This window comes from Pleuronectes platessa, chromosome 12 (assembly GCF_947347685.1).
Source record: "Pleuronectes platessa chromosome 12, fPlePla1.1, whole genome shotgun sequence".
NCBI lineage: Eukaryota > Metazoa > Chordata > Actinopteri > Pleuronectiformes > Pleuronectidae > Pleuronectes > Pleuronectes platessa.
In genome coordinates, this window is record NC_070637.1 from 20822870 (window position 1) to 20884933 (window position 62064).

The following is a 62064-nucleotide window of genomic DNA, read 5'->3' on the forward strand; positions in this document are numbered from 1 at the left end:
TGTACACAGGAAGCTCATGTGTGCAGAATCACAACACAACATTATGTTGACTTATGATTCGATTACTGTGAGGTCACCCTCTGCTCTGGTCTGGAGCTCTAAAGCCAAAAAACAACTGGCAGCCAATATCCCGGCAAAATATGATTTTGGTAAACAGGAGAGTAGTTTAGTAAAAACACAACATGTGCATTCACCATCAAACAGTCGGACACAATTAGCTTGATCATCTGGACGAGTGTGGCTGTGATGTTGGGGCAGATTTGGCTTTGTGTGTGTGTGTGTGTGTGTGTGTGTGTGTGTGTGTACTGTAGGAACCACAGAGGTGGCATCTGCCATGGCGCTTTAGCTCCGTTTGTGAGATCCATGTGCGTGGACTTCCACAGGGCTTAGAGAGCATCCACTCCCCCCCATATGGTGATCTGTCACTGGGACGACACAGGGCAGCCCTCCCCTGTGTGGGACCTCCAGCCAGCCATCAGACGGGCTGAGTAAACAACAACTGGACATGGGGTGACGATGTTGTATTTGTTAGGGTTTTTTTGGGGGGGGGGTTGTAGGATATTATCGCCTAAACCTGTGATGAAAGACCACAGATGACATCAGGGCAATCTATTTCTCATGTGAATTACCTCGGTCATATGTCAGTATTTATGCCAAAATCTGTTTATCTCTCTAAAAAACATCTTTGTCAACAGACGCTATCGAAACAGGGATGTTTTCTAAATAATTTCACAAGGTGTTATGACTCATAGGCATCAGATGTTAGGGGTATATGACTGAGCTGGATTATGAATGTCCTTATCACAACACTGATATAAGGTTCATGAGGTATTCTACTTTTGAATTTAAACACATGCCTGTGAGTAGCTGAGAAATAGCGCTAACTTCCTCACTTTAGTCTGCGATGACAACTTTATATCAAACAGAGCGCACGATACACGTTCAGGAAATGCAAATTGCTGAGAGAAAACATGACACCTTCTCCCAGACTTCTCCCGTGACAGATATCTTCCTCACATCTGTTTCTCTCTTCCTGCACACAGATGTTACACAGCAGTTTGTTCTGAGGAGGAAAAGACGATCCCTCCTGTGCCTCCCCAAGGTGCGAGTAGCCTGGGGAAAATCACATTTACACATAAAGTGTTAATGTGTCTCTGAGCCTGTGTGTGTGCATGTGTGTGTGTGTGTGTGTGTGTGTGTGTGTGTGTGTGTGTGTGTGTGTGTGTGTGTGTGTGTGTGTGTAGACAAAAGGGAGACAAAGAGAAAAAGAAACGAGTCTTACAAAGGAAGTAAGGGAGGTGCAAACCAGAAATAGGAAGCGGCAGGACGAGACACTTGGGGCCCTCAGGGGCCATCAGCAGCTTTGCAAGTGGGTGAATGTGTTTGTTTGTATTGGGGTGGGGGGGGTGTAACTCTATCCTCTGGCTGTACTCAAACTGTGTGTGTTTTGATGTTGATCTTATCCAGTTGTTGAAAAGCCAAACACAGTCTGTGCACCCAGATGTTGACAGATGTGCTGTGTACAAACTGCGTAACTTCCTCTAAAACACACACACGCACGCACACATACACACACACACACACACACACACACACACAAACACACACACATTAGTAACACATGTCCTCCATCTACCCTCTCTAGGGACAATCTTTCTGATATTCAACAAATTCCACAATATTTCCTAAAACCAACTTGTGGTGAGCTGCTGAGTTCTCAAGGGACTGATATCCATGTTCCAGATGTTTTATAGATAACTATAACACACACACACACACACACACATTTTCCTCATCCAGGTGTGTAAAGTTCACATTCTGTAATCTCACAGAAAGATGGGAGACAGAGAGAAAGACAAACAGCTGGAGCCCTCTGTAGAATTGTAACTGATGCAGCTCTCCCTAGTGGCCTGGAGTGGTTTCTGCAGCTGTGCTGATGCAGGTGGGTGCAGGAGACTGGTAGTGATGGTCTGGAGTGGTGGGACGTTTAGGTTTCCTCTGCCATGACGTTTGAGCTTTTGTTTTTAATTAAATCCCATCCTGTCTTGTCCCATCTCATCGCCTCCAGCCCTGTCCTGTCCTTATCTATCTTATTCTATCATATCCTGTCCTTTCCTATCCTTTCCTGCCCTGTCATCTTATTCTGGTCAATCCCAACATTACAGACCTGAACAGTCTCTCTTACCCTATCCTATCTAATTCTGTCCTATACTACCCTATTTGTCCTTTTTCATCCCTTCCTAAACCGCCATCGCGTCCATCATATCCTATCAGATAGTCTATCACAGCCTTTCCTTTATCCTGACCTTTCCCAACATGTCCCGTCTCATCTTTCCCGTCCACTAACCCTGTCCCATCATGTCCTGTCAAGTCCAATAGTAGACCAATACTCAACCATAATACATCTAATTTAGTGGACAACTGCTTCTCTGTTCCCTTTTCATCACAAAGGTGATCACATGCTTTCAAACACAATGCAATGAACAGAGGGAGTGACCATAATAATTTAAATTACATTCATACTGTAAATGCATTTTCTTTAATTAATAGATACCTTATTAGTTAAAGCTAATATACAGTAGTTCAAAAGTTACAGCTCCTGCAAACCTGATTTCAACTTATAACAATAATACTTTAAATATTCAAAAGATGAGCCTGTGTTTTGATCAGATTTTATTGATGTGGTTTATTTATATTATTCATTTATATGGTCTGGCTAAACAAGAAAACAACCACCTAACTATCATCTGATTTTGAATTCATGAATACACGGATAGTATAATAATAGGGAAAATGGCTGACAGCAAGTGGACGTAAATGGAATATAATATTCTTTGCAGAACTAAAAACATCTCCTGTTGTATATGCAGCTTTGTAATACATCTTCTCTTTACTCCATCGTCGAGTACACGTGTTCAGCCATATGTCAAGGTCGCACAGTGGCAGCGTCCTCTGGAACAAAAAAGTTCTCTCTCTCTCTCTGTTCCATCTTCCCACTGCTTCACTGACTCGACCACTGAGCAGAATCTGCTCTGATGGCACCCAGTGGAACTTCAGCATGCAGCTGGAAGAGCAGCATGCGTGTGTGTGTGTGTGAGACAGAGAATTCACATGCGTGTTCATGTCACACAGTCCGGACATGTTTGTGTCACTGAAGGCAGGAGGGAGGTTCTGGCTGCTCCCACGGCCTCACACAGGTAACATCTGTCCACAAACACTAGGACCCACAAACCCGATACTCACTCACAACACCTCCCGATAGCTGACAGTGACAACACAGTGGATAATAGCACACAACATTAGAAAGTGGACACAACATCTCAACCTAATCCTCTCAGTTTCCTATATTGGTCCTGTAAACAAACTTAACCCCACCCTGAAATCTGCAGTCTCACAGCCACAGCCGAGAGCTTGTGACGTCAGGATGCGTCAGAACAAAAAGAGGCAGTAAATTAAGAGCCTTTGCTTTGTGGCTCATCCCTCTCTTTATCACCATGGAGCAAAGTGACTCCTACATTACTGCTGCTAAGCAGCGGTCAATCACATAATTGCTTTTACCCTCTGTTGTAAATAATCCTGCTGTCAAAGATATTAGAAATACAACTTCCCAGTATAGACACTGCACTCAAACATCCTCTTCGGCCGTCATCACAACTGGGAGCTTTTAGAAAACAATTCGTTATGCCCAATTCCAAGGTGAGGAGTTAACCAAGCATGAACATGTACTTAGAATTCTGCAGTAATTAAAAAAGCCCTATTTGCATTTACCACCAGATTTTATTTTTATGCATATATCTCTGAATGCATTTTCTTTATGTATCAGAGTCTGGAGCAATTAAATGCAGTGGAATGACAAGATGAAAGTGATTAGGCAACGACACTATGTGAACTGAAATATAATTCAGTAACAGCAGAGGTTCATAAAAATAAATGTGTGTGTGTGTGTGTGTGTGTGTTACGGAGGATTGGGTGGACAGGGTGTTTTTTGGGGCAGTGCAACCTGTCTGCACGTGAGCAGAAGGTGTCCACATACACGCAGGTGCACACACGCTGCATATGTGAATACGTGGACATATGCACAGATACGAGCACATAAACAGGCTAGCAGGCAAACACATGTACGCACATATGCACAGACAAACACCCACAAAAACACAGATATAGAGTCTAAAACTAATGGCATCAAGGTCTAACATAAAAAAAATACTAACCTTGTTTTTTCCTTTGCGCACAGTATACGTCAGATGAACACACTCAATTTGCTGAACTGTGCAGATATATTTTTAAACCAAGCCTTCATCATCACATACTGGGGACGGAACAAAATAACATCTTAAATCTATTATAATAGCCCTACATCAACGGTATATTCAAATCATCTTTCTCTGTACATCAATCTGGATTCTGAAGCAATGACTTAAAATACATAAAAATAGTTTAGACGCTGGAAGTTTAATATATATATATATTTTTTTTTATCCGGTCATCTGGTACTCCACAGCACACATTTCACACCTGAGTGCAAAATAGGTGACCCAGAACAGAACAGAGCAGCGTAGAGCCATGCTGGACCATACTGGCTCCCAAGCTGTCCTGCTGCACAGCACACCTTCAGCACTGTGGCTGCAGCTGCTCTGTCCCGTCTCGTGTGTGCATTGGCGTGTGTGCGTCTGCTCTTGTGTGTACGTTTCCCCCCTGCACAGGATCTGTTTGACCGCAGCTGTCCCTACCTCCATGCGGGTCTCCGGGGCGAGGCTGACCTCTCTCTCCTGAAGCCACTTCAAAGCGACCTGGGATGGGCTGGAGGGGTACGGGGTGTCGGGGCCGGCCAGCACGGCTGCTGCTTCCCTGGGCTTTGGGAGCTGGGGAGCTGGGGCTGGAGTTAAGGTTAGCGGGGATGGATGGGAAGCGAGGAGAGGTGGAGCAGGGTTGGGTGTGTTCGCAGGAGGTGAACGGAGTCCCAAACATGGATGGGATGGGAGGTGGGGGATAGGGGGTATGTGTGTGGCAGGAGGGCAGAGACAGGAGGTATGGGAATGGGGGTAGGGATGTTGCAGTCAAAAGCTGGAAGAGAGTGTGTTTTTGTTGTGTATGTGTCTGTCGTTTTCAACCTTAACAGACCTCCTGTGCCCTGGTGTCACTTTGGAGTGTCAGGTGTGTGTGTGTGTGTGTGTGTAGTGCATCATCTCACCCACAGGGAGTCAGGGGTCCAGCTTGGTGAGAACTGATGGCCCCATCGGCCCAGGGGCCACTGTTGCATTGGGTCCCCAAAGGAACAGACAGGCCACCCAGACTTAAATAAAGGGAAAGACAGAAAACTGTGACTTGAGCATCTGACAAATGTTGGGAATCTTGTATAACCGCCCTGAAAAAGAAATCGGAGGTTTATACTATCAGTGTTTTTGGCAAATAAATGATTATCTCTGATAATACACTCTGTCAGTTGGTTCCCCACTTTGGTCATGACTCAAAAATATCAACTTTAACATTCAAGCTCCATCGTGATATTCACATGTGTTCTTGAGAGGCAACAACTATAAGAGATTGCAAAAACCACACAAATTGAAGTCTTATTCATGGTAAAATTGTAATAAAACTACTGTTAGCAAGCCGATAAAGCTACACTACCCTTACTATGTAAAGTGCCTTCAGATAATGTGCGTTGTGATTGGGTGCTATACAAATAGAAGTGGCCTCAACATTTTGAACAAACAATGAAAATTTTTCCAGCAAAACATCAGAACAAGCATTTACCTCAAAACAGATCTGTGCATTTGCCTCCTCTTCCCCAGGTTTATAAGTCTGAATACACAAACTACAATAAAACTGTTCTGACGTTGTCTAAGAAAATGTTGTGTCAGGAATTTGCTGTAGCTTATTTTTTATTTTTAGGTTGATTGTTTACAGGCATCTCAATTTTATCCAAATGTGCTTTGATTCAAAGGTCATTCAAATCATTTTACTGTGAACTTTATGTTGGGAATTCTTTCCTGATATGTTTTTTGTGAGAATGCAGGACCAACATGTGAGGTTGACAACTGACTTTAAGTTGTGTGAGTGTGTGTGTGTGTGTGTGTGTACACGTGTATGTCAGAGGGACACGTCTGGCCACAGCGATGGCAACAGAAGGTCTCCCCTGCGATGCCTTTTTCTTTTCAAGCTGTCCCTTTACCCCCACCTCCTCTGCCTCCTCTGCATGCACTCGCACACACGCACACACACGCACACAAACACACACACACACACAAACACACGCACACACACGCAAAAACACACCCCTAGCCTGGCTGCTGGTTTCTGCTCACACTCCCCTGTGCACGCAGGGCTGAGCAAAAGGCCAGCTGATGGTAATGTGTGTATGTGTTAAGAGAGGCCAGAACAGTACACACACATATCATATGTCACACTAGGTCCACCTGTGTCTGCAGCCATGGCCCCATACCTATACCCTCTGCCACTGCTGCCCAGCTCCACATGCCACATGGGGAGGCAGAGACGAGGGAACAGATGAGGGAGGATGTCCTTGTTGATTCTATTAATTTACATCACTGTTCCATTGTCAAAATATAAAACAATTACGATAATTATCAGACAGAATTTTAACACGTGGAAAAGAGGGGAGAATGTTAGCTGGGATGTTAGAAGAGGAGGATGCACAGGACAATGTCCTCTGTGTCACCACCAGCCTGAACATTACAACCCTACGAGGGCAGTTGACCCTTTGAACAACCTGCACAGAAAATTCAAAAAATGCATTGTATCAACAATTCCGAGCCGTAAACTTCCACAGAACAATTTGTTTACACTGTCGGCTGCAGAGCAGAGATCTCCGTCATGTGCTGTGCAGCTGTCGGATCCTTCCGGCTGCAAACAGCACTGAAGATGAGACAATGTGCTCGTGTGAAGAGGTGCACTGAGGACAGCTGACCTCACTGACTCACTGCTGCTCAGAAACAACAATGTCTCTGTCTCTCTGTGCATCATAAAGATATCAATGAATCCCTGTGGCTCATCTTTATTATACATAATGCTAATCATGAACCCACCTCAACTTCTTCAACACGAGTCTGAATCTGCTCCTTCAGGCATTGGGCATGAAATGTAAACAAGAGGAACTGGACATGTTTGCTAAGCCGAACCAGCGGATGCCTGACAACCTACAACACAAAGTCATTAAGCAGAGCAACAAAGTACAACCGGGAATTGGATCGGCTCAAGACTGACTGACTCCAACCCAGAGAACCAGGGGCCAAGTTTACCATCTGAAATCAGATGCCTTCATGTAATTAGTTGTAGACCTGCAAGTAATGCAAGTGTTTTTAGTGTGTAAGAGATTTTCAATAGCACTGTTGAACTGTTGGCAACTTTTTCCGGCACTTTCCATTTTTTATATTCCCTGGGAAGTGAGTTACAATGTAAAAAGAAAAGCCCTATTTTTGCAATGTTAAAAAAAACTATACAGCATTTTCTGGGTGTCTTAATTGGACACGGCAGAGGTAACAACACCAAAGAGAACAAAATGTCTAAAGATGCAAAACTAGTTAAGATGCACAATGAGCACATGGAGAAACAAAACGTGTACAAAGGGACGCCAACCATTTATGAAGAGACACAACAATGTACGAAGAGACGGAAAACAAATACAAGGAAACACAAAACATGAACAAACAGACACAGGATAACAGTAAAGAGACAAACTAATTAACTACCTAACTAACTAACTAACTAACTAACTAACTAACTAACTAACTAACTAACCATATAACTATCTATCTAACTAACTAACTCCTGAGTGGGCCTTGCAGTTTGTGTGAAGCTGGAGGACACGTCAGGCTCCATGACCAACAGGCCAGAAGCCACCGTCTCCATCACGTCTCCATCACGTCTCCTCCTTGTGAGGGAACTTCAGGCCTGTTCCCGTCCGGCTCTCGAACACCTGACTCTCGCGAGAGCTGCTGTATTTATCCGGCACCGACTCACGGGATGTGGGAGATGAAGTGGAGGAGAACCAGAGGCAGAGCGGACATCTTCACAACCCGAGGACCGGGGGACGAGGGGAGACGGTAGGACCCGCGTGTTTGTGTGTGTGTGTGGGGGTATGTGCGTGTTTTTGTGTGAGAGCGTGTTGGTGCGTGTGTGCGCGCACGCCTCCAGAGAAAGGGGGTTGCCGTTCCTGCGGGTGACGTCACGAGCTCTCCTGAAAGTCAAAACAACCGTTCGGCCGGTGACGTTTTCCCTCCGCGGAAATATCCCCCCCGTCTTGAACCTTTCGCGATTCAAACGACTATTTCCGGTCCGGTCCTTTTAACCTGGCTCGCCTCGGCTCGGCTCGACTCGACTCGGGAGTCCGGCACACATAGCTTTACGTGACGGCCGATGAGGAGGAGCAGGTGCACGGGGATAGACCGCAGCACCTGCCGCTACAGGTAACTCCGTCAGCTCGCTGCTGCCTCGCGGGGGACCGTAAACATGGCAGACTGCTCCACACACTGGTTCTGATGCTGGGATGAGAGTTCACCTGAGGAGGAGGCTCAGGCTGAAATCAAGCTTCATGTCGTCCAGTCTTTGATTCTTCTTGTTGTTTAACGTCCTCTCTGTCATGCAACAGGCTCCTGGTAGAGACTGTGCAGTGTAACTAATTACATGTACTCAAGTAGATACTACACTTTCTTTTTCAGTAGTTTCCTTTCCTGCTACTCTGTATTTGTCCTCAATTTCATTTTACTCCACTACATTCATCTGACATATATGTATAATATATAATATGATTTCCTAATGGCATGAGTAAATCAATAATCCTATAAGTAGTTATTATTTCTCCAGCTTCTCACATCAAATAGATATTTGCAGCTTTTTCCTTAAATTGTTTTTATAATAATAATAACTTCATTTGTGTAGCACCTTCCATAAAAGAAATGCAGCTACAAGTACGTTACATACAATATAGGTAAATCACATGAGAGAACAGATTTAAAGTAACATAAGAGCATGTTCCATGTTGATTGAGAAATTATATTAAATAGGAAAAATGCCTTAAAAATAGAAAAGATGGAATTAATAAAAATTATAAGTTAATTAATTACCAATTATTAAAGAAAACTGTCTAATTTTTTATTACAACCTTATAGATTAAGGTTTCAATTCTACATTTACACAACAAAGTTCATCGATGAGAACAAGCTAAGGAGGATTGAGGAACAAACATCCTTGACAATGAACTTCAGTGGTGCAAATTTGTAATTAAAGTATTAATATTATGTCTTTGATGATAATGATGATGAGAAGGATGGGAATCATGTTTTGACGCTGCAGCTGAACCAGTGTCAGTCCTTACGTATTGAAAAGCATCAAATACTTAAATGTTTGGTCAGTTTCATAATAACACAACTGCAATTTACTGAATTATTTATCAATAAACTAATGAAAAAGTTTGCACCAGCAACTTAAAAATGAATCTTCAAAATGAATGGAGAATTACAATAGATGTGTCACATCACTGATGCATGATGTAGTACAGGCTCTTGAACAAACATAGGATAACATTGAATAAGTTGAATCCATTGACCCCGTGGATCCGCCCTATTCTCTCAAATATGTGATTGCACTAATTTCACATACCAGTATCACATATGTTGCCTGGCAGGTTCCTCCCCCGACCTGGTTGGTTTTTCATGGCACTGCCCTCTCCTGCCCCGGCTTGCCCTGTAGTTCACTCCACTGCCCTGCCATGCCCTATCCTGCCCTGTCCTATCCTGCCCTATCCTGCCCTGCCATGCCCTGTCCTGCCCTATCCTGCCATATCCTGCCCTATCCTGCCCTGTCCTGCCCCGGCTTGCCCTGTCCTTCCTCCACTGCCCTGCCATGCCCTGTCCTGTCCTATCCTGCCCTATCCTGCCCTGTCCTGCCCCGGCTTGCCCTGTCTTTCCTCCACTGCCCTGCCATGCCCTATCCTGCCCTGTCCTGCCCTATCATGCCCAATCCTGCCCTGTCCTGCCCTGTCCTATCCTGCCCTGTCCTTCCTCCACTGCCCTGCCATGCCCTATCCTGCCCTGTCCTGCCCCGGCTTGCCCTGTCCTTCCTCCACTGCCCTGCCATGCCCTATCCTGCCCTGTCCTGCCCTATCATGCCCAATCCTGCCCTGCCCTGCCCTGTCCTGCCCTATCCATCCCTCTGACACCCTGTCCTGACTCCCGACCTGTTCTTCAGTCTACTGACCTGTTCTGCACTAAGTGTGATCAGGGCCGTGCTCGACCCGATTAAGGTTAAAGCTAACTGAAGCATCATTGAATTACACGGCAGTGTGAAAGCTTAATCCAGAATTGCACAGTGCCTATAAAAGGATTCAATACCCTTAAATGTAATTACTGGGGCTGGGTATCATTTGAATTTGATTTGAGCCAAGTTCTCTTTATCGGTACAAAAACAGCACTTTTTACCTAATGACTTAGATTCTACGAATATAAATATTCTAGATTCTACAGCAGATTCCTGAAGAAACTTGATTAAAGTGTAATAGTCCACTCTGTTAAAAGTATGACATCAATCAAAGGAAGTGAAGGAATATTCAATATTAGGAGCTGGATCAGACATTTGATGGCAGCTTTAGATGATTGGTTGGGACCAATTGATAATGTCGTTAAAAAGGCTGTAAACCTGTCTGTTTGAAATGGGCTGTTTTAAAACCATGCAGCTTTCTTTCTGAAACTAACAAAATGACCAACAGTAATTTAGCCACAGTAAGTAAAGACTGGCTGCTGGACTCAGTCCCCAGAACCCTGAAGCTACACCACTGCTGTTTAAGTTTAGTGACGCTCGCTCTGTTGTCCTAATGTTACTTTTTACTAACGTAGATGAGTCCATGAAGCAGCTGCTACAGAGCGCTGGTTATTCAAAGTTTATTTATATTGAACGTATCGTGTGTCCAAATTGCCCCAAATTCGACACTGCACTTCTTCGGGCCCTTACCAATGCACACAGCGATTGTGAAGCTGATAAGATAACAGGTTCTCAAGATATATATATTTCAGACAGTCCGAAATTTTTTTTTAAATACTCGTAAAGAGCGCAACATATATTTTTTCTTTCTCATGATTTCTTAGTGAGATTAACCGTCTAGTTAGCACTTAATAAAAGAAGCAAATCATCACTTTTTTTTATTAATGACTCAAAAGAAACGAGTGGGAAAATGACTTGCTTGATTTCACAGCAGCCCAAGGAACTGTCGGTTAAAAAATACCCTAGTACTATAACGGTTGCCATCTTAATTTCCACAAAAATATATATTTATATCTATACTGAAACCTTTGGCAACTAAGCCAATGAAAGGGACAGAAATTTGAAAAGATAACGGTAGTGTAAAAGTGAGAGACACCGTAGCATCCCTTGAGAACAGGAACATGGACGTGTTGTTAATCGTCTGTATTTACTTGGATTGGTCACAACTCTGCTGCTTCAACAGCAAGCGTCTACCAGGGTGTGTGCCTGCATGTAAAAAGCATCTGCAGGTCTGTTTCAGTCTTCGTCATGACGCTGCAGTCCCTCCAACACAGTGCAGACACTAGCTGATCTGAATACTGATTTTCAGCTGGATGGCTTCGCCTGCTAGCCCATAACCGTCGTAGCAGCGCTCTCCATTCAAGCTGAGCGGCGTAGTGTGCCTGCACGCTGTGTAATACATTGTAGTAAGGGTGCATTTGAGGTGAGCACAGTAGCTATGCAGAGAGTGAGAAGGGAGGAGGGCGGGGGGGGGGGGGGGGAGTGAGCCGACAGAGAGGTGCAGAGATTTGGGCAAGAGAGAGAGAGAGAAAGAGAGTGAGAGCATCCCTAACTGCCGTTGTTTCTATTTATAGCCGAGCCCTACTCCAACGGTCCTGAGATGCTCTCCCACCTCCCACGCACACACATCAGCCTACGCGCACCCCCCCCCCCCCCCCCCCCCCCGCACACACACACATGTTGACAACAATTATTTGACGTGCAGAAATACCGCAAGCGCAGAAAAGGTAGACTCGACTCGGCTTCTCTGCACGGTGCAAGCTGCTCAACAGAATAAAACAGGATCTGTGAATGAATGAGAGTCAGAGCTCAGGAAGGTTTCTTTGGCAATCAAGGTCAGTTTTTTGCTTCATCAAGAGCTCTGCAATAATTCATCCTGTTTGTCAGCGAGGGTGTTTGCGACAGAAAGAGGAACTGGGTGTATAATTGGGTGGAGGAAGAGTGGAGTCGTCCCCACAATAACTAGTTGTTTGTCCTGTCAGATTGTATGAAAGGGCTTTGGAGGGAAAGCGAGGGAGCAGCAGTGGAGGAGAGAAATTAATCCATGCCTCTTTTTTTTTCTTTCTCTATTATATATTTTTTTCTCCTTTCACTTCCTTCCAGGCTGAGTCACTGCTGGTGAGGAGGAAGGTCTGGAGAGGGAACGAGAGAGGAGGAGGAGGAGGTGGTGGAGGAGGGGGAGAAGAAGAAGAAGACGAAGAAGGGAGGGAGGGGAGGCAGGGAGATAAGCCACAACAGGAAGCAAAACGACACACACGCGTACACAAACAGAGTGTGTGCGCGTCCGAGAGAGAGAGAGAGACTGCGCGAACAAGAGGGTGAACGGGAAAGGAAGGGAGAGAGAGTGACGCGGAGGCTGGGAGAGCCTGCCCCCCCCTCCTCCTCCTCCTCCTCCTCCTCCTCTCCTCCTCTCCCTCTCTTTCTCTCCTCTCCTCCCCTCCTCCCCCTCTCTCTCTCTGTGGAGCAGGCGTGTAGCGGCATCAGACTCGGTGTGAAGGAACCATGAGCGATGTCACCATCGTTAGAGAGGGATGGCTCCAGAAACGGGGTAAGTACATCCAGTACCTCTCTTTTTTTTTTCTACTCTCTTCCTTCCTCTCTCTTCTCTCCTCTTCTTCCCTGCCTCTTGTCTAGACTGAGGGCCGTGGCTGTCCACATGTGCTGGTGGGAGGATGTGAGCGTTTGCAATTGAGCGTGTGTGCGTGTGATCACATGGATGTCTGATTATCTAGTGTGCACGTGTGTTTGTACGTGTGTGCGTTTGCCCCCATAAGGATGCGTCTCTTTATTATAAGCTTGTCTGGCAGTTTGTTTGCTAAGCCTCGATGTGCCTCAGTCAGGTTGTGGCTGAAAAGAGTGTGTGCATCGGGTTTGTGCATGTATCTTGTGTGTGTACAGTTGATAACATGTACCAGTCCTGTAGTTGACACTGCTGGTGCATAGTGTTCTCTCAGGACAGTGTGTGTACTAGTCTTTGTAATCCAGTAAGATCTGACTCTCAGAAGTACTACGTTTTAACGTGGCTGTCTCTTAAGTTGGTGAATGGGGACACTGAGAGTCACATGACATGGGGTTGGCTGGGGTGGATTCAAGGGGAACACTGACAGCACATCCTGTTTACAACCAAATGTATGACAAATCGGAAAAAATGTCATCGCTGAAGAGCGTGTATCACAGATAGCACTTCCCTGTTCCCAGACATTCTCAGCTATGATCAGTGAGGCTGCTGCAACAGGTGACGAGTCATCTGCAGCAGGGTCAACCTGAACCAACAACAAGTGATGCACAGTGGCATTGTGACGCCATTTGTTTGGCATTTTAGGATTTTTTCAAACCACAATTTCACGGGGTCATGTGTCTGCTGCTGCTGATTCCTTCAGGCACAAGTACAGATGTACGTGAATGTGTGTGTTTCAGAGAGAGAGAGAGCCTCAGGAGCAGGAAAAGGGGGATTTCCAATTTCTTGGGCCAATGAGCATCATTCCACTGACTATGTGATGGTGTCTAGGAATGTGTAATTCAAACTGTTGAACAGGAAGTAATGTGGATACACAACAGACTGAGGGATGCTGGGTAATGTAGGCCATCACCATGGCCCAGCAGAAGAACATGCTGGATAACAAGAGTGCTCCTCTCTCCATTGAGTGGATGCTCTCTCTCACTGTGTCACACACACACACACAAATACAGTAAAAACTCTGTACTGCTGAAGCAGAGGAGAGGATCTGTGTGTGTGTGTGCCAGGATGCCAGTGTGATCCTCAGACAGTCGTCTGTGCATATTAAGAGGAACACATCGCCCCCAGTCACGACGCAGCGATACCAATGTTCATCAGTGTGTGAGAGAGATAGAGGTTTTGGGTTTTGGGGGGAGGGGACATTGTGTCAGGAATATGAATGTTTGTCTGCATCATATGCTAAATCTCTGTCTGTGTTGGTGTGTGTGGAGGAGAGCCGGGTCGGGGTGCTGACTCACTGTCCAGGTCGTGACTGCAGTCTTAAACATTAGACAGCTTTTTACTGAAACCAAACAGAGAGAGAGAGAGAGTAGTGAAACCTCTGCGCACACACACACACACACACACACACACACACACACACACGCACCACACATTCTCTCTTTTGTACTAATTCTAAAAGACTGAGTGAAAAGAACAACTTGTGAAATGGACAGGAAGGAGGCAGATATATCTGTATTACGTAACTCTCCATTTATCCAAAATTTTAAATCCCAAAGAACTTTGAATCACTTGCAGCTTGTTAGAATAAATGTCAACATGCACAGCCCCATTACTGTTGTTCAGTGATGTGCATGGTTTTTATTGCTCTGTTGACGTGGTTTGTTCAGGTGGCTGTACGGTGTTGTGAAACCGAATTTCCCTCTTCTGGGACAATACACTAACTTACTAACTGAAGTTTGTACACCAAGATGCTTTAGATAATATAATTTACGTTCTTTAGCATAAAGGCCTTCGCATGCTTTTACTTGTCAGGATCATAGACCGTATAGGTCAGGATGTGATAAACTGAACTAGTTATCTGTAATGATCATGCATGCTCATGGCTGTTCCCGGCTCTCTGCATGTTTTATGATGGGACTGTGTGTGTCTGAGTGTGTAACTTTTGTTTGACAAGCCTCAAACCATTAGGGTGACTCAATTAATTTGTCAAACAGGACAGATGTGTACAGAACATTGCCGCACACAGTAGACTGATCATCTTAACTATGCTGGTGGATGCTGGTCACCTCTTCTCATGATCTCCTTATGATAAATATAGTATAACAATATTAAAGCTTCAGGCAGTTTCTTTTGGATTCCTCCTCTGCAGTCAATCAGTTCTACTAAGAAGTGCTTCACATTTATGTTATATAAAATCAATAAGAGATAAAACAAACAATAGCAGATGATGATGATAAAACACGAAGCCTGGTAGAGGAGTAAATAAAGCAGTTAAAATGTTCCATCGTGTTGGAACAGAGTCGAGACGAACCTCGGGAACATCACCTCTGCAGAGAGCAGCACACTGTGTCCTCAGGTGACTGAATCTTTCTGTCCTCACAACCACAGCCATAATTTCCTTCCTCCTTTCATTAGACGCGAGTGGGGAGTGCATTCAGCTGCATCATTTCTTTATCTTTAGAAATAATGAACATAGAATAAATACCAGGATCTGTCAGAGTCAAATTTAGAGGTAGTACACTTGCATAATAGTTAATATTTGGAAACCTGTTATTCTTATCGTAATTAAGATGTAGTCACTGAGTTAGTAGTTTGAATATCTGGTGGGTATATGTGAGCCACAGCCTTGGAAGACAATGACTACCTTTTACATTAACATATTACAATTATGGACCCTATTCAGAGAAAGACATAATTTCGTTTATGATGTTTACATGAGTTGCTGATAGAATATTCCATTCCTATTCCTGTTCACATGTTACAGAGCATAACCCGAACCTTAAATAGTTAAATGTATGATGCTACCTTGTTTTGGGTGTTTTCTCCTTTCTCCAACTCCTTTTGCCGCATGTTGATGTCACAACTTGCTGTGAAACCTTCAATAGGAGGCTTAAAGATCTGAATACACCACATGTCTTAATTTGTTTATTGCTTATTCTGAGGATGACCAGATTCAGGTTAAGGTAATCAGAAAATGCCGTTTACATGGCAGTGTGTGATTCAGATTTGCTTAATCAGGTTAATATCGAAATAGTGGTGTCCCATGTGAACATTGTGTTCCGGGCAGCAAATTCGATGTCGCTGCCCGAAACATCAACATTACTTTACAACATTTATTGCACCTTTAACAAAAGTCTGAATCCGAAGTGAACTCCACTTGGTTTCTACCTAGGCAAGGAGTTAACCTTGTGTCCCATGTGAGGCCACAGAGGTCGCAGTCAGCCAGTGCTGTCGAGGATACTGTTTCCTCCACAAGCATCAGCCCACACAGCATCAGCACAACAGATGGTCAGCAGGGAGGAGACAGGGACAAGACCATCATCTTGCTCTGCAGTTTCTGCGGACTTTCTCCGCCTGGCCTCTTAGAATAATGTCTGTAGAAATCCAGGAGAAGTCGATGTGAGAACACAGCAGGAGTTCCGCCGCTGGATTCACTGTGAGCGAGCCACTGATGCAAAAATTAAAATGAAAACAAATGTCGCCCAGGTAAAAAACTGACTCATACACAAAGAGGACAGCAAGGTAGATGTCTAGAGAGTTTGTCGTGATAAGATCTGACACCAGTGTCTTTGTGTTGTCAGGAAAATCATGTGATCTTAACAGCGGGGGGGGGGGGGGGGGGGGGGTATCTGGGGTTAAGCGTTAAATAACCTGACAGCTCAAATAATGGTTTAAGTTATGTTTGAATTCTGCAAAGCTCTAATGGGACTATAGTCAAACACAATGAAGCTCACAGAGTGATAGACATTCCACTAACTCCCATCAAACACATTCATTCATAATATTAGAAGCAGCAGCTCATTGACTGGGAGTGTTTCTCTTTTTTCTCTGTCTGGTAGCTCAATAGTTTTGGAGCCCGCAGTGCATTGATTTCTTTGTTAAGCTAGAACTCAGGTGGCTCCTGCTATGGGCACATTGCTGTAGCTTTGTGTGATGCAGTATCAAATCACATCGACCGAAATGTTTTGCTGAGGCAATTTCCTTGGATCTGATTTGCTTTTCCTCTGTATAACTTTACATGTTTTGTCTGCAAGTTGCATCTTACCTGCTGTGTATAGAATAATGATCACCGGCCCTTTCCCAGTGTAGACAGTGGGGAGGTGACTTCAATGTCTGTCGTTACTGTAAATCTCTTTCTGTGTCTCGTCCTGTCACTCAATTCATCTTGCTGTGATCGTATGTTAGATATTCAGCTGAAATACGAAGCTAGACACACCTGTACTCCTTTAAATACCTTTTCCTCTGTACCTTCCATCTTAACAACGGAATCCCTGTGAGAATCATCTGTGCTGTGCTGTGTATGTTAGACTGCTGAGGGGTTCACTGGGTGCAGTGCAGTGAGGCAGCCATCTTGGCTCTTTGAGTTCAGTGAGTTCAGTGTTTCTGGAGGCTGGCTGGCTGGCTAGATCAGGTGGCAGTGCCAGATCTATGATATCAATCACAAGCCGCTGCTGCTGCTGCCGCCACTGTCTGTGGTGTCGCCCCTCTTCTCTCCTCCTTCTCCTCTGTGCTCTCTCTGCTGTAGAGCCTGTCAACACAACTCACTCCCTTTTATTGCCATTCAGAATCTCCTTCCATCTCCCTGCGCTCCTCTTTCTGTCCCCTCTGTTTCCCAAACTCAAACATGAAAATTCAGGGCAGTAGCGGACAGTGCAGGCTTTGTTATGAATGGCATCCTCTTGCACATCCGGAGGAAGTGTGTGCTCCAGTGTTGCTTTACAAACTGTCTCCATTGTCCTAAGAATGACTCACTCTACACTGCAGAGCATGGCAGTCTGCCAGACTGTCAAACAGACCAACAGCAAAGTGCAAACAGGCAGACTAGTCCGCAGAGCCGACAGACAAACAGCACAGGAAGGACAGGCAGAGGCAGATAGGTTGTGACAGATACAGCCATCAGGGCACAGAGGCAGACAACTTGTCAATAGGAGACCTGCAACTGGCTCGGTTCACGATCCCAAATGAAAGACTGATGAGTAACATTTACAAACAGGCAGCAGAGAGTGTGTCACCTTCGAATTCAATCAGATTCAAATCAAATATCCTTGTTGAAGCTGCACCAAGAATTTAATATATATAAAATAAGAGAAAGAATTCAATGCAATACATTTCATACTATGAAAGATGAAATAAATAGAAAAATCAAGAGTACAATAAGAATACTATTATTGTCTCTATGTCAGCTTATCAGATACAATTTTCTCATAATCCATTCAGAAAAAGGTTGTAAACATTTTTGTCAGCAAACTACTTCATCTGTGGCGTCATTTGTACTTGCTTGTGTTTGTTTAGTTATAAATTGCCAATATAGCAGCTGCTTGCTATTTCCTATAGCCTCTAAATTCATTGAAACTTATATGCACCTTCAGATGAGTTGAGAGCCTTATGTTAAAATGTGCAGTGTCTGGGCTAAATAGCCTGGAGCGGTACAACTCTGCAAAGTCAGTCAGTCAATAAGATCAGGGGTAAGTGGTAGGAAGCAGCCTTGTAAGGGCCATGCAAACAGAGAGATGGATTAATGGGTTTGTGAGTGAATGAACTGATAGAGAGAGTCAGTCCTAGATAAATGAATGAATGGATCAATGAATGGAGTGCTGATCACTGCAGAGGGAAAACTTGGCTAGAGGAGAAGAGAGAAGGGGGTGAAGGGAGGAGAGGTTGAGTAATGGGATCATCGAAAATGCTCAATTCAAACATTGATCACAGTCTGAATGTACATGCATTCACACATATACACTTGACTAAATCATTGTTATTGTTAGATTTATACTTTTTATTATATCTTTTGTCATCCACAGTACGTTTTAAATTAGATTTTCACCTGTTCAATATGGAGGAAACGTATTGTAATATATCTTCTGGTAAAACTTTGTTAAATAGCACAGGTTGGTGTTATTGCAATACATCAAGAAACAAATGATTTAAAGTGGATTTATTAGTTTATTAACTCATTTGTACTTGTTGTGTATATGCATATTGTTGCATATATGAACACACACTCATTTCCATTTCTGAATATTTCAGCATTATCAGATGTTACAAGGAAGTTGTTCAAGGGCAGAAACTCTGAATTCCTCAGATACGTGGGTTTCTTGCCCACCTCAGTTTCATTATCAACTGGTTTCCACTGCTAAGCGTTGTATGTTTCCACTGTGTTTCATATTGATCAGCAGCAGCTCTTGTCCTTTCATGAAAACATATTTTGTACAAATGTGCTCACACATGGATGAGACCAGAGGGTCAGTGTGTAGTCTAACATCTTGAGGTGTTGTAGGCTGGTTGGTGTGGCTTTGGGCTGATTAGAGCAGGCAGGTTATAGAGTGGGGGTTGGTTTGGCTGATTTAGGCCGACAGATTAGTGCCTGGTGGTGACAGCTACTGTAACTGGTGGATGACAGGATAAGGACCTGACCAGTGGGAGCAGTCCGTCAGTTATGTCATATACAGTATGTCCACTTGTTTTTTAATCTTTGGTCGTCAAAGACTAGATGATATCAGTCCATATATTTTTATGGGGCTTGTAGTGGTTCATTCCAAACTGCTGTATCTTCATTATGAGGTACTATTGATTATCAAATATACACTATTTTGGCCCCTTACTAAATAATAAAACAGCTAAATGAATGCAAAGTATGTGTTATCAATGCTTTTCAGACCAACCGCTGGCCTTAGACAACAGACTGACAAATCTGTTGCCATTCCAGTAGATCTGTCATCCACTGTCAAACAAATTCTCCCCCCTTATCATTGCATTGTTAGCTACTTTAAGCTGCTGCAGTTATTACATAGTTAGTTTGCCCGGCTGGACTCACGCAAAACTGACCATTTGCATCTTTGCATTGACTTTATATGTGATCTTATCGGATGAAAGATTTGCTCCCCGTAAAATAGCTCATGGTCACAAACAAATGGGAATTTACTTTTTGTGACAATTTTACTTTTTTGAAGCTGTCTCATAGCAAATCAGAATCAGCTATAGACTGTAAATATTGATAGTACTATTTTGTGCATCGTAACCTAATTCTAAATATGAGGAGCCTTTCGTCCTATTTAAGGCAGAAGCATCACAAATTAATTTCAAGCCCTGCAGATTAGAGAGTGCAATTGAATGAATATTAACAGGTTAATATGTTGACTGACATATAGTGCCTCTGCAGCCATGATAATGCTTCAGTCAATTCTAATTGTTTGTCTACTACAGATGGGTAAATAATTGGCCACATTGCCGGCTGCCTTCGGTGGGTTTGGTTTGCTCCTGTTATGCTTGACTTAAAAGTTAAGCTGCATGCTGATGTCACAGCGGCCAGGTTAAAGGGACAGTCAGTCTATTTATATCCTCCCACCTGTAATCTGTTTCTGACAGGATTAACTAAGCCACTATCTGAGGCCTGCTGTGCCACACAGAGACACCGAAAATGGGAGCTGTGAATAAATAGATGCTTTCACAGAGATGCACAGTGTGTACAGTACAATGTGTACAGCACATGTGAGGCACTCAAGTGCATGAAATGTGATCAACACTGGGGTATTGAAGGAAAGGAAGGACAAATATATGTCTGTTTTCAACCAACCAGAAGCTGTGACTCCATGTAACCCTGTTACATGCTTCTGTTTGTGTATTTCTGTGCTTGCGTGTACATCTTTTACTGTGTTCATGTTTCGCAGAGTATCAGGTAGTTAGCCCGATAACAATTGTGAGGAAGAAGAAACCAAATAGGGATAAAACATTTCCCTTTCCCCTCCCTCAGCCTCCTCCATCTCTGGTTGCCAATCTCCAGTCATTAATTAGCAATCCATGATAAAATTCCCCCATTCCCAATCTGACACTAGTGCAGAGCAGCGGATGGCCATGGTAATCATGTCAGCAAGGTTTGGCTCAATGTTCTGAGGGGGCTAAATGTCCCCCATATGGTCCACTGGCTGGGGCCTGCTCCTCACCAAGCTCTCATTAAACTAGTGCTTAATACACCAAGGTAAAGGAACATGCACACACTAACGCACACTCTCGGCTGGAAGAGACAAATCAAAACATCTGACGGAGGACTGGGAACAAAGGGACAGGAGGACAAGGAGGTGGTGTTTGTTTGCGTGTGTGCATAAGTTGTGTGTGTCTGTGTTTTCAGAGACTGATGCCGTGCAATTGTTGATTTGCCATCTGTCATGAAGAATAGAGTTCTATCTTTGCGCGTGTGTGTGTGTGTACAGAGAAAAGATGAGACGGAGGAGAATGAAAGAAACAGTGAGTGAGGTGCAGATGTCTCACAGCATAGTGGCTGGAACATGAGTTTCAATGGTGGACTGTCGTTTGAGAGGAGGTGGAGGAGGAGAACAGAGAAGAAAAGAGGACGAACATCTGCCGTACTCAGATATTGCTCAGTGGTTTGAGTGTTTCTAAACAATATCTTGAATTTGAATAGACCTGGGACACGGTCTGCTCATTAAGTGTCTTACAGGGCCAGGCAGGCATGCTCAGAGAATGTCAATATTATTCAGGGTTTCAGATATATTCTTCAATATATTTTAACAATAATGCAGGAGCTGAGGGGTGTTTTTTCATCTTAAAGAGGACCTGATCTTTTTTTCCCTTATTATCTGTGATACAATATTGGATGTTCTTATTAACCCTGACCAACGTTTCAAATGATGAGGTAAACTATTGTAAAAGAGATTCATGTGAAACAAAAGCCCTGCTTATGGACCAGAGCCTGCACTGGGTGTACTGGGCAGAAAATGACCTCAAAAGCACTAAATGGTGGCAGCTTACTGAATGTTTTACCTTCATTTTGTACAACGATAGGAAGAAAAGACACGTTGTCCATCTTTATATGCAGTCTTTGGTATGGACAGAACATCTCCAGTCGATATTGTCTGAACCTGACCTTTTCCCATGAATGTCGCTCGTGTAAAACATCAGAATGGGTTTGATTAGATAAAGAATTTAGTCTTACTGTTCTGCTACACAGATTTTGAGAGGACTTTTCTTAAAATAATTTGTATTTTTGTCTTGCTTCTATCTATACTGATCACAACATACACATATACTCTTCTTTGTTCCCTTTAAATTGTCCCAGAGCCTCAAGTGTCTGCTGCTGGCCAGCTGAGGTGGACATGTTGTCAAAAACAGCCTCTTATATAGACAGACGTTAGAGCATAACAAACACCAGCTCTCAGGGAGCAGTGTTTGTCTCAGATGGAGTGACGTGTGTAGCTGTCAGCTCAGAGTGTGACAGATAAACAAGCAGACACCATTTGCTGGCCCACTTTTTATTTGGTTCGTCCAAACTCTGAAGTAGAGTTCGTAGAGTTGGTTTAGAAGTAGTAAGATTATTGACCAGTGTTTTGGTAAACTGTCCTCATAAAACATCAGGACATTTAGCAGCAGGTGAGCCAAAACAAACATGAATCCAGTCGCTCTAACATGTTAGTTACCTCCAATGGAGCAATGACTGTTTCTGAGGGAATAAGATGAGGCTGTTATTGCTCTTTCCTCTTACAAGCATTATTAACAGTAGTCTCTCTCTCTTGTCCCCTTATACCCATATAACTAATTCCCCCATGTGCTGTACCTCTGTTTCGTCCCCAAACAAACCTCATACTGGGAAACATTTGGAAACCAGGATGCTCTCGCCTGTCTTTACAAATAAAGGTTAAGTAAGTAATTAAATAAGAGTTTGAGCCATCCACTCTGAATGCGGCCAGTGTGCATGCGCCCTAAAGGACAGATGGGCACACACTCTGGCAGGTGGGGACACAGACAGACGGACAGGTAGCCAGGACAGGCTGGACAGTGGGGAGAGCAGCAGTTAGTGAGGTGGAGAGCACTTACTGTCGGTCCTTCAGTGCAACACATGAATGGATCCTTTAGAATGAGGCACGGCTGGACTGGTGTGTGTGTTTTGTATGCGTGTGTGTTAGGGGGGGGTACAAGGGGTGTGTGTGTGTGTGTGTGTGTGTGTGGGGGGGGGGGGGGGGGGGGGTGGTGGTAGGCGGGCACTTGACATTACTTGGGGTATAGTACTTGATTGTTTACTCTTGCCTGCTGGGCTGGGCTATTGTACTCCAGTGTGTGTGTGTGTGTTGACAGTATATTGTGTGTGAGCTTGCAGTGTGCAGAAGTTTAAAGGCAGACAGTGAGACATACAGCACAAGATGAGGAGGGGTGGGGGGGTGGGGGGGGACTTCACAAAAGACCATGGGGGTCTTACGCACTCACTCACACACACACACACACACACACACACACACACACACACACACACACACACACACACACACACACACACACACACATAACGCCAGCTGCTGCCCACAGCTCCAGCCCGGCATTTCTGAATTAATAATACAGAGCCAACCACTCTGAAATAATAGTGACTTACACACAGGCACACACATATGCATGCACAAAGCTTTGCACCTGTTCACCACTGCTAAACCGGACAGGGTTGGGCTGGTTAACCCCCCCCCCCCCCCCACACCACCACCACAGACACAAACACAAACACACACACACACACACACTCCTTGTTGCCTGCCTGTTGTGAGCAACACTTGGACAGCTGTGTCTGTCTCGTGGCCCTCCCCATTCTTGTTCCGACCGACGGCTAATCTCATTGACTGATTGGTCCGGCGTCTCAGTCTGTTTGTCTCATTGGATGATTTCACATCTAATAACGCTGAGGAGCAGAGCAGGAGTCTAAATATGAATGTCATAATTAATGTGGATCCTCAAAAGAAACCAATTCCCCTGTGCAATTATGAACCATTAGCCTCCAACTGATGACACTCAAACAGGTTCTGTATTTTAGAGATGGTGTCGTTGTGTATCGAATGTGAACGTACAGTAAAATAAATGAAGAGACCGATGATGCCAACACACAATGCTGTCCAAGGGAGAGAACAGAGAGAGGCAATATACCAGCAATCAGTTCAATTTGATTAGCTTTCTCATTGGCTGTGTGGCTGTGCGTGTGTGTTCCCTAATCACATTGGATCCACTGCATTCTGAACACAAGCAGCATGGCATCTCTAATGTTATTGGGTGTTTGAATGCAGGGGCTTTTTGTGGTGGCTTGCTCACATTGTATTTTTACCTTCTTGACATGCTGGAGGACCTCCACACAGATCAGTCTTTGTGCTTTCGATGGAATGCTATGGCTTGGTACTTGTGTGTGGGTGGATAGATGTGTTTGGAGGAAGTAGATCATCCAGCTGAGCTGAGTTGAGAGGGTTACAATGATCTAAACCTGAGTTTGCCCTGTCACATTAATAATAAAAACATCATACCATCATGCCTCTTACTGGCTGCAGTTCAAGCTTAAGTTTGAAAGCTGTAGCGGAGTTTTAAGATGTTGAATCCCTCTACCAGCCTCATTCATTTTTCACTGAGCATTAAAGAGCAGGACTTTGACTTCCTTTGTTATGTTTCTTCTTCATGTTTCTTTTCATATCTTGTAAGGGAACTGTCACAGCTCTGCTCTTTGGCTGTGACAGTCTCTGAATACCAACCAGTCTAGAATCAGTATGGTGGTGGGTGGATGTGTAGAAAGGACCCGTTATCTTTTCAAAACCATGTGTGAGGAAGAGAGATCTTACTGGACCGGTGTGTGACCCATGCTTCTGCTGTACACAAGGTCACACTGGGCCCAGGTGTGTCTCCTGCCAGTAATGGTCCCCCTTCACAAGTTGAGCCTCAGCAGACAGAAGAGCACAGAGCAGGCAACTGGAGAGAAGGGCAGAAGGGCCATCACAGAAACCTTTGAATTATATCATTAAGGAGGACAAGTTCTGCAGTATATGAATTTAAACATTCTCCCTTGTGTATTTCCTTCCTCTGAGTTACATGTTTGTTTTATAAAGTCAATAAAAAGATTTAGGTTTTTTTAACACCTAACTTGTTTTGTCAGGACCCTGAGATTTATCACCAGGCAAAATGACAGGTGTGAAAAGGGCCTTAGACCAACAGAACAAAATTTGGTCCGATGAAAGGTGGTGGTCTCATTTCGGAACTCATGCCGCCTGAAAACCTTTTTTTAATAGTTCAGACTTTTGGACCTAATAAAGTTGAGACGGCATTAAACAATAGAAGAAGAAAAAAGAAAATGGAAGCTGCTGGCTGTGAACATCTCTTATGATACAATGTATAATGACGAGGACATTTTATTGCTAGTATAACAATAATGAGAATGGTTCATTCTTTTACTACATTAAAATGATATTTTAAATGCAAACACAAAATGTTAAATGAAAAGGAGCAGAAAGAAGAATAATCTATATCTATAATTTCACAAAGCAAATTATTCCAAAAGTAATTCTAAATTCATTCTACTCTATGTACATTTAAAATGTTACCTTTACATCCCAGACCCAGAGTGTAGCAGAACTATATCATGTAGAAACTCTGATATAAAGTTGTATCCTCCACAGTTACGTTGGCATAGGGCTAATCTTTGGACAACTTTGTGTTTAAACTCTTAAAAATATATTATTGAAATGACTTCAAAAATCTTCATGTAATTGGCCATTGATGTGTCCTCATGTGGTAAAGTCACAGAAATAGTCAACTCACAACCTTGAATTTCATATGTTGAGAATAAGGTGAAGTCTTGACACACAGCCGTAAAGAGACAGTTAAAGCAGTTACAGTAATGAATTAAGACAGTAAGACAGTAAGCTTGGAGTCGTTGTAGCTAAGTGACCTTCACAATCTATGTGTGTGTGTGCGTGTCTACATATGTGAGTGGGTGTGGGTGAGGGTGGGGGGGTAGAGAAGGGATGAGTGGGTGGGGGGTAACTGGGTAGCCACAGCCTCCTGTCTGGCACAGGTGGTGTTGAGCAGCAGCCCTCCAGCTAAGATGCTAATATGCTAACACTGCACTAATCCTAGGGTCCTTTAAGAAGAAACGGACCCTGGCTCCTCCCTAACACACAGGAACAAGCACTCGTGTATTAACACACATGACCGGATTATTCCATGCAAAAAATATACACACACTCACACTGTAATTTTGAAGTACTTATGTATATATTGTATACACACACACAAGCACACACTTGTCAGTGCTGTGAGAGGGGAGGGGGGGGATAAGGACGTCTTGGCAGCAGCGTGTCTGTCAGTCACTCTGTCTCCAGCTCTGTGTCAGCGTCACAGCGGTGGTCACCATGTTCCAGGGAGCCAGCACCATCTACTGGAATGTAGTGTTACTGCAGGGAATGAATGAGAGGCGGAGACGAGTGTGGTGATATACAGCAGGACGAAAAGAGGGACCAGGGGGGAAAGGGGACGTTTAAATAAAAGAGAGGGGGTTTCAGTCTCATCTGTATTAAATATCTTGTGTATTATTGTGATATGTCGCCTGTGTGTGTATGAGTGTGTCTATCAGTTAGCATGTCCCTCCTTCTGTACCAGCTGGTGGAGCACAGGGGCACCAGGGCAGCTTGCATGTGCGTGTGTGTGTGTGTGTACATGTGCATCCAGCTCAGCCTACCAGGAGGTTCTGGCTGTGTGCAGCTGGCTGGGTGAAATCTCGTGGTGGCCCCCCCAAGGGATGGCCACACTCCCATGGGTTTCCACTCAATCTGGCCGCCCTGTGGCTGCCCTGCCCCGTCCCATCTCTGTCAAATCCGTAGCCTTAACATCATTCTCTCTCTCTCTCTCCTGTCCTATCTCTTGTTTGTCTGTTGTGCCTCTGTCTCTTCTGTTGCCTCATCTTTCACTTCTGGCGTCGTCTTCGTCTCTAGTCAGCGGCTCCTCCGTGTAGTCTCATTCCACGGACTGAGCCAAAGGCTTGAACAATTACTCGGGCACTAAACCCTGCAACAGCCTCAGCTTCAAGCTGAGTTTAATGCTTTGATTAGTCAAATCTTTTTCCTCCCTTGTTCCAGTCTTGAACGATCCTTACATAAGTGGCTAAAAATGCCCTGTGACCTTCTACAGGCAACACACAGCAAGACTTTTACGCTGTTAGTGACGGTGTCTGTATTTAAGCCACATACACACACACGCACACACACGCACACACACATACAAACACCAGCCCCGATGTGGTAATGAGACTAATGCACTCTAAGTGGATTGGCTTTGAAGAGCCTGGATTCGCCTTAAGATGTCTGAGCAGACTGGAGTTAGAACTGCTGGGGTCGGGGTCACGCACACACCCTGTTCTCATAAACCATCACATTCATAATTACAATTATGACACAAGTGCACAAAGTCTGTTTTATTATTCTTTATTCTTTTTTTTGTCACTCAACACTGTTTGTTTGTTAGAGTAATTACAAATATCCTGTGCAGCTCCGCAACATGTGTTCTCACTTGCTTCTTCCATCGTGGAGAGACTATCAGACAGGTGTCCTCCTCAAGCGTCTCACCGCACGAACTGTGAAAATGTCACCTCCTGCGATGTTCAAGAAAAAAAAAATCCCGGATCTGCCCCCTGATCTAGATCAGCAGAATTTAATGGGTTCATTTCTGACTGATACAACATTCTGCCTCCGAGTTTTTGGGCAACATGTTTGGTTGTATTGACGCCTCTGGGCCGGCGTCAGCCAGTGTTTTATTTGGTTTTCCATAAATCCATCCCATTTCCTATGAACGCAATACCTCAAGATATCCTTAAGGGAACTTCAAGTTTGGTACAAATATTCACTTAGACTTAAGGATAATCTTCTTTGTCACCTCTTATTATTTTCTTTTTTTAAATAATACGAAATATGAGCAAGTTATGAGGGTCATAATGAAAGAGTTGCTAAATCTTCTTTCATTTCCTCAAAATGTTTACAGTAAAATCTTCTGAAACCTGACATGCAGACAGTGGAGGTCACCAGGAACAAGAGTTTAATTACACAGATTAAAAAAAAAAAAATTGAAGTTGAAGTGATTAGAGTTTGGTGCATGAAGTTGAAGGTCAAGGTCACAGTGACCTGGAGTCCCTGTGAATATTAGGGCTGCCAGTAGGGAATTCCATTAGATCTGGTACCATTCACCTGTACTCCTGCATTTGGGTTTTTATAGGTCAAACATGTTTTGGCCTCTTTATTGTGATATCACAAGAGTGCTTTAGGGAACCTTCAACTTTCATCAGTTGTCACTTGGACTAAGATTTTCAGATAAAGTAATTACATTTAGTTGGTTCAAAGGTCAAAGGGAACTAATATGAACATGGAGAAAAAAGTATGTAGAGATATTTACTAGTTAAACAACCACAGTGCAGTAATTCTAGTTGTGTATTCTTCCTTACAAACAAACAAACACAGACCAGCAGGGGTGAAAACATAGCCGCCTTGGATGAGGGAATAATCCTGACTTCAAAACAGTTGATTCGTTATCTGTTGATCAAATCTTTCCAGCATCTAAAGCACGATTTAGGTCTGTGAGTCATCCAGTCTGGACACTTACAACCCGCCTGCCAGTGAGGTTGAACTCATCTGAATAGTCTGTCAGGTTTTCTTTCGGTCAGTCAGCTTATCAGCCGGGCATCCAGCCAGCCGGCTCCTCACTGACTTGTTTAGTAAACTTATCTATTATGTCTTATTACAGCAAAACTCTTTGTGTTGCTGCGGAACACTGCATGTGTGTCTGTGTGTCGTTGTGTGGCCAGACGATGCATTCCTCTTCCTGCTGGGGAACTGCTGTGTATGAACATGGCTGAACATCCCCTCCACCCTACTCCACTACCCCCCCTCCATCCCCCTCCACCCCACCTCCATACACCACCACCCGTCCAGCTCCCAGAGTGCCAGTCACACAGCCCCGTCCCTGCGCCATCTGCATATCACATCCTGCCTCGGCCAAAGCATTAAATTAAATCTCTGTTTGGGTTGATTAACAAATGGCTGGTGAGCTCACATAGTTATGGAGTTATTTATTTAATTGTCATCAAGACTTTTTTTTTTTCTCAGCAAAGCAGAAGAGCAGAGGTGTGCAGGTGTCCTGATGGAGAGGGTGTATGAGACAGAGCGATGGAGACACTGCAAAGTTGTTCTGTGTTTCTGGCTTCAGTATTTGTACCTGTCTCCCATTTATTCCCGCACTTCTCTCTAATTCTCTCCCCCTCTCCCCCCCTTCCCCCCCTCTGTCCCAAAATGAATAGTTAATCAGTTTGCTAATTGAGTGACAGTGAGTCCATGCGTTGTTGTAATTGTCCAATCAGAGAGCTTGGAACAGACACAGTCACAGCTGATTCATCTCTGCCGCTTACTGCTAAATCCACAAGCTGCAATTGGAGGACGTGCCAACAAGATTTATTCCTTCCTCGAAATTCCAAAGCAACTTTCAAAAAGTCTAATTCCGTTTTCAGTTTGCAATAAAAAAAAAGAAAAAAGTATGAAGGGGCGGACACTTTGTTAAAGTTTGCAACCTTTACTTCATCACACCTCAAGACCTTTTGGAATCAGAGAACATTTATGTAACACTTAACTACAATTAAAAGTAAAAGGAACAATTAATAAAAAAGTATATCAGTTAGGACTTCAAATTAAAACGTTGGAACTGCTGCACAGGCCTTTATTGTGTCTTTGTTTTGAACACATTTAAATCCATTCATTTATCTTTCTAAATATCCTCTGTTCCTCAGATCTTTCAAGTCACCCACGTTCTCCTGTATCGCTGATAAGCTATCGCTCTAACAAGAGACCAGAGACTCCTGTTGTCTTCGGCACTGTGTACTGTAGTATTTGCTAATTGGCCTTAAGGGAAAAGTAAAGTTGTGCAGAAAACTAAATGAAAATGAAGTGAGGAGTCCGAGAGAGATGGTGTGGGAAGGAGACCGGCTGTTCTGTTTTCTCCAGCAGTCCAAACTAGAGACATGTGGCTCTCCAGACAAGCTGTCCAGAGTGGGAGAGCTCGCTGGACTCATTACAGGCAGGGCCAAGACGGGATAGCTTGACAGAACACCATCATTCGGAGAATTTGGAACGGTCGAACCAGAACTGTGTTAGTTTTGTGCGAGCACGTGTGTGCGTGCCGGTGTCTATTTGGAACAGCGTGCTTCGACAACTGTCCATCTCTTCCTTCCGTCTGTGCCACCCCTGGCTGCCCCCACCCCCCACCCCCCGTGGACATGTACACACGCACACACACACACACACAGACACACACACTCAACATACCACACATTCACAAACAACGCAGTCTAGGCCCGGCCAGAAGGATTGCTTAAATGTTTGCAGTTGCACTGGACAGCTGAGCGATGAAGTGGCCAGCCACAGGCTTCCATTGGAAATTGACTCAGAGGAATGACTGGACTTGGAACAGCAAACCTGTCATGGCTGCCAGTTTATAATAGTTTTATTAGTTTAACTTTCTCTTCATCCATTTCATCAGTCAATGCATCTCCTTCTACAGTGAACTTCCCAATTTGAAAGATGATCACCTTCTTCCATAAATTTTTCAATTTACAGCAGGAGTTGAAGTCATACGGATTCATCTGACCTTGGATAAGTACTCACATAAATTCATATATTATATCTGATTCAAACCAACAGGAGCTTAACTAAGTGTTGGCTTCATCACAAATACACAAATGCAAATGAAAACCATCAAACTCCAGTTCACTTCCGTTTCTGTGTGAGCTCCTGGTGTGAACCAAATCCATGGACTTCAACTTTGGTGAACTTTTACCGCCAACTTCACACACTCAACCTTGAGCAATGATGTTTGTGTGGTCGACCCAACTAGGCTATCTCCTTCTCCTCTCCCTCCTCCTCCTAATTACAAGAAATGGCAGCATCTTCCTCTTCTTCACTGCTAGTCCCTACTCACATTATGTAATTTGCCTCGGCAGGTGGTTATCATTAACCTTCATTTGGATATGTGTGACTGTGCCCTCACAATTCATTTTATTTGTATGTACATGTATATATATATATGAATGAGAAAAATATTAAATACAAGGGGCTTGGTTAAGTTCTTACATTATTGATTCTTTGATATGGTGAGACTTTTCTTACAAGCTTTTTCCCCTCCAAAACCCTTTTTTGCTTTGCTTTCTTTTTAAATTATTTTCATCTTCTTCTTCCTCATGACTCTCTCCATCCCTCCTCCCACCTCTTCCTATTCAGCCCCTCTCTCACCGAACTCTGTTTATCAGTAGCAAGTGATCCAAAGAATATGCTTTGTTTCTCAAAGAACAGGAGCAGGGAACAGGAGAGTGGGCGGTGATTTGTGAAAAAGAGAAGAAAATAGAGACCAGGGAAAAGGAGAGGTGTGATTTTGTCATCCTGATGACGCACCAACACCCAACAGCATTTTTCTTATCCGTCTATCATTGTCTATCTGTGTCTATCTGTGTCTCTCCCTCTGTCCCTGTGTGGTGGTCCAAGTCAGCTGGTAGCCCCCCCCCCCTCCACACACACACACACAGCGCCACCACCAGCAGCACCCAGAGGTACCGGCAGGGCCCGCAGTTCAGCGGAGCAGGTGTTTTTTTGCGGCGTGTTAACGAGCACGGCCTGCTGTCATTTCCGCTTTAAATGGCTGTCACAAATAGAACACACACACACACACACAATCACACACATACACACACATATACACACACATATTTTCTCTCCTCTCCCTGTGAATTAGCCTAAAAAAGGTGATCAGAGCTGTTACCGATCCTAGAAAGTGTTACTGGGTGCGTGCACAGATGCATCTTTGCGTCTGTTTGCGTGTCTTCACAAGGTGTGTAAATGTGTCTGTGTGTGAGCGTGTCAGTGAGCGGCTGGTTAATTAAAAGTGGGGGATCATTCTTGTCTGTGGTTATTATTTCTATTGTTTTGAAATAAACAGAGAGTGAAATGTTTACACAACTCCCAGCTTCGGAAGAATGTTGAGATTGTCAGTTACTTTCATCGGAGCCGTATTCAGTGCTCACTCGTGTGTGTGTGTGTGTGTGTGTGTGTGTGTGTGTGTGTGTGTGTGTGTGTGTGTGTGTGTGTGTGTGTGTGTGTGTGTGTGTGTGTGTGTGTGTGTGTGTGTGTGTGTGTGTGTGTGTGTGTGTGTGTGTGCACAAGTGTCATCCCTGTATCGGTACTCATTGTGCTCGTCCATCTATGTGGGAATCCGCACGTGTGTGTACTTTAATCCATGTGTGTATCCATGCTGTTTCCAGTAAGTGTTATCCGCCACTGTGGTGTGGAAATGTTTGACACCCGTGTAATCCTGTGATGGGTCATCTGATAAAGCTGTGGTGCCACCTTAGTGCCAGTCTGTGCCAGCCAGTTGGGTAATACTCTGCCACCAGCTGCTCAGCAGATGTTGTTATTTGTCGCTGCCGTCTAAGAAGGGTTATTCTCTATGTGTAATTTTACCTCCTCGTGTCATTTCATCTTATCCCATCTCATCCCCCTTTTCTTTTTCCTCTTTTCCTGGCAACCAGTGGTTTGTGTGTGTGTCTGCCGTTAAAGTTTAAGTTCATACGTGTGTGTGTGTGTGTGTGTGTATGGTTTCAGTGTGCTAGTATGTGTGTTGGGTGGAAAGGTCATCACCTCAACGCCTGCCCATGTATCAGCCAGATGATGTTTCTGGCATGGATAGTTTGAGTGTGGCGCTGGTAAACATGTTTTTGTCATTTTTTACATGATAATCCGATCTCAATCTGGCAAGCGCTGTGGGAGTCAGAGATACTGGGTGTGTGGGTGTTTGTATGTGTGTGTGTGTGTGTGTGTGGTCCAAGTTTAACTCTGGTAATGGGGACCTAAATTATTTTGTCACATTATTGGTTAAGGTTTGTCCTCCCGTTGTGTCACGGAGACGTGTGTGCGTGTGTGTTTGTGTGTGTGTGTGTGTGTGTGGGGGGGGGGGGGGATATCATTGGACAGATGAGGCAGTTGAGCTGTAAGACTCTTACTCTTTGGGGAATAAAATCTGTATTTAAATAATGACCAGAAAGACTATTGCTGTTAATACTTTCCATATAACCCGATGATCAGCATAATCACGATAAGCCATTTGCCCTCTTGCCCTCTGTATCATCATCACTGTTGCCTCATGTTCTAAATATTTGATCTGACTTATATTTCCTCCCTCTCTTTGTGTGCGTGTTTCTCGCCAGGTGAATACATAAAGAACTGGCGACCGCGTTACTTCCTGTTGAAGACAGACGGCTCCTTCATCGGCTACAAAGAGAAACCTCAGGACGCAGACCTGCCCTACCCCCTAAATAACTTTTCTGTAGCAAGTATGTTCCCTCTACTGCCTCTGCTATGAAAACAGAAACATGTATTTGTTTGCTTATTATTATTAACCTTTTCAAACAAACCGTCTCACCTGTGAGACACTTTGGCTTTGGTGTCACAACTGAAGTGGTTAGTTTGTTTTGGTCTGTTCCAGAAGCTTGCTCTCCTGCTTCTGTTTACCTGTTCACAGCATTTTAGGTTATCACTCCGACAGCTGCTGACACATAATTGATTTCCACTAAAACTCAAAAGTGTTTTCCACATAAAGAGATACAGCTAAGGCCTCGAGTAGTAGTCCAGGATTATGACTGTACTCAGAAGAGTTAGGGAGCAGTAACCTTTATATGTTGGCTTCATCATTTTTAGGCTTGTGCGCAAAGATGTTTTAGTCAAGATTCAAGATTCAAGATTTTTTATTGTCAAATGCACAACAATAACATTAAGCAGTCGCTGGCAGTGAAAAGCTTGAGTCTCAGGCTCTCTTCTAGCAATGCTCAAGTAATTACAACCTATAAAATAAAATAAAATAGAAATAGTACAAAATAGAATAAAATAGAATATCAACATTTAAAATAGAAAATAAAGTATATATATCTAAATATATGGTGATGATACTTTGATTAACACCTTAAGGGAGTGTCTCAGGTTTGATCAGAGCCTCTATAGGAGGGAGGGTATCTGTGTCTTGCTCTAGGACACTCCAGCGGGAATTTAAACCTTTGTCTTCCAGTTGGAGGACATGTTACAATCTATATCCTCAAACCGATATTTTTTTATATTTCTTAAATGTCACGTCTGTCATCTAATTTGCCATGAGATGTTGCCGAGAGAGTGAAACGGTACAACAGCTTTTTGCATCAGTCTCACTAATGGCTTGTCAAAACATCTTGTCAGTCATCAGTTGATCTTCAGAGTGTTGTTGTACCTTGCAGACCTCACCGAGGGCTCTAATTAACCACTTCAGTATATCATCAGTCTGCACCTGGTTAACAGGCTCCACAGCGTCGTTGACATGTGTAATTAAGATTTATCTTAATGTTTCTCAGTCTCTCCACCACCATCACATCCTCACTGATCAAATAGTTAATGAAGATTATTAGTAAAAAATTGGTCTTTAATTTTTAATGGTTTAAGCGTAGGAATAAAATGTTGTGATCATTCATAACCTGTGTACTTTAAGTCGTAAGAACACAGAGTGGATTTACTACAAGGCATAGTTCTCACAATGTGGTTTTTGAATGGTAACCAAACATTTGACTTATGTTTATGCCCATACATCACTGATAAGTTCTAAAATAGTGTTTCACTTCCTTCCAAAAGGCCTGAAGCAGCCACCACTGTATCTACTTGTATATATTTAGAGTTAAAACTCTTATACTGCACAGAGCATTTACATATAATTAAAGTTAAAATAGGTTTAGTCAATTATATCTTGTCAGTTTTTTTGGGGGAAAACAATGTTAAATATCAGCAGAATAATTGAGGATCAGTGATGGACAGAACGACAGGAGGTGCAGAGTGTGTGAGATGAGACGGAAAAAAAGGGAAAAGAAAACGATGACGAATGATAGAATACAAACTGAAACCTCAGAGAAAATTATAAAGAATGGAACATCGAAGGGCGGAGGAGGAGACAGAAAGATAGGAGTCCGGAAGGGAGGACAAGTACTGGGAATGAGCGATGGGAATCGATCAGAGGGGGCAGGGGGGGGGGAAAGAAAATTGGACTCACAGGGAGGAGAGAGGAAGAGGAGAGAGGAATCAGAGGACAGAGACGGAAGGATGATTTGGGTGGAGAGCAACGGATGAGAGCTGGGGAGAGGGATGGAGGGGATTGGAGGGTGAGGCTTTCGCGGATGAAATATTGGGAGGAGGTTCGTCAGCGCTCAACAGACAGGGAGGAGGAGACGAAGACAGGATTGGAGAACGAGGAAAAGGGGGAGAGGGAAAGAGTTTGAGAGGAGGACAAGCCAGGCCATACATCCGGCCCCGGCTGCTTGGCACAGCGCTGGCACTGCCACATCTGTTGCCCAAAGCTGGGAGGCCAGGTGGTGGTGTGTGTGAGTGAGTGTGTGCATGTGTGTGTTTGTTTATCTCTGTGTGCCTGTGTGTGTGTGTGTGTGTGTGTGTGGTGAACAACAGAAGTGGTCAGATGGAACAGAGATGGTACAGGCCTGTTCCCTGCAGAGGGACTCATACATACAAGCCTGTCGCACACACACACACACACACACACACACACACACACACACACACACTGATGCATGCACTCACATATACTAACTAAACCGCTACACAGATTTCACAATTGCCTGCTGTGGCAAACAACCCAATTTCAGCTAATGTTCAAACTTCAATATCACTTTGTGTGTGTGTCCAGTATTTTTTGGCATCAACCAAACCTGACCTTGTTTTCTGGCAGCACAGCAGGCCTCGCTCACCAGTCAGGTAGTATCTTCTTTATGCGAGAGTGTGTGTGTGTGTGTGTGTATCTGTGTCTGAGTGTGACTGTACACCAAAACTCTGCTGCGTGCTCGACCCGAGCGGTGTTGTCATTAACCTTCCTGTCTATATTTAGGCTGAGCCATGACGTGCTGTGCAGTGCCACACTTAAACAGAAAGTAATTGGGAGAAGGGATAGCCGGTGACAGGAGGGTAGAGGAGGCGAGTGGAGGGCAAGCGGGAAGGTGATGAGAGAAGGACAGGCGACCAAGAGGGGAACAGAAGATAGAGGAGAGCAGGAGAAGGTGATAGATGTGTAACAAAGAAGTGGGAGAGATGGGACAACAGAAGATGGATCATTTAGCTCTTTTGCATCACCTCTTGTCCCCAGTAACCACACAGACTGCTGGGAGACGATGAAGATGTATTCCCTCCCAGTGCAAACTCACAGGCCCATCTGGCCAAGTGTGTGTACGTTTTTGTGTGTGTGTGCCATATCATACATTTGTGTGATAATGACTAACTGTATTGCCCATTTTCACAGAAATGTGTCTCTTCGGATATATTCACCAGATGTGTACACTCTGCAACACATTATATCTCCTGGCCCAGGAGAGCCACTTTATTTGTGTTATTGTTCGCTGAAGATATTGCTCATGAGAAGCTGTATGTTCTCTTAATGATAATGTTACAAAAAACTTGATATTCGGCATAAACTCATCTGGTTTGAACTTATTCTAATGTAATGAGTAGACTTATGTTATTTCTTATGGGCCATTCTCACAGACAGGGGAATGAGTATGGAATAATGTCTTAGTTTAATTTAAGTGTGACAGTGAGCTAGGATTCTCAACATCAGGGCCCTGAAACGGAAAAAAGCTGAATGGAATTCAACAGTCTGGATTATGGTTAAACCAGTGATGAGTGTAGTGTGAGGGAAACTACTGTGAATGAGTTTAATCAAGTATTGTGTTGTGGTCATATTAGGCTTAATCTGTCCAAGACACATCAGGTGGATATTTTTGATGTATAGAACCATATAAGTATGAAATTGTCTCCCTTTAACTCCACCTAGGAGGTTATGTTTCTATATGTGTGTTTATTTCTCAGTGGGAGTGTTTGAAAAGTACTGAATTTATTTAGACCAAACTTACCAGGTATGGAACCTGGGCCTTAGGAAAAACAAACACATACACATGTACATCTCTTTGATATTACATCAAGACATATTTATGGTTAGGTCTTAGTACAATCTGGTGCAGATCTAGATACTAATTTAGTAATCCAAATACAAAAGCAAGCACAAGCACCTTATGATGTATAATTAAAAACTCCACCTCTTCCCTCTTCTGTTTTATCTTTTTCCTTCCCTCAGATTTAACTTTACGCTAATAAGACAGCAAAAGGTATTTTAAATGTCCCTAATAGACAACACTCTCCCTCTGGCTGCCTGTTTCAGAATGTCAGCTGATGAAGACAGAGAGGCCAAAGCCAAACACCTTCATCATACGCTGCCTCCAGTGGACCACAGTCATCGAGAGGACCTTCCACGTGGACACTCCTGATGAGAGGTCAGTTCCCTGAAGAGCCGCTCGGTGCTGAGAGCATCCTCCAGTCGCTGGCCAGTGAACAATGAGAAGGTCGAGCACTGTGAGAGATCTAATCAACATATTAGACTGAGTCTGCCTAGATTCAAATTAAGATGCTAATGATATCATCTGGCCAGAGGTTTCTTTTTAAGTGAGAAGTAAACTCTAAATTTTTATTTTCCAAACATACTTTAAACTTTTCAGTTTAACTGAAGGACTAATTTATACATCCAAGAAATGTAACTAAGTATTATCCACATTTTACGTTAGAAAAAAACAAGAGAATATTAATAAACATTCTCAACTTTATAGTTTTTAAAAGATCTTGACATTGGACTTAACATTTGTAGGTATATATATGTATATGTATGTATTATGTGGGTAGACGTATCATCAAGGGCAGAGGTATCTCTGAGGAGAGCGTGTGTGTGTGTGTGTGTATGTGTGTGTGTGGGTGTGGGTGTGTGAGGGAAAGAGAGAGGGTGAGAGAGACAGAGTGGAGAGGAGACCTTTCAAGTAGTGTCGGCATAAATTCTCCAGCTGCTCAGTTCCTTTCTGAGAAGCTGAGGTGTTTATCTCCAGAAAATGAACAGCTTTGCCCAGAAGACCACAGATGCTTCTGTGCATCCTTTGAGTTTGTGTGTGTGTGTGTGTGTTTTATCTGTGTGTGTGTGTTGCAGCTGTCTGTCCAAGTTTGTCTATGTTATATGTTGTTTTCTAGTAGTTTTGTCTCTAGATAATCAAATAAAGATTTCGCAGTTAGCTCTCAATTATTTTATGAAGTCACATACTTTATACAAAGAAATATCCAGATGTGTGTGTATTAGAGAGAAAGATATGGGGATCTTTGAAGTTTTGGTGGGTTGGAAAGAAGCGTGTGTGTGTGTGTGTGTGCCACAACTGGGTGTCTGTGGTTCTGTGTGTGTGTGTGTGGGTGTGTGTTACTGTATTTGTTGTACTGTACCAGAGCTGGCGGGACTCCAGCAACCACAGCCCCAACCACGAGCAGAGAGGGTGGCACATGTTGGCATGGTGCCGGATTGTAGGCAGGCCCATTATCTCTCATTAGCAAAAAAAACTCATTATACAAAAAACACTCTCACCAAGAGAGAGAGCATTTATCTGCTGCCTGACCTTGAGAGAGTTCCCACTGCTTTTCATGTAGCCAGACACACACATACACACACTCACAAACACACACACAAACATCATGGGTGCCACAAAGTGAGTGCTCCATTGTCGTAGATGGAGTGTAGTTTGAGTTTGCCCTTGTATTGGAGTGTGTAGGGTACGCTCAGAAGTCTCTGCAGTAGAAAGGGATTCAGATCTTAAAAACACACTGCTCCATTTAGGTTCAGATGGATGTTCTTCCAGATCCTTGAAGGAAACATATGGGCATGTAACTCAAAACAAAACCAAACACACAGGGGTGATCGTTTGAGAGTCAAACAGGTTTCATTATTATGATCTTTTCACAGCTTCCACTGGGTGAGAGTATTTGAAAGTGCAAACTTGTAAATCCCGACTTGCTTCTCCGGACTCCAGAGGATTTCTGAATATTTGAATATGGTCTTTGGATCACCTGAGTTTGGTGGAGCTCTGCATGTGGCACAGGATTAACGCTGTTTGAGTGAAGATTCAAAGGGGAATTCTTTCTGTTCAGTTCAGGCTCGAGGAAACAACTTTAAAATTATATTCAAAATCACAAATGTTATTTAATAAATAAGGAGATTGTCGTTTTACTAAATTAACCAAATTTACGACATCAGAAAACTGATAAAACCCCCAAATAACTTTAACTTAAAGTCTAATTAACTCAGGTCTCTTCTCTTCTCTTCTCTTCTCTTCTCTTCTCTTCTCTTCTCTTCTCTTCTCTTCTCTTCTCTCCTCTTCTCTTCTTTTCTCTTCTCCTGTGTAACAGAGCAGAGGAGAACTTGGTTCTGTTAACAAACCATTATATTCATCATCATTAAATACAGTTAACGTGTCTACACATCATGACGCATGGCTGGCCTTCTGCTACACACACACACACACACACGCACGCACACAAAATAAAACTCACATATTTCCTCTCAACAGATGTTGAACAACACCGCTAATGGAAAGTCAATGGGGAGGAACAATGTTAGCAAACACCAATGCATTGTTCCCTCTAATGCATGGATGTGCGATTGTGCACACACTCACTCACCATCTCTCTCTCTCACACACACACACACACACACACACACACACACACACACACACACACACACACACACACACACACATGCACACACAGACTGGTAGGCATTAGTTCTGCTCCATGATCATTGCTCATTTGGTTGATTCTCCAGTTGACCGTGTTTCCTCTCTGTTGAACAAATAGATGTTTATGTTTATTGAAAACACATTTGCTTCTTTACAAACCTGGTCAAAGAAGTGCACTGACCATCCTACTGGAGAGTCTCTGACCAATATTAGATTTTACACCAGTGTAATATATTGTCACTTGGGCTAGTTTCACTTATGTTATGTGCTCTAGATGGATGTGTATGTGCAAACCTCAATGATATTCAGTAAATTGTGAATCAGTGTTTTATACTTTTGACTTTAAAATTACTAAAATGACTGAATGATAATTAAAAGACTTGCGATTTCACCTTCTTCCTCTTCGTTTGTCATTTTCCTCCTCTTCTTTCTTCTCCTTCTTCTTTTTTCCTCCTCTTCCTATTCCTCCTTTTTCTTCTTCCTTTTAAGGTTTTTTCCTTATCCTCCTCTGTTTGCACTGAAGCACTTTGCTGTTTGTAAAGTTCTGTGTAAATAAAGCTGAGTTGAGTCATAAACTTGTCCCACGCTGTGTGTCCAGAGATGAGTGGACTGACGCCATTCAGATGGTCGCCGACAAGCTGCAGAGACAAGAGGAGGAGAGGATCCAGTGCAGCCCCACCTCCAACATCGACAACATGGTCGAGGAGGAGATGGACATCTCTACCATACAACACAAACGCAAGGTAACACACGACAGCAGATGTGCACACAGACATACAAACACTTAAAATACAGACATTATTCCAGCTGGATTGTTGTCATTCATCACCATATAATGGGTTATTATCGTTGAATACATGCAATTTTTTAAATTGTCCTCTCGGCCACAGGTTTTCAATAAAGAAATATCCACTGTAACAAAAAAGGGGTAAATTGGTTTTCCCAAATTATAGTGATTCCAGCTGTAAAAAGCAGTGATTTGAAATAACTTTTGTAAATGTAGATGTTTATCAAAGGCAAAGGCGACATTTACAAGATATAAAATGTAAAATTAAATACAGCTCGAGTCCCCTGCAGGCAAAAATGTGTCCATTGCACAAAACATTGAAAACTAGATGCTTCAAATGAGATTTCAGATCAGATTAGTGATGTTAACTTGATCAGATTCAATCAGTTCCACTTTCAAATAACACAAATGTAGAATTTTAAATGTATTTTTATATAAAAGTGTTTAGAAGAGCTTTAATGTTTGGCCTTGGAAACATGATTTCTATAATGCACAGGTATTGTAATGACTTTAATCACAATTTGCTATTAATGTCTTAAACTGTGGCGGGCCGCCATTGTCTTATTTTTCCTTCCACCGTTAAATAAGGCCCATCACAAAGACCATACATGTTCCCGGCAGGCAGGCAGGACACGGCCACTTCCCCGAAAGCAGCTGCCTCCACAGATGAATGTAATTCCATGGGAAACAATGATAATATCCCAAATGCAGGAACATGTCGACTGATCAACTTGAAGCAGACAAATCACTGACATTGGTCTTCTGTGTTACCACAGACAATGAGTGACTTCGACTACCTGAAGCTGCTGGGAAAGGGAACGTTTGGCAAAGTGATTCTGGTCCGAGAAAAGGCCAGCGGGAAATATTATGCCATGAAAATCCTGAAAAAAGAAATCATCATAGCCAAGGTCAGTCTTGACACTGCACATCTATGCATCAGTCTTCATATCTGTTTGTGTTGACACTCTGATTGCTCTTCAGCTTCAGCCTTCTTCTTTTGGCTGTTTGATTTTAATGTCTTGTGGTTTTGTGTGTGAACAGGATGAAGTGGCTCACACACTCACAGAGAGCAGAGTACTGAAAAACACCAGACATCCTTTTCTCACCGTGAGTACCTCAAATACACAAAAACAAAAGGTTTGAATACTGATGTACAGAATGTGTGTACATTGTATAGACATCTGTAGGAGTGACTGCACACACACGCACACACGCACAGACACACAAACAAGACAACATATTGATCCTATACATACCTGAGTCTCTTGTGGCTAATTATAAGTGAGACTGCAAATTGTTGTACATTAACTGCTGCATCTGTTACTTTTACACCTTGTCTTTGATGTACACCTACACACATTAGCCTCTGCTCACTCACACACACACACACACACACACACACACACACATACACACACACACACACACACTCGCTCACTGTCTTGAGAGCAATTACAGTTCACATCTGAGTTTACCCCTATCACACCTGCAGCCACAAAGAGATTCAAACCAACTGTTCTTTTGTCTAGCAGCTTTCTCCCTCAAAAGTGAACACACACACACACGCACACACACACACACACACACATACACACAGACACACACACACTTGCTTTGAATAAGCAAATACAGACATAAACCGATCATTCCTGCTGTTTTAGTTAGAATGGGTAAGACTTCTGGCTGTGTGGGAAATGGTTAATTGTGTCACTTCACTGTTCATTTTATTGCGAGTGCATTTAGAAGATGAGTACGTGATTTGTCACTGGGCGAAAATCAAAAAACGATATTTAAAGCTATTCAGGTCGTCAATCGTGAGCAGTGGGTTATGTCTGTGCTGTTACAGAAATAAAAGAGAAGCTATTGTGTCAGTAAATGCATCGAGGTAGTTCACTTCTATTTCCATTGCACAGCTTGATAGTTTTAACACAATACACAGTATACTGTGAGATTGAAAACATTTAATACAATAGGAGAAGAATATTATGAAAAACAAATAGATGGCAGTGGCTTTAATAATGAATTTGTCCACAAAGACGGACAGTACAAATATTAACAGGGGTTGAAACTGTTCACTAAGTACTAAGTGTTCTTTAGTAGCACACACATTAATCTAAAATGTGTTTGTATGAGTTCGTTCAGTGATGGTTTGTGTGTGTGGTTCTCATTTCAGTCGCTGAAGTATTCATTCCAGACTAAAGACCGCCTCTGTTTCGTCATGGAGTATGTGAATGGAGGAGAGGTAAAACACACACACACACACACACATGCACACACACTCACACACACACACACACACACACACACACACACACACACACACACACACACACACACACACACATTATCAATGGGGGGCATGGCTTTTGTCCCCAGTTAGAGAAGCATTCATTGATAAGTGGTCTTTATCATGAAATTTATCCCCTGGAAAGTAGCGTATGACAGTAACACACCAACACACACACACACACACACACACACACACTCACACAAGCACACCCTTTCATGTTGATTTTGTTGTGTGTGGTTACCCAGTCAGTTTAACCACAACTCCACGACATCAACTGACAGAGACGTTCTGCTCTAAGATTCAAACATTGTTATGGTTAAATATTTTCCGGATATAAATTGTATTTTATTGAAAACATCATTCCCTAGTGCTGCTCGTGCCAGTGTTCAACCAAACTACAACACACTGTACTCAGCGTGTGAAGACGGTCTCCTAAACATGTGTCTCTGCTTCTACGTAAAAAGAGTCTCACAGATGAAAACATTGGAACAATTGAGTGTGATTGGACTAAAGCAGCAAAGGAATGTGTAGACGTGCAAACACTCAGGAAGTGACTAAAGTTCCACTGCTCGATTGCTTCCTAACACAGTTAATTCACCAACCAACTGGACGGTCGCTTGCCTCCTCGTCTCTCCTGCTTGTGTCTGTTCACGAACACACCTCTGGGGCAGATATAACCCGAATGACAGTCGGAGACGAAATGAGTTTGGATTCCCCCACTTTTCAATTTCTCTGATATCTAAGTGGGCCGTTTTTGCAATCTTGGTTCATTCCCTCAGTGAAGCTGTCACCTGCTCCCCCTCCCAGTTAGTTAGGCAGTTCAGCCAGCGCCAGGCCCGAGCAAACACACACACACACACACACACGCAGAAAACACCAGCAATCACACAAACGCCTAGACAAACACACACAGCACATTTTTACCTCACCGGACGATTTGTGACCACACATACCACACAAACATGGACACACACAACCCATTACAAACCTGCCTCAGTCACAGCTGCCAGTACACTGATGAAGGCCCACCTGTCGTGTTACCCCCTCCACACACACACACACACACACACACACACACACGAGCCCGCACATCATTTGAGCAAGGTGGTCTGCGAGCATCACTCCAGCGGCCATATGCAAACCTCCCTGAACAATTAATGGGGATATGTGTGCCCCTTGGCCTCATGGGTAATTTGTTCGACTTGACTGTTGCGGCGCAGCAGGCTGGTGTCATTTCGGTGCCACATGTGTAGCAGTGTGACAATGACAACTTGACAACTGACGGCTGGGGAGGGAGAGATAAAGGGAATGTGAGGTGAGTGATAAAAAAAAAAAAGGAAGCAGGACAGAGGAGTAACGAGAGGCAGAGCCACCTGGGGAGAAGAGATGAGTTGTGTTCTCTTTAAAGACGCAACATGAGCCCCGTGCCAAAAACAGAGGGATGGATATGAGAATGAAGTAAATGAAGATGGAGGCTCAAGGGGCAAGGCCAGTTAGGCCACTAATGAGTACTGCACTGGAGGCGGTTGGGATGGGAGGTGGGGTTGGCGGCTGGCGGTGATGGTGGTGGTGGCGGCGGCGGCAGCGGCGGTCGGCCTCTCTTTAACTAGACTGGTGTATTGATTAAACCCTTGATTTGGCCCCCGCTGCCTAACTCCACGCCAACACTGTGCCAACCTAGCCCAGAGGGTAACATGGAAGAGGTATGTGTGTGAGTGTGTGTGTTGAGGGGGGGCTGCTAGATGAGGCGCCAGCTGCCGAGTGCCTCCACCCACCCTCCTACGAGACACCCCCCCCACCCCCCCACCCCCACCCACCCACCCAACCCCTCTCCGCAAGCACCTCTAGCACACGCACCCCGCGCTCACCCTCCCTTCCACAATCTATCATCTCAATATGGTGCGGGCAGCCAGTTTGTGTTGTGCTAATTTCCTCCAATAAATCAGTAATTATTGCTGTGCCGTCCCTGCTGTCTCTCCCCCCTCTCTCTCTCTCTCTCTCTCCCTCTCTCACCCTCTCTTCCTCCCGTATCCTCCCTCCTTCTGCCGCAGCTGTTTTTCCATTTGTCCAGAGAGCGGGTGTTCTCTGAGGAGCGCACGCGCTTCTACGGCGCCGAGATCGTCTCAGCTCTCGACTACCTGCACTCCGCCAAGATTGTGTACCGGGACCTCAAGGTAAACAGAAGCAGAGACAGAGAGGTGGGGGGGGGGTTGGTTCGGGGGCATTGGAAGAGAGTGATCTGATATTTGAGGGGAAAACATTTTTGAAAGCCCCCCCCACATCTCTCATGTTTCCACAGTTTATTTTCATCCAAAAGCAGACGAGCGTCTCAGGGTGTGGTGTAATTAAAGAGAGGGACACAGACATAAAGCTGAGGAGAAGTGTGGAAGGCAGAGGCGGGGGGGAGGGGGGGGGGGGGGGGGGGCTGGTGCTGATGCCACAGAGGTAGAGAGGTAGATGGCTCTGTCTGAGCGTCTGCCTGGCAGCCTTGGCCCCAGTCCCGCTCACAGCAGCCAAGAAAACAGGAAGGAGAAGAAAGCTGACAGAGAGCGAGAAAAAACACTGCAGCCATTAAAATTAAAAGGTTGAGTGGCTCCACTACACGCCTGAAGTTTATGTCCCTCCTCTGCTCGGAGAGTTTGAGCGGCTGAGTGTGTCTACCGTCACCGTGTGGGCTGAAACAAAATGGTGATCCTCACACGTCTGCCTCTGCTCTCTCCTTCAAAGAAGTACAACCTCCACTTCACAGCACACAAAGTATTCCAGTCAGTTACTAGAGTTGAGTCTCCGTCACGATTGATGACAATAAAATATTTTATTTACAACCTTCGACAAAAGGATTCAAACTGGTTCCCAATGAATGCATCACCAGGACTAAAGGTGTCTTTTTCATTTTCCCAGTTTTTCTTTTTAAGATTCTGATGCTACAAGTGGCATGGTGGGAAGTGATGCTGAATATTGTTGTTTCCATTTCAGTTGGAAAACCTGATGCTGGATAAAGACGGCCATGTCAAGATCACTGATTTCGGCCTCTGCAAGGAGGGGATCACAGACGCTGCTACCATGAAGACCTTCTGTGGCACTCCAGAGTACCTAGCCCCAGAGGTACACCCTCTCTATGACCTGTGTTTCTCTACCTTCCCATGTCCTATGTGTCCCTCTATCTTCTTGCTCTTTAATCCATCTCTTCATCTATCCATTATGCTGTACAGTAAGATGTGAGTGTAAGAGCAGGAACAGCCTTGGGGTTCTGTAACACCACCGCCCACCCTCAAGTGAGCTGTGAAGTCTAATGTAAAATATAACATCCCAGCATCTCCTCCACAGTGTTGCACGTTTACATATACATATACATATAAATAAAAGGCAGGTGTAAATGATGAGGGAAGTGAAGGTAACTTTGTGTGCTGTAATGTTAGTTAGTAATGTTGTAAGTTCATACCACTCATCATAAACGTTGTTATGTTGCGTTTCTCCATCACCAGCTTACACACAGTCCACCTGAATATTAGAAAATAACCAAAACTATATATTCATGTGTTCTACTCTATGTAATGTTTATCACAGATGACAGGAGAAAGCCACGACGGATGATGTGAGACCGTGTGTTAAACCACGTGACACTTGTTATGCACAGTAATGACATTCAGTTATTTTATGTACATAAGACTGACTGAGGCTGTGAAGTACATAAAGGCATCTGTGGCCTCCACAGGCAGCCAATCCATTAAACAGTGAATCTGCAGCGCTCAGGGTTCAGGACGGCCCCGGTGAACTGTGGGACTCGTGTTGCCCACCGCACAACACCTGCTTATCCTAACAACAGCCCCGACTGATCAGTGGGACGACTGGGATTATTACTGATCTTTGATAAATGGGCGATAAACGAAGAGGCCTGCAGTCGCTGTATTTGAAATCTTCTTACAGTGGAATTTATGTGTGTACATTTTTTGTTTGCAGAGTTCACCGGCGGAAACATTTCCATAATATCAGGGTGAACTGTAAATATGCAGCTTCTGCGTGTGAACGAGGGTGTTGGGTTGAATTTGGAAAAGGGCACAGCACGGCACAGCGCTCACACAAACACACACACACACACACACACACACGCACAGACACAAGCACACATCATTACATTCTTGTAATAATTTTATTTTCGCAGCCATCCGCTGTCCAGCCATCAGCTCTGCCTCACTCGAAGGCCAGCAGATCAACTGGCGGGAGCGCTGCAGGACTGTGGGTGGTGTAGATGGGAGCGATGGAGATGTGGAGATGAAAGCAGGAGGGGAGAGGCATAGTGTAGATCCCACTTGAAAAAGTATGGAGGACAATTTGGCGCAGCATTTGTGCTTTTTTTTTTTTAGAGTCCCTCCCTTTGCGTGCCAAAAGCTGATTGGAGGCTGTTGGTTATTTTTCACAGGATGTGCGTCTGTGTGCATTTATGTGTGTGTGTGTGTGTGTGTGTGTGCGCGTGTGTGCTGTGTGTGTGGTTGCAGTAGAAAGTGCGGGCTAAAGCGAGGCAGATGGCGGCAGATGGGCGAGGTTGGAGGAAGGTGCTCGGAAAAAACCTGGAAATCTACACCGCCGCCACTCGCCCGCCCGCTCGCTCTGCTCGCCCGCCCGCGTGTAAAAATAACACAGTGTGCTCCGAGCCAAGTTACAGTGATGCAAAGTAGCCGGGATTAAAAAGAGAAAGGGGGGAGCTGGGGGTTGAAGACAGAGGAAGATGAGAAGAGAGGAAAAATATTTCAGGGTTACAGGAGTGAAATTCAGACAGTTCCTGTGTTTGCCGTCAGTGAGAGAGGGCAGATGAGAAGTGTTTGAAGAGGGTCTGTGTCTGCGCAGTGCCTGAAGGAAGACACACAACATAACACGTGAAGTGAATAATGGTGTCGCCGAACTTGTAAAGAATCAGACTGAAGTGTTATTTGTTTGTTGAGAGGATAGTCTGAAATAAAAGAAAAAGATTAACGTGAGCTTAATGAACAACGTGCAGTAGAAGGTCTTCGTGAAAGGATGGAACCGGATCAGAGGAAACACATGCACGTGTTTTCTCTCTGTTTTCTCATATTTCATGTGTTTGACACATTTCGTTGTGGCTGTTTTTTGTTGAAAGTGTTGAAGAGGCTGCATTTGGGATTTTTTCCATTTATTTGGAAGTGTTTGTTTTAATTTTCCTTGTTTCCTTGTATGTTGTATATGTTTGGTATTGTGATTATTCTGTTTTTTATCGTAACTGTTAATGTCTAGTAAAAGCAAGTTATCAGACAGCATTAACCGATTTCCACATAACGACACTTTGGACATAGAAGGTCTGTGTTTGACACCGACAATATGTGAGTGTATGTCCACTGTGAGGTGTGTTTGTGTGTTTGTGTTCCCTGCTGAGTATCTGGGCTGTTACAGCCACGGGGCTGTGTGTGCCCGTCCCATCTCGTCCTGTCCAGGCTGCCAAAGCCCTTGTCCTGTGAACAGCTTCTAGCTGCCACATGGCTGCACCAACAGGGACCAGGGCAGGACAAGACCTTTTCCCTCATGGCTGCTTTTACCAAGACTCCTCCTCCCCTCTCGTCCTATTTATTTGTCCTGTCTTTTTCTTAAATATACACACATAACCACGCATTCTGTACACACACACACACACACACACACACACACACACACACACACACACACACACACTCCCTTGCCTCATGCCTACGGCTGTGGGGCAGCATTCTGGCTCTGTGTGGATTAATCTGCTCCCTGCCTGCAACCGAGCTGCCACCACTTTCTTTGGGCCCAGGACACACACGCACACGCACTCGCACGCACACACACACACACACACACACACACACACACACACACACACACACATACACTCAAGCTTCGTTTACGTTCTTCTACATTCTTATACCTTTCTTGTAAAAGACTCAACACGGGGCACATCACATCCATACATGTAGAAAACCTTTTTGAATTTCATAATCTGCCAGTTAATATGTGTGTGTGTGTGTGTGTGTCTGTGTTTGTTAGTTTGTTAGTGTGTGTTTGTGTGTGTGTGTGTGTGTGCCTCCCTCCCTCCTCAAGCTGCAGGGACTGAAACAACACCAAACATCTCTTAGTTTGCCTCCCTCTCAAAACTTTATGAATTTGATGAGGATGGATAAATATTCCATCTGCCGTGTGCGTGTGTGTCTGTGTGTCTGTGTGTTTGTGTGTTAGTGTGTGTGTGTGTGTGTGTGTACGTGTGAAAGACAGTCTCCCAGCAGTCTAAGCCAGTGTTATCCATCCAGCAGTACCAATCAATAGTATATCTGGAGCTGGCGGCACACTTCATTCCCCCAGCTCTTCTCTGCAGCTGCCAATAGGGTGACCAGCTTCATGCCCGCGCACAAACACACACACAAACAGACACACACAAATAAAATAGCAAACATGTATATCTCTCTCTCTCTCTCACTCCCGTGCGCACGCTGGAGCAGCCGCCTGCATCATTAGCAGTTAAGCGTCAAGTGCACGAGCTCAGTCGGTTAATGATCAAATTTGTGATATTGAGCTGCTGTGGAAACCCACAGGCAGCTGTTTGGTGTTTTCTCTCACCTGGTCTGTTGTATGACAGAACCTCATCTGACACTTATTAGGAGAATCCCTCAGTAATATGTCAGACGAATATGATTCCTGTGCCTACCTGTGGTGACTGTTAATTACAGTCGATCTCTCACAGACTCCAGGGTTAAAGATGCAGCATCAGTGAAACTCTGAATATGTATCAGCGACTGAAACAGTCATTTCTGAGGCTCCTGAGTGGGACATGTTCATCTTTTGTTAAAGCTCAGTTAAAGTAGTCGATAATAATCTGTAGCTATCTTCACCAGGGGGTTATGCTTTTATCTGCACTGGTTTGTCTGTCTGTTCGTCAGTGGGTTTAATAAACCATTAAAATCAGTTGTAGGATGCGTTAGGGGTCAGGAAAGAGAACATATTACATTTTGGTAAAAATACAGAAAAGGGGACAGATCCATTTTTTTTTTTAACTTCCTTTCAGCGGTTCATGGATCTTGAAGATAAAAACCAGCCATGTTGAGGGGACTGATATTTATGTGTGGTTGCAATTTGGTGCAGCTTCAAAGAAAAATCTGGATCTAGTGAATTTGAATGTGGTTTGATGAGAGGACGGTCGGGGCCTTTATGCACAAACCCATCTAGTTATATTTAGACTGGAGAAAGAAAATAAAGTAAATTTATTAATATGCAATAGTTCATTCTCTTTTCACCACGTTTTGTGTGTGAAATGCCAGAAGAAGATATGATTAGTAAATGTGGGTGTTTTGTTATCCTAGGAAATGTTTTTATAAATTGTTTAAATGTATTTCAGAGTACTATCATAAAGATTTCTTATTAAATATCCAAATATGAGATTACATACAGTCAAACCACCACAGCCTCATTTTTGAGACACGACTATTTTAAATGTTAAGGTTAAATTTGATTATGCATTTTCACACCCAGTCAGTGAGATTCCATAAACAAGTCTCTATTGTAGTCGAAGCTATTTGTGTATTTATGACGCCTGTATTATCTTCATCTGCCGCTCATCTCACAGCTAATGACACACATGAGCTCACTGTGCCGTACATTGTTAAATCATTTCGGGGACAATTGCTGTATACTTTTATTGTCTGGTTTTATAATATTTGTGTGAAAAACATGTTTTTTTGTTGCAATTGGTGTGTTGAGTGTCTGTTGGCGTTTGCTCACATCCACCCTGCCTGGTCCATTATTAACAGTGAGTGAGATGTTATTATTATTGGCAAGATGTACAACATATGCTGGTCTGGCTGCTGTCCAACACTGCCTGTCCATCAGTCACACACACACACACACACAAACACACACACACACACACACACACACAGATATGACACTAAAGTTTGGATACACACATAAGAGTATTATGTTGACAAGGGCCTCAACAGCACCTTAAAAAAACCTCAGTGGTCTTCTCATCTTCCTCCCTTTTCCTCGTCTGTCTCACTCTTCCAGAGGTGAAGGAACGGACACATGAGTCGATGAAAGGGAAGGTAAGAAGTAAGAAGACATGATTAGAGGACGGGAAAAGACAGGACAGACGTGAGGGGGGGGAACACACGGTACCTGTGCTCGCCAGCTTGCCCGCCACTGACCCGTGTTGCGGGACGTTTTCTACCTTTTTCACTCAGGGACGCTCCTCACTGTCCCTGCCAGGACAGCATCAGTTTGCCAGGGAGAGCTGGCAGGGACCTGGGGGGGGCATCTGGTGGACCCCGCCAACACACTGACTCCCTTACTGTACCAGGGGCCTCTGAAGACCTGCCATCCCGTGATGTCTGCCTCTGTATGTGTGTGTGTGTGTTTATAGAGAGACGGGCTCGGCCGTCCACACCTCCGCCCCTTGTCATCTGTGCAGCTGCCTCTCTTCATATCACGCAACTTTTACTTTTTTTTTTTTATTTATCCCCTGAGCTAAACGGCATATTGACTCTGTTTGCTGTTTTCTCCTTCATCTGTCTCTTCACCCAGCACCTTGGGCAGCATTCATCGTCCTATAAAAGCAGAATAAAAGCAGATGTCCAATAAAACAAACGGTCCCATTAAAAAAAAAGAGTAAAAGTTGTCTATCTGCGTTTCTCTCCTCTCCTCAGGTCCTGGAGGACAACGACTACGGGCGGGCGGTGGACTGGTGGGGTCTGGGTGTGGTGACGTACGAGATGATGTGCGGCCGCCTGCCGTTCTACAACCAGGACCACGAGAAGCTGTTTGAGCTCATCCTCATGGAGGACATCAAGTTCCCTCGCACTCTGTCGTCCGACGCCAAGTCGCTGCTGTCCGGCCTGCTCATCAAGGACCCCAACAAACGGTGTGTGTGTCCAGGCTTCACTTGTGTCTGTGTGTGTGTGTTGTTGTGTTGAACCACACAGACACAAAAAACAAACTGAATTAACCAGAGAGTTATCCTTCACTATTAAAATCACCTCTTTGTTTTTTTATTTTAGTTTCAAACAACTGAAACAACAAAAAATGCTCCTGACGTGAATACAAATGAAAACACTGTCTCACTTCATTCTGCCAGGTTTATTTACAAGGTCAACACAACCTTCATTAGGGATATGAACAAACATTAGAACAGCTCTATTCACAGCTCTCTGCCAAAGGTAAAGAGAAGATATTAAAAAAAATAATGCAGTGAATAACGTTTATTTATCAATTTCCCTTAGTGGACAGAAACAAAATTCTTCGACTGTCCTTCACCTGTAGAACAGTAGCTCTTCTCCTCGGTACAGGTTGTTCAGTACTCTGGTTCTCTTACCTTAGATTGTTCCAAACATCTCGGAGAACTTGTTTTTCGTTTGAGGGTTTCTTCTGTGTCAGCGTCTTCTGTCTCTTCTTGTAAATCCCACACTGACTCCGAGGAGGCCACACCCTCTGAAGAGGGTTCTGTGGGACTCTGGCTTCAGGGAAACTCTCCTGTGCAGTAGAATAAACCTGGATCTGATGATTCCTCCCTGATGATCTTTATAAACTGTGATGTTCTGCAGGTTTTTTAAGGAAGTTGTTCCACCTTCTCCTAACTGACGGCAATGTTTGTTTCTCATTCACTTAATATTTGACCTGTTTTTTTCTGATTGGATCATTTCCCCACAATCTCTCGATTTAAACCAGCAATAAGCTATTTTTCACCTCTCATCACTTTTATCACTTCGATCACATCCTGTTCTTGTCGGTTTTATATCAAATGTTCCTGTTTGCTTGGTTTATTACATTTCTCTGCTCTTCTCCAGGTTGGGTGGAGGACCAGATGATGCTAAAGAAATAATGAGACACAGCTTCTTCACTGGTGTTGACTGGCAGGACGTCTACGATAAAAAGGTAAAGTTAGGGTTGGGGTCGGAGCAATATTTGTCATAAGGAAAAACAGAATGGTAGAAAATAATCAAACTGTTTTATTTTATTTTTACTGCCCATGTTCATAAATCACAACTTCTCTCATAGGGCTTTTATATATATATATAATAACGTAAAGATGATATGTTATTATTATAACTATATATCTCATACTACGCTCTAATAAAGTAGAACATCTTGGTTCTTCTCCTTTTAGTGGCTTCTATGAGTCATTGCTCGTCCTTTATTTATTTTTGGCGGAATCAACTACCTTGTTAAACATTTTTGAAGAAAGCAAAAAAACGAATTAACTTAATTTACTGAATTAAAATGAATGAATACATTTATTGAATTAAATTTGTTACGCCTTCTCTGCATTCTACACATATACTTAAAAATTGTATTCACTTGTATTATAATCATTATTAGTTATTATGATATTTCAGTTTGGTTCTATTTTCATCAAGTCAAGGAGCTTTTATTTTGTGTTGAGAGACGTCCAGAGTTTGTGTTTAAAGCAGCGGTTCAGTGGATGTAAGCACAGTTCTCTAATCTAACCCCCCCCCCCCCCCCCACACTTCTCCGTCCCAGCTCGTCCCGCCCTTCAAGCCTCAGGTGACGTCGGAGACAGACACCAGATACTTTGACGAGGAGTTCACAGCCCAGACCATCACCGTCACTCCACCAGAGAAATGTGAGTGTCTGCCCGTCTCTCGTCCTCACACATGCTCACGCAGACATATGCCCACGTTACCACTTCGAGGAAAATCTCACTTTGATGATTCTACAGATCCGCAAATATTCTCGGCGACGGGATAAATATAGAAATAAACAGACTGAGGGGGAAATAAGTTTGTCCTCTGGTTGGGACTCTGTGTTTATCGAGTGTTTGTGAGTTAAATATTAAACGTGACTGATACAAAAGCACAACAGATATATATGTTGGGTTAAAACAATCTCTGCAGCACGGAGCACAATCTTAATAAATTATCTGGCTGCACATTAGGTAGATTTAAATCTCTCGAGCAGCTGATAGTGATAAACTCACTTTAATACCTGCAGCTTTATTAAATGAATCATGGCTCCTTCTCTTTCTTCAGTGGAGACATTTCCACTTGAGTTAACTGAGGGGAACAAACACTCAAAAGTGCTGTTGTGTGTTTGTTCAAGTGTCTCTGTAATAGTCCTCAGGGCACATGTGGCTCGTCACAGCCTTTTCAGACACAGATCGCGCTTTTAAAATGCTCAGCGCTGAATTATGCATGAGTGGGACCGACGTGTTTGTGTAAGTTCCACTTTTCTAGGTCACACATCAGTTTGTTAGCGGCAGATTTGCACCTCAAAGAGTCACTTGTTAATTGAATTGTGTTCCGTTCTGAAACAGTCTGGTTTGTCCTCTGAACTCACTCCCGTGTCTTCTCTTCCTTAGTTGACGAGGACGGGATGGACTGTCTGGACAACGAGAGACGGCCACACTTCCCGCAGTTCTCCTACTCGGCCAGCGGGCGGGAATGACCAGTCCGTCACGTGGAGCTGACAGCTGATCTCTGAGGTCATCAGTGTGGGACATAAACAAAGACCCACAGCTTTGGACTGACCCCAAAACAAACAATGACTTGAAGGATCTAGCCCTTCTCCTCCTCTTCTTCACCTCTCTATCCATTAATTTATTCTTATTTTTGTGAATCCATCTCTAGAAAGAAATTCCAGGCAAAATTTCCCTCTGAATCCTGCACTGCATCCCCAGGTGATCCGAGCTGTGATGTGATCACTTACTATGTAATGTCCCTTTAATGACAGGAGCATCACCGGTGGCCTGCTGTGCTTTGACGTATCTGGTTCCCGACAAACGTAAAACAAGCGCCTCTGATCAAGTTAGACGACAGCTGACGGATTTCGTTTTTTAAAAGGAGACGTTTTTTCCGTGGCTTCCATCCGTACGAGGGAGACGCAGCGTTTTAAGTCGTTCGAACCCAAAACTGCCGTTTCCGGTTGTATCTCAGGCTTTTTGCAAACAGATTCTCAGACTCAGCGAGACGCTCGGCTCTGATTTCATGTCCTGACGTAGATAACACATCTGGGATCGACTGAGGCTGCCTGGCGTTGAGGGAACAGTTGTCGCCGACGAGCAGAATCCTGCACACCTCGTGTCAGCGAGCGGGATTCCACTCAGGGTTTTGCTCAGTGCAATTCATTACTATTGTTGCTGCTATTTCAACTACTACTACAACTACTACAGGTACTACTGCTATACTTCTAAAACCCGGTGCTACACTACTAGCTTGATGCTGCAGGTCATTACACAGGCGTCCAGCAACACATCAGCCACCTGTATCCACGTCCATGCTTGTTCAGCTGCAGCACAGACGCTGCCACGACAGGTCTGTAGATCGAGATGATGGGATGTGATGTGATGTGTGTGTGTGTGTGTGTGTGTGTGTGTGAGTGTGTGTGCGAGGTACTATTGTGATTGTCGTCATTGTTATCGGTCTGTGTTGAAGATCGCACCTCAAAGCACAGCAGCTCAGAAGGATGAAGCTCCCAAACCGTGAGCTTTACTACGTTACCCACAATGCAGTGCAAGGTGGCTAATATATCCGGGTATTGCAGAGGTGAAAAAGGAGAGGATGGTTTTAACGACTTGCCCGCCCCCCCAAGTCACTCCCTTCCCCAGAGTTCTTTCTCTTTTATTTATTTCTCAAACAGCTATGAGTCCCTCTGAGGTTCAGTCTCTGTCACAAAAGGGAAAAAAACGTTCTGAAAGGAGCTCAGCGTGGACGACGGAAAGCTTTACTGTGACGTATTGTTCTCACGGCTCTGGGAAGCACACGACTGTGCCTGTGTGTGTCCCTGTGCAGGAAAGGGAAACCACAGCAGACTCACCACAGTGATGAGCAGAGAGAGAGACAGAGTGTGTGTGTGTGTGTACAGGTAAACGGCTCCATGAATGATACAATATGAGATATTTACAAATGTGATATTTTATGAGGTGTCCACGATCGCGAGGTAACTGTCAATCTCCTGTTTCCTGTGACTTCCTCACGAAGGATTTAAAATCAAAGGTTTTGGGTTTACACCAATCACAGCAAAGGCTATAATATATACATGTTCTATTTATTGTTCTACTCATCGGTTTTATATTTAACTTTTTCTATTGTTATGACGTTATCCTAGAGATAATTATTTCTTAGGGCTGAGAGAGAGAAAAAAAAAGAAAAGGCACCTCAAGAAACAAAAATGGCTGAAGAATGTAGGAGGGAAAGCAGATCGCCTTCCTGCTCCATCGTTTATTTTATTGTCTGTTTGTTATTTTCTGACCAAAATGTGACGGGACATGTGGAAGAAGACGAGAGTTTCACTGAGAGCAGATTAAAGAAAGAAGGAAACTTTATCCAAATCCTCCCACGGGTGTCGAGCGTGAAGCTGAATGTCCGCCATCTTTAATCTGGTCACAGGTTCGAGGGCGGGGAAGTTCAGAGAGAGAAAGACGAAGAGGAAGTCGAGTGGGAAATAAATAAACGAGTGCAGCACAGAATGTAAAGCAGGAAGTGAGGAAAGAGTTTCACGACTAAAGTAAAGTTGAGGTGAAGGAGAGCAGGAAGTCGAAGAGGAAGCACGAGAGGGTTCAAAGGTCAGCGTTTGTCAGATCCTCACACGAGACTCTCCTCCATCTTTCAACGTGTCCCGACATTTCTCCGGTCCTGTTTGTCTTTTTGCGATTGTTTTGTCGTCATTGTCTTCCAGTTTGAACCAACAACGATTCTAATCTCCGGGCCGGTTGAGCCACGAGCTCCAAACTTTGACATCCAGCACTTAAATCTGAGATATACTTTTCAAAAATCCAAAAATAGCGTCACGTGGAAGACGACAAAGAGGACGACGGGGGGGGGGAGTACTCTCTTTAGAAAACTGCATTCCACTCTTATTTATGTGAATGTTTTTATGATCGTTGGATAACTTGAATTTCTCTTTTTCTGTTTAATTTATTTGATGTGAGTTTAGCAGTGAGGGGGCGTAGTCGTGTTTCTCTCTGCGGTTTAACTCTTCAGAGACTTTGTTCTAAAATAAATGCCTCCGTTGTTTTGTTTTTTTTCTTTTCTTTACAGATATTATATAAACGACACATTACCCGTTTTCCTGCTGCTCTAATGTCCACATGATTTTACTCTTGCACATCAATTAAATTGCAATTAGCGAAAGGCAAATGCCCCCCCCCCCCCCAACCTGCTGTAGTCCTCTTCTCTCCGCTGCACCAGTCCTGAGTCAAAGTGGCACACAGAACTCTTATGAAAAATACTTTTCTGTGTCTGGCAACAGCGGAAAACAGCCGGACAAGTTCAAAATAAGTAGAAATCCCACCCAGCTGGCACCTTCCACCGGCTCAGGCAGGCGCTCCACAGTATTTGGAAGGATTTCAGCTCTGCTCTGACCCAGGTCTGGAGCGACTGAGGAGTTCTAGCTGCATGTGCACGCTCAACGCCAAAACCACGAGACGCCAGAGTTCATAAAATACCGCTTTGTATCTTTGGCCACAGCACTTTCACATCCATCACTTTTTTACATGATTCAGAGGAATCTGATTCAGCTCTGCTTTGAAAGGAGAATTTTCTCTTTTTTTTAATATTAGCTTTTTTTCATGTTTTTAAGAAAAATTTGGATTTTTTTTTTTAAAGCACATCTCCGCTCCACATACGACCGGCGGCTCTGATGCTGCTCTGATGTCTCGAGTTGAGACACCCTGGTGATTGTGTCTCACCTGCCAGAGACGAGTCAGTGCTGTCCCTGCAGAGACGAGTCAGTGCTGTCCCTGTAGAGACGAGTCAGTGCTGTCCCTGCAGAGTGGGTCAGTGCTGTCCCTGCAGAGTGGGTCAGTGCTGTCCCTGCAGAGACGAGTCAGTGCTGTCCCTGCAGAGTGGGTCAGTGCTGTCCCTGTAGAGACGAGTCAGTGCTGTCCCTGCAGAGTGAGTCAGTGCTGTCCCTGCAGAGACGAGTCAGTGCTGTCCCTGTAGAGACGAGTCAGTGCTGTCCCTGCAGAGACGAGTCAGTGCTGTCCCTGCAGAGACGAGTCAGTGCTGTCCCTGTAGAGACGAGTCAGTGCTGTCCCTGCAGAGACGAGTCAGTGCTGTCCCTGCAGAGTGGGTCAGTGCTGTCCCTGCAGAGTGAGTCAGTGCTGTCCCTGCAGAGTGGGTCAGTGCTGTCCCTGCAGAGTGAGTCAGTGCTGTCCCTGCAGAGCGGGTCCTGAACAAGGCTCAGTGTAAATCCACTGACGCCTCCGGCTCCCTCCTCCATCGAATAGTTTCCCCTCAAACTGTCCTCATTCAACCCTCAACAGATTCACGGTCAGAAGCTGATTCAAAGGTCCGAGACCACGACAGAAGAAATGTTTTCTCCTCCAGCTCCTGTGAGAGAAGGTGGAGTTCAGTGACCCTCCTCATCCCTGTGGGTTTTCACTTTAAGTCTATGAACCAGGCGTGGGCACATGTAACTGTTCTCACCCGACAAGAGGTGGCTGCACTGGAAGAAGAAGAGATTCCTTCTCAGCCTCCTCGCAGCTTCCACTGGTGCGTTTCCTCTTCAAGCTGCTGCTGCTGTTTGTTCATCTATCACACAACAGATCTGACTCCAAGAGCTTCTGAATAATGTGTAGAACTCCTCTAAAAGACCTTCGCTGTTCTGTGGTGAGCTCGTCCGTTGTTAATGAGCCGACGGGCATCAGCCAAAATCACAAACATCTCCGCCCGGCATTTACTGGAGATAAGTAAACGGCTCGAGTGTTTGGAAGGACTTCTGAGAGTGTTTGACCTCATGTCTGCGACATAATCCCCCCCCCCCACAACCCCCGTTCCTCTCTGGTACTAGTCTACTATCATCATGGTTATTAACATGAACAAGCATGGGATGCATTTATTTGTAAACAGCAAACAAAAAGAAAAAACAGCAAACGTACAAATATTAGAAATAAAGGTGTAACAGTTTCCCTCTCATGTCCATGTCCACATGTCCATCTACTGAAGCTTTACAGTCGTGTGGGGCGTTGGTGGACAGCCTCCAGCTGTTCACAGAGCCGGGCGGAGTTTCCCCCGAGGCGCTGGAGTCCGCTCCGGACCTCAGAACCACGTCGGGGGAAGCTCTGCAGATTCCAGGGAGGGGGGTTCACAGAAGAGCAGATCGAACAGCCTTTCTCTGTCCCTCCTGCTGTGAGGACGCAGTGCTGCCGGGATGTGAACACAACGAATTACCATCAACATGAAGCTGTTTTTTTTTACACTGTACATCCTTAGTATTTTTACACATAAAATGTATATGATAGGGATGCACATTATTTTCCTTCTTACGGACAGCTTCAATAAAGCACTATGTCAATCTGCAGCCGTGGTGTCCACTGTTTGCTTCGTGGCTGAAAGATACGATTTGTGACCTCGTGAACTTTCAGCTCAGCTCAAATGAAAATCAGGAAAACTTTTTTAGAAAAACTTTTGCATGAAAATGAAATTCAAAATGTTAAATTTGTCCTGAGGAAAAATAAACACACAGAAACAATCATTTGCCAAATGTAAATAAACTGACAAATTATTTCTCAACTTTGTAAACAATGAAACTTATTGATTGATATGAAGTGAACACAAAGCTCAACAGGATGTTAACGTCTCCCTGCACATCAGCCTGTCAGAACAATAAAGAACAGTTTGATCCGTCAAACAATAAAAACATCTGGATTCAAACACAGGGTTCAAACACATTTGGACCAATGGATTTCCATGAATTTTGAATAACTTTAAACCAAATTTCCATGACCGAATATTTTGTGAAATCTCGCTTTACACACGAAAAAGTGACAAAATGTAGTATTTAAACTAACAATGAGAATTCCAAGGCATACAGTATACCTTAAATGACACAAACCCAAGTACACCTGCTTATATTTGAGCGTATTTCTTTAAAAGCATATGAATTATTTAAAAATCAGCGTAAATGAACGACATGAAAATATGAATATAACAAATTTCCACGACTTTTCCAAAACTTTGGGAATTTTATTTTTTTCCATCACGTTTCCAGGCCTGGAAAAAACACATTTTAAAATTCCATGACTTTTCCAGGTTTTTCCTGACCATAGGAACAGAGCAGCCGAACAGTGGTGGTGATGAAGACGAGGAAACCGGGGAGAGAAGCTGGAGACACAAACACAACATCAGGAAAACTGGAATCTCAACGTCTGACGCTCACAATCAATCGTGACAAAGTACAGACTGTGTGTGTGTTTCATTAAATCCAAACCACTTACTGATTTGATTTCAGTGCAGGGATGTCTTTAAAGAGCTCCTGCAGAGAAAAGACAAATTCATTTAGTCACAGTAAATGATAAATCATGGTAGTAAATTGTCTCTTTGGGTTTAAGATGGAAGGTTGATTTAAATATATCTTAACACGTCACTTTAACCTCTTTGACCTTTTCCAGGCATTTTATTTGTGTTCCTGAAATGAAGGAGACTGATAAAAAGCAGAAGTGAAGTCGACTTGTTTTTTACTCTGATCATTCGATCGTCCGCAGTTTGTTGTCGTGATGTAACGCCGAGCAAACAGTGGTGTGAGAAAGTTGTGCAGTGTTGTGTCATTAGTGGGACGTTCCAATTAGTGTGTCCCCTCTGACACAGCCGCAGACAATCACCTCTTTCACTGGCACACTGGGATTAGGCAGCGTGTGTGTGTGTGTGTGTGTGTGTGTGTGGTGGTGATATCCAGCTGGGGTTTGGGGGTGAGGGTGTATGAATGCTGTGTGTATTCAGTGTGTGTTTGGGGGGTGGGGGGTGGATTGCCTGTTTAGATATTTCCCACCAGCAGCTCCCCTATTATTTCACTCATTCATCCTTTCACTCATTCCCCCTCCCCCCCCTTCGTGTAATGCAGCGGTGAACTCATTTACTCTCTCTCTCTCTCTCTCTCTCTCTCTCTCTCTCTCTCTCTCCCACACACACACACACACACACACAAGTACACAAACACTGTCACACGCACACAAGTACACACACACACAAACTTCTTTCTCTGTCTCTCACACACACACTGTCACACGCACTTCTTTCTCTGTCTCTCTCTGTGTCTCTCACACACACACACACGTACACACACACGCACACACAAGTACACAAACACTGTCACACGCACACAAGTACACACACACACAAACTTCTTTCTCTGTCTCTCACACACACACACTGTCACACGCACTTTTATCTCTGTCTCTCTCTCTCTCTCACACACACAAACACACACACACACACACACTTCTTTATATGTCTCTCTCACACACACACACTGTCACACGCACTTCTTTCTCTCTCTCTCACACACACACACTGTCACACGCACTTCTTTCTCTGTCTATCTCACACACACGTACAAACACACTGTCACACGCACTTCTTTCTCTCTCTCTCACGCACACGTACACACACACACACACTGTCACACGCACTTCTTTCTCTGTCTATCTCACACACACGTACACACACACGTACACACACACTTCTTTCTCTGTCTCTCTCACACAAACACGAAACCCCAACACAAAATCCTATGACTTGTTAAAGTGCTTCGTAATAACTGCATGTACATCAGTGGATAAATATAACAATTGACCAAAACCCTGAAATTAAAAGATAAACTTAGTTTAATTAATAGAGTATTTGTATATTCCTCTAGTGTTTCCATTTAATAAAACATTTTACCGTTGCTTTAATTTTAAATGAACAAATTTACCTTTTTGCAGATCGAGCTTCACTCAAATCATTAGAACAAAGTGAAAAAGTGTTTAAGATCCTACTGCAAATTTTAAGAAAATCAAAAGGTGAAATTTCTCCTTGACAGAAGTGTTCAGACCCTGTGCTGCACATCCAGTTTGGTTCGATTCCCTTTGAAGTGGGTGGAGAACCTGTGGCACATTCAACAGACTGGACCTGGTTCATCTGGACACACGCTTGTTGAAAGGTCAAACGATAGACGACAGAAAGCCTGAACTCTGATCGTGACCTCGGTGAAACTGTGGAGATGGACGAGTCTCTGACTGTCCAGACAAGAGGTTCAGAACTAAAACATGTGGGAAGGGAAGTGAAGTTTCCACAGGGCTTCTCCTCCAGCCTGTGGATCAAAATCAGGATCAGGATCAACACTTGATCACATATAATCTGACCGCTCTCTACTACGAGTAAAATCTCTAAAAAATTGTCATCACTGCTCCATTCAGCTCTGTTAGACATTTTCTTAAAATACTGACACACCTCTGAACACACATTAGACACTGTCTGCTCTCATTGATTTGTGAATACGGGTATATGATAGATGAATCCAGTCTGACGGAGCTCGTTCTCTTCTCTGCAAAAAAGAGCCGAGCTGCTTCTGAGTCCCTCTCGGCCTCTGACCAGGAATCACACGTGAACACCAGAGACAGAGAAGCTTCGGAGAAACCACTGCTCTGCATCTCAACATGGAGTGAATCATCTTCTACTCTGTCCGTCCTGGTTTCAACAGGTTCAGAGGGTGACGAGGCTGCGGGAGTAATGTGTGTGATGAGGAGGAGGAGGAGGAGGAGGAGGAGGAGGAGGATGGGGATGAAGGGAGCTGTGGCTCGGGGCAGAGGGAGACAGAGAGAGGTAGCTGGGGGGGAGACAGATGCCCCTGCCCTGCTG

General features: G+C 44.0%; 1 protein-coding gene across 3 annotated transcripts; it reads left to right on the forward strand.

Moving 5' to 3' along the window:
* Positions 1-7971: 7971 nt before the first annotated feature.
* akt3a (v-akt murine thymoma viral oncogene homolog 3a) lies at positions 7972-56461 on the forward strand. 3 transcript variants are annotated; one of them, XM_053436605.1, is made up of 14 exons: positions 7972-8063; positions 12379-12823; positions 32988-33113; positions 37013-37124; positions 39994-40138; positions 40959-41090; positions 41224-41289; positions 42356-42424; positions 44524-44646; positions 45449-45577; positions 51139-51353; positions 52276-52363; positions 52970-53072; positions 53808-56461. In XM_053436605.1, the coding sequence occupies exons 2-14, from the start codon at positions 12778-12780 to the stop codon at positions 53891-53893; spliced, it is 1440 nt and encodes a 479-aa protein (XP_053292580.1). In that variant the 5' UTR covers positions 7972-8063; positions 12379-12777; the 3' UTR covers positions 53894-56461. The 3 variants fall into 3 exon arrangements, with proteins under 3 accessions (XP_053292580.1, XP_053292583.1, XP_053292582.1); XM_053436608.1 differs by lacking the exon at positions 7972-8063 and adding an exon at positions 8275-8426; XM_053436607.1 differs by lacking the exon at positions 7972-8063 and having other exon boundaries at positions 12186-12823.
* Positions 56462-62064: the final 5603 nt, after the last annotated feature.

Coding starts and splice junctions, on each gene's coding strand:
- akt3a (XM_053436605.1), top strand. CDS start 12,778: ATGAGCGATGTCACCATCGTTAGAGAGGGATGGCTCCAGAAACGGG. Junction 41,091..41,223: donor AAGAAATCATCATAGCCAAG/GTCAGTCTTGAC, acceptor GTGTGTGAACAG/GATGAAGTGGCTCACACACT. Junction 42,425..44,523: donor AGTATGTGAATGGAGGAGAG/GTAAAACACACA, acceptor CTTCTGCCGCAG/CTGTTTTTCCATTTGTCCAG.